We start from the raw sequence: 64,385 nt of genomic DNA, 5'->3' as shown, positions 1-64,385 counted from the left end.
ATCCACAAAAAAATTGACCAAAATACCCCCAAAACTTTACAGGGGTATTTTGGTCAATTATTTTCATATAAAATATTCTTTTGATATTTTTCAAAGATTCACCTATTTTTTATGAACACATGTCTCAAATTTCAAGTAATTTGAATTTCTAGAAAAAAAATTTAAAATTCAAACACTACCAGACATCCATGATTGTCAAATCGGCCCAGATTCAATATGAGTTGTTGGGCTCATTTTACTTGTGAGCCCACTGGCTCATAGGATAATTATTAAGATTATCTAAAAATCTATTTGTATATCTAATTATGAAATTTTAATCTCCAAAAATGGTTAAAATCAAGTAGATCTATAAACATATGAAAATCTTGAAAATTGACGGTCTAGATAATATATTGTAAGATGTATTATTTTCGGGACTCAAAATCTTTTTTTTTTGTAATATTCATACATCTCTATGTCGAGATGATCAACTAGAGGGTTTTTCAATGTTAAAACAACCTTCTTTGATGGATTTTTGAGGTGCATCCGTATTTCTACATTTTAAGAATATACTTTTTTCATATATATATATATATATATATATATATATATATATAAGCTAGCTTTCTATACTTCCCCTACAACATAAAACTTATATACTTCTCCTTATCCAACCATCCATTCTAATATAGGGCTAAGATTACCCCAATCACAATGTCACGTCTCTACACTATTTTATTTTTAATTTTTTTACATAAACTATTTGGACATACGTCCAATCCTCTATTAATCTCGCACTGGTGAAAAAAATTATTTTCAATAAAATAAAATGACCAAAATACCCCTAGAATATTGAAGGGGTATTTTCATCATTATATCTTATCAAAAATTAATTTTTAATAGTTTTTTATAGGTGTGACCCAATGAGAAGATGGCATGCACAAAATTTCAAATCCATACAAATTGTATAAAATAAATAAAATAAATAAAATAAAATACTTTGAGACCTCAGATCTAAGATCAAAGAGTGAGTGGCTCTCTTGATCAAAATTGCACGGCTAGATGGTAGGGGAAGCATATACCTTACATGTTGTATGGAAAGTATAGAAACCTTTATATATATATATATATATATATATATATATATATATATATATATATATATATATATATTGAAAAACTCTTCCAACGCCTATAGGTGAAATTGAATGGTGATTTTGCCTACCCTCATCACCATCCAAACTTCATCACACGGTCACAGATGTCTAGTAGAGTTTCAATTTTCATTTTTTTTCTACAAATCCAAATTAGTTGAAATTTAGAATGTATGTACATCTTAGTTAGGTGCACCTAAATAAAATATGAAAATTAATAATTCGTAAAGTATAAATTGACCAAAATACTTCTGTAAATTTATGGGGGTATTTTGATAAATTTATATTTTGTGAATTATTTTTTGTTTATATTTTATTAAGTGTACTTCACTAAGATGTACACACGTTCCAAATTTCAAGTAATTTGGATTTGTAGAAAAAAATGAAAAATGAAAACACTACCGAACAACTGTGACCATACGATGAACTTTGGATGGTGATGAGTATAGGCGAAATCACTTTATATTTTTATTAGATTCTCCTAATTTTGATGAACATACGCTCTAAATTTTTGATCATTCTGATTCATAGAAAAAAAAATGAAAAATGAAATATTATCCGACAATTGTGAACATAGGCGAAATCACTTTTCATTTTCGCCTATAGGCATTGGGAAGATTTTTCCTATATATATATATATAAATGCTCCATGTAACAATGGTAAAGAAGTGGCACTATGGAGTAATATATATATATATATATATATATATATATATATATATATATATATAATCAATTCGATCCCCCGATCCAATTGGGGGCAACGCTTACGAAAAGATCGCTTGGATCTACGAAAAGGTTGCTTGGATTTATCCATGGTTTATTCCTTATCTCTAAAATCACATTTTATTTCTTCATTCATCTTGATCCGCCGGAAATAGGATTTGATTTGTTCATATAGAATATTTCATTTCTTCCTATTTCTTGGAATGTTGGCACACGTTCTATCTATTTCTTTATCTCCGCGTGAATCATATGCTTCGAACAATAAGGACATAATTTCTTTAATTCCAATCGACTAGGTGTATTGTGTCGATTCTTTTCAGTAATATATCTGAAAATGCCCGGTGATTCCTTCTTAGCATTAGCACCATTTCGAGTACAACTGGTACATTCCAAAATAACTCTTATTATAGCATCTTTACCTTTGGCCATGAACCTCATTTGTATTTTGGATTCACTCAACTCTTCTATTTTCGATTTGAAGAAAAAGAAAGAATATATATATATATATATATATATATATATATATATATATATATATATATATATATATATATATATATATATATATATATATATATCAGGGTATTGACAGCGTCACTTTCTGTATATATAACTTCTTGATTTTGTTCATTTCTTCCTGTCCATTGTCTCGTATTATTCAAAATTCTTTGTTTGGTATCATCATCCACATAAAAATCCCACCATCCCCGTAACCATCCTGTAAACCCATTTACTATTGCTTTGGCAACTTCTTGATCATGGTTGCCTGCCATTTTGTTTGCAGAGGCATACATGGTCATATGTCTCATGACATCTAATATTTTTAATTCTGAGAGACCATCGATTTGTCAATTGACTATTGATCTTCCAGAATAGGATACTGCTTGTTGTATTGAATCTTCTTCCATTTGAATATCAACAGGAGTAGGTCTCTTATGATAGGGTAAGGCTGTTATGGGTTTCCAATATTTTCCATAAGCTATTTTATTGATGGTGTCCATTAGAGGTGTAGTATCCATAAATGCTTTTTCTTGATTTTGAATTGCATCCTCTATTATAGGTTCTTCTTCTGTGAGCATCATTGTTTCATGCTCAGGTATAACAGCTTTTCCTTTGTCAGAAGACTCAGGTATTTGGGAAGTGATGGTTGGTGGAGGAATATTGATTTGAGATGAAGGTACTCCTTTCAGATCTAGTTGGGATAGTTTTGAAATTAATATCCATAAGGGATTTATTATTTTCTCCAATGTGGAATTTATTTTTATTTAACTCAGGAGGTGGTTTGAATAATACTGATTTAGGAATGGGAGATATAGTAGGTGTTTCCTTGGATACTATTCTCTCTATTCGTTCAGTTTGCTTTCCAAGAGATTGTAGGTATAGGTTTGTATAATTATTTTGTTCTACAATATGAGGTATGTATTCTTGTTTTTTATTTATTTCTTTAGGTATGGCTTTGTATGGTGTAGCCACTATATCATAGAAAGATGAGGAGTGTACAGGCTCATTCTTTTTTGGAATGCCTGTTTTAAGTATAATACTTTTTTCAGGTGGATGTATACTAGCTGATGTAGTACCGTCAGTACTTATATATGTCTTCTCTTCTATTGTTTGAATTTTATCAAATGAGGGAATAGTAATATTTTTCTCTAAACACATATCTCTTAACCAGTGAAAAAATCCTATATTTAATCTTTCTTTGTGTAGAAATTTATTATATTTTTTATGTAGTAATTCCAGTAATCTAGGTGGCTGAAATCTTTTTAAATACCATTCTCGGATATTTTTATTTTCTTCTGATAAATAATCTTTTTTAATAAAAGCTTTATTTATTTTTCTTTGTTTCCTTTCTAGCTTGGCTGCTAGATAAGCTGCTATATATTCTTCTGAATATTGAGTATTTTCATTCATATCATCCTCAAGTTGTAATGTACAAACTTGGAAGTCTTGTAATTCTTCTATACTGGGTTCAATATTAGAAGTTGTGGGATGAGTTTTTGATGTATATGTTGGAATTACAATATTATCTCTGGTCCTATGTGTTCCTTGAAATTGTATGTTTGAAATAGATGGAGACATTTGATTAGGAGGAGGTAATATAATAACATTTGGGTTGTGAGAAATTGATTTTCTACTTGGTATGTTATGTTTATTATTTCTCTTCCTATTTATTTCAATATCATCTTGTACTTGTAAATTTGTATTTTGGAATTGTATTTCTACATTACCATCTGTATGTTCTATGATATGGTTGGGAATATGATGTTGAGGAATTTCTTGTGGTTGATTGGCATTTTGTAATGCCCATGATTGGGGTAGAATTATATCTGACCATTTTATGGTTTTTGGAACTATCATATTAGATTTTTCTATATTTGTTTGGAATAAAATTGTTTGATCCTTTTGATCAAGTTTTAAGGTATTGGGACTTAATGTATTCATGACTTTATAGTATATTTTATATACTATAGCAAGGTTTTGTGAACCATGGACCATATTGAATCCATGTGTTTTGAGATTTATTGTTAATATATCTAGAATATTTGGATCGGTTAAAGAAACGGAAAAATTAGGAAAACAGTTAAAATAAATTGGACCGCTACAGAGGCTGGATTCAACCATGCCTAGTAGAGAGTCGGTGAATATATTGTGTCTTGTATCTCTTAGGCATACAAGCACAGAAGTGTTCAACCCTAATCGGGTCAAAGGTTTTACGGCTATTTGGATGAGGCCAATGTGTAAATATTTGTAATTATTTTCCTTATGTTTTTCTATTACTTTTTTCGAGAGTAGGTGAAAGTCTTCTTGATGTTGTGTTACTGATAGACTTTCTTCTACAGTCTTGATGGCGTAACCCATCTTAAGTTTAAATGATCCTTTATTATAGACATCATGAATTGGTACCTTAGGAATATTCTAATTTTGAATATTTTCCTCAATATCATTTATAATAATTTGTTCTTTATTCTTAACTCTAAGTTTTGAAGATGAAGGTACAGTTTTACCAGTAAGATTCTTTATGAGATTTGCCATCCGTAGGTTGCGGATAATGACAATCTGGACATTCAGTGGCCTTAGCTTTTTTCCCTAAGCGGCTCTCCTGGCCTTAGCGGTACTTTTCGCATCGGCGTTCACTTGTCTCTTGTCTTAACTCTCGGACCAACTTTCTTGGTGGTCAATCTCACTTGGTTTCTTATAGTAAAATGTATCTTTATCTTAACCTATGGAGTGAAAAGAACAGTTTTACAAATTCTTCAGTCGTAACTGTTTGCACAGTTCCACTGTGGAATAGTTCTACTGTTGTAATTTGTTTGACAGTATTTTACTGTATGGCTCTGATACCACTTTGCGCCAGGATCTACAGCACTGTCATTTGTGTCGATTTGACGACTTTTTATTTATTGGATTTTTTGTTTCAGGTTTTCACGATTATTTGAAAGATTATGATCAGAGATTATAAGAGGTATGTAAACAGCAAGCTGTTGTACTGTATTAATAATTGTAAAATTCTATAATAATTTAGACAGAATAATATGATTCCTATGAACGGAACTATTGAGATATCAAGTACTATCCACTGGGCATAACTAGTGTTGCCTATCTTAATATTAAATAAAATTTTAAATTGCATAACAGGTAGACATAAATTCACACTAGCATAGACATAAATTCACACTAGCATACTTTATTAATATTCGCATCTGCTTACAAGATGAAAACATGGAGATAATACAGAGAAGAGAATGAAAGATGAAAACAGGGAAATAAAAGTAGAGAAATAAAACAGAGAGGAATTAAACAGAGAGGAATTTAGAACAGGAAACTTACTGAGCACATACACAGTAACTGGAAAATAATTTCCAGTGATGAGGGCAGTATGAAGGTAAATCTGGGATATTACAATCACACATAAGTAATATAGTGAGGTAAGAGAGAACCTGGTTTAGCTATGAGGGCGAGGATAGCTTCAGATGGAAACGGTATGAACTGTTGCAGAGGTTTGCACAGGTGTATTGGATTGCAGAGGTTTGGCTGTGATAACAGGGTTGTTGAGGTTCAAGGTTCAGAGGTCTGTAAAGGTTTAAGGTAACGGCTCAGGGTTATTGAAGTTTGATTGAGGTAACAGGGTTTCAGAGGTCTGAGATTTTAAAAGTTGAAGGTGCAGCGGTTCAGTAGAGGTAACATGGTTACAAAGGCTGAAGGTGCAGAGGTTCAGTAGAGGTAACAGGGTTTCAGAGGTCTAAGGCTTAAAGGTTGATGAAGAGGCTCAGAGGTTTTGGAGGCTCAGAGAGGCTGGAAGGTTGAGGAAGAGGCTGAGGCTCAGCGGTTGAGGTTGAAGATAGGAGAAGAGGGGAAGAGTTAGGCCCTGCCTTCAAGACGAGGAGGGGCTTCCCTTTTATAAGGCTTGAAGGGAATCTTTTGGGCTCAGATGGACCAGCTGGCAAAGCATAGTCGGCAGGAGAGGACAAAAGAGAGAGAGGGTGTCGGCAGAATGCGATAAAGGAGAGAGGACAGGGTGTCGGTAGGATGCGACAGAGGAGAGAGGTCAAAGTGTCGGCAGAATGCGACAAAGGAGAGAGAGAGGTGCTAGTGGACAAAAGTAAGAGCATAAGAGGATGCTCTTTGTACAAAAAGACAAAAACAAAAAAGTAAAAGCATCTATGCACAGTGGCTCTTTTGGCCTTATTACAATTGAAGTACAGTGTTTGTTGTCGGTAGTGGGACCCTTGTTTGTCCCATATGATGTCTTGCTATTGTCGCTTATTGCTTCTGGATGGTGATGTCATGCTTCTGGATGGTGATGTCATGGATGATGGAGTCATGGTCTCTGACTGAATTCTTCTGGATCATCCTCTTCCGGATCCGTTTCTTCTGGATCTGTTTCTTTTGGATCCTTGTGACTGAGTTGGAGGTACCTATTGGTGTGCAGTGGAGAAGACTGAACTGTTTCTTCGGAAGATGTGGGTTTTCTTCCTGCTTCAGCAAAGATTTCTTTCATTTGTTTCTCCAGTTCTTCCTTGGAGGCATGTGGGTTGGCTTGAAGCATATTTCGAAGGTAGGTTGGAAAATCAAAAGAAGTGTTTGGAGTATTTGGGTTTTCCTGGTATATGGGTGCTTTAGGTGGTATTCTTTTTGGAGTGGCTTTGGTGAGATCCATTTGAAAGATATCCCACCATTTCACAAAGATGGTTTTTCCCAAACGCGGGATGTATGTATAATCATTGGAAGTATTGGGTGATATGGTATAATCCCATTTCATAATCCAAGGGATTTGATACAAGGCCATGAAGTAAAGGTGAGTGTCAACTGAATTATTGATATTATTGTATTGTATAAACTGTTCCTGCAACTCCTTAAAAGCAGGAGGTAAAATCATAGCAGTTGATCCCCACACAAAATACCAGTTTTGAAACCAAGTGGGGAACCTTTCAAAAATTGGTAGCCGGAACTGTAAATACCAGCTATAAGTATTGTTAGGGTTTTGGTAATAGAAAAATTTGTGCCAAGCTTCTATGTACTCAGCATATTTGAAATACTTATAAGAAAATTCAGGATTTTGTAATTTCTTTCCTTGTGCGGGATTAGAACCTCACTCAGTATAAGAAAGAAGCTTTTTTATCTGTACTTTTGAATAGGCTATGATTCGGGTATTCTGTTGAAAGTAGTGGACAACAGAGATGGACCCTGTTTCCATTAGAATGGCTTCGTAATACTCTCGGGTCTTAACCCCATTGATAGGATTAAGATGATTCAGTAGGTATAATGGTGCAAGCTTGCTTGGATCCATGTGAACCTGATGTTCATCAATGGTAATGTCCATTAAAAAGGCTCTTTCAATGTATTCTGATCTTGGAGTGTTGCTAGGAAGAGTGGATTTTGACTGGGCTGGTGAAAATGTAGGAATTGAAGTTCGTGCTTCTGGGTATGTAATTTGATGAACTGGGGATTGAGATGGTGAGCGAATATTCAGGGGTGAAGGTTCCCCTTCATATGGAACTAAAGAATGCATGGGTTGTTTTCCCCAGCGAGTATTGCCTCGGGAGCCCATATTTAAGGATGAAAGATCCTTATCAGATAGGTTATCTTGGAATAATTGAAGTGCAAGTGAAAGTGGTGATTCGTTGTTGGCGTCAGTGTTGCCCCCCCTGCAAAAATTCACGGGTCAGAAAATCGGGTAAAGAATTAGAAGACCCGGGAAATATGTGCAGAAGGCTTAGCCCTATGCACCGACATGAAATTAAAAAGACAAATAGATAAACAAAAGCTCACCAAGAAAAAAGAACTTGGAGATTTCTGTGAGCAATTTGGCTATTACTTAGATAGAAAAAATATGCCGGATTATATCAAAAAGAAGAAGAAAAAATACAAAAAAGAAAAATATAAAGCCAAGAGAAAAAATAAGGAAAAGGATCAAGAGTATTATAAAAAGACCAAAAGAAAATTAATTAATAAATTTTCCCCAAATACAAAGAAAAGGAAAAAACTCCCAGTATGTTATAAGTGTGGTAAAATAGGACATTATAAACACCAATGTAAATTAAAAAAGAAAATAGATTCATTAAATTTAGATGATACAACCAAATCAAAATTAAAAAATATAATTTCTTATGATTCTTCCTCTTCCACTTCCAGTGGATCTTATACAGAAGACATAGATAGTAACGACCTTGATTTTATAGGAACAGATAGTTCTTCCACTGAAACCAATACAGAATCCTCAGAGGATTGTAAGTGTCCATTACCTCAGAACTGGGGATTGAGATGGTGAGCGAATATTCAGGGGTGAAGGTTCCCCTTCATATGGAACTAAAGAATGCATGGGTTGTTTTCCCCGGTGAGTATTGCCTCGGGAGCCCATATTTAAGGATGAAATATCCTTATCAGATAGGTTATCTAGGAATAATTGAAGTGCAAGTGAAAGTGGTGATTCGTCGTTGGCGTCATATATATATATATATATATATATATATATATATCAAAGGATGCTCACCCTTTGTATTCAACATATTTTAGACATTTATATACTTTTGTTTTGTAATACAATATTTTTTTAGTAAATATATTTTTTTTTATTAAGAGGGATAGAATATATATTTTTACAAAAAATTAGCGACATTTAATTCTTCATGTGCGTGATTTTAGACCCCACATGTGCGTGACATATATATATATATATATATATATATATATAAGTAAACCCTACAATAGTTGAGAAGCTATAATGAAAAGTAATTAGGTAGAATAAGAACCGTCAAATCTTCATCGTGTGGTTCAGAATGCATATCACTATATGAATTTTAATATTTTATTCTAGAAATCAGATCATAATGAAATTTAAGACATGTGTACTAAAAAATAGGGTGCACAATTAAAAAATATATAAGAAAATATTTTCCAAAATATAAAATAACCAAAATACCACTGAAAAATGATAGGGTTAATTTGGTCATTTTAAATTATTGAAAATAAATTATTTATTTTGTTATGTGGTGTGAAAATAGTGTTAGGTATATACACCCAAATTTTCATCTTAATCAGATTTATAGAAAAAAAAATTAAAATTCATATGGCGATAAGCATTTTGAACCACTCGATAAATATCCGACGGCTTGGATTCCATCTATATTACTATTCATTGTAGATACCTATAGCTGCCTAGCTATTGTTGGTTTTTTTCTATCGCTACATGCAACTATAATAAATAGTAATATATGTGGAATCCCAACTGTCAAATATTCATCGAGTGGTTCAGAATGTATATCACCATATGAATTTTCACTTTTTTCTATAAATCTAATTAAGATGAAATTTTGGGTGTATATACCTAACAGTATTTCGCACCTTATAAAAATATATAAAAAAAATTCAATAATTTAAAATGACCAAATTACCCCCATCATTTTTTAGGGGTATTTTGGTCATTTTATATTTTGAAAAATATTTTTTATATATTTTTTTATTGTGTGCCCTATTTTTTAGTACATAGATTTAAAATTTTATTATGATCTAATTTCTAAAAAAATATTAAAATTTACATTATGAAGATCTGACGGCTCTCGTCCCACCTATATTACTACCTATTATAGCTGCCCAGCTATGGTAAGGTTACTTATATATATATAGCAATGATCCAATGCAACAGTTATATTATAGTATAATGCAACGACACTTCTAGGAAACCATGTTAATGAATCTTCTCCAAAAACAAATCTAAACCATTCATTTTGTGAATTTCAAGATCTTAGCCTTTATAAACTCAAAATCTTTTTTTGCCTTTTTTAACATTGTTCATCTAATGATAATAAAGCTATCCAAAAAAATTGAAAATAAAAAAATCCTTTTAAGGCCTAGAACTAAGCATCTTACCAAAATGAACGGCCTATATTAATTGGGCTAAAAAAGTACTTTCTAGGTTGTGCTTTCCATTTTTTCTTTTTTTATGAATGTTCATTAGAATGAAAAGAGTGTATATTTCAAATTTTGGATCAAACAAATGGTCATAAGATGGTTTTTAAAAGTTGTTGCATCATATTACTATACAACGGTTAGATGATATCATTGCTCATATATATATATATATATATATATATATATATATATATATATATATATATATATATATATATCAATGATTTCATGCAACGATGTATCATAGTATAATGCAACGACACTTCTAGAAAACTATGTTTGTGGTATTTGTATGACCCCAAATTTTGCACACACACTCTCTTCACCTCAATAATCAATCCAAAAAACAAAAATAAAATTCAATTTGAACCCTAGATATGATCAAAATGAGTTCCCCCCAAAAACGAATCTAGATTATTCATTTTGTGAATTTCAAGATCTTAGCCTTTATAAACTCAAAATCATTTTTTTCTTTTTTAACATTGTTCATCTAATAATAATAAAGCCATCTAAAAAAATTAGAAATGAAAAAATCCTTCTAAGGCCTAAATCTAAGCATCTTACTAAAATGAACAGCCTATGTTAATTGGGCAAAAAAATACTTTCTAAGTTGTGGTTTCAATTTTTTCTTTTTTTTAGTAATTGTTCATTAGAATGAAAAGAGTGTATCTTTCAAAAGTTGGATCGAACAAATGGCCATAAGATGGTTTTTTAAGGTTGTTGCATCATATTAATGTACAACGGTTGCATGAAATCATACACATACGGTTTGTTTAGAGCCTAGGTTCTAAATAATTAAAATAGAGCCTACCTTCAAATAGTGTTAAGAAATGCCGTTTCAATATTGAAAATCTTTATGATAGCCTAAAAATATATTGGACCCCGTTTCTATGCAGCTATGCCTGCATATTTAGAAATGCGGGCATCATAATAAAAAAATATTTGGACCGCTAGTTTCCATTGTTTTTAGATGGATGCAAGTTAGTTTCCATTGTTTTTAGATGGAACACCTACTTGCATCCATCTTTTAAGATGGATGCCTTACACTTTCTGGACCGCATAGGTAGAAATACGGTCCAGCCCGCATGAAATAATTTTTCAAATATATTTTCATCTTTATTTATAAACTTTAAAGCTTCAAAAATAGTGTAGATCAACAGATCTATGGAAACTTGAAAATCTTGAAACTTGATGGTCCAAAAATACGTTTTAAAATCCATTATTTCCAAAACTTGAAATCCATTTTTTCTCATGTCCATACATCTTGATGTCGAGATGATCAATTTGAGGATATTTGGGAATCAAAACAACCTCTTATAGTGAAATTTTTCAGGTAGCTCTAATTTGATTGTTTAGAGCCTCAGCTCTGTATGAACTTTTCTATATATATATATACCCACTTTAAAAAATCTAAGCGTACTTCTATACCTAAGATAAGATGGCTTAAAAAATCTATTTTTGAAACATAATTATGGAATTTAAGGTTTAAAATATGGTGCAGATTAAGTAATCTATAGATACTTGAAAGTTGATGGTTCAGATAATTTGTCACAAGCACTATTTTTAAGACTTTAAATCTTTTGTATCATATCCAACATTTAGATGTCAAAATAATTAATTAGAACAGTTTTCTGCATTTGAACCACCTTTCTAGATAAGTTTTTGAGGTGCCCCGTACTTCTATAGTATAAGTTTGATACATGATATGTGTGTATGGAAAAAGCTTTTGGGAGTCCATGTTTATATACAGCTTACTTTCAAAATCCTCTTATGGGATGGTATCTCAACCACCATCGTAATGAGTTAGGAGAAAAAAAGAAAAGAAAAAGAAAAATATACCTTCAGATATACAAAAATTAAGATGAATTGTCTGGACATATATAAAACAATATTACAAATCATCACTTTTAATATTTGGTTTTTTTAAAAATATTCATGATTGTTGCAGTGGAGATTAATGACTTTCTCCAATTAGATATATTCTGGAAAGAGCCAACAATCGAATAGAGTGAGGAAGCTAACTGACAAAACAATTTGTTATATGTGTGTGCATGTGCGCACGTGTGTGCTAATAGCTAGCAACCATCAAAATCCAAAGGTTAGTATTAAAATGGGTTTGTGATGTGTGTATTTATCAAAAAGTCATTCACTTTTTCTTTCAATTATTTGTTATAAGTAACTTAAGTATATAAATAAGTAACTTAAGTCATTTTATATTTAAAATTTTCATAAGAGTACAATGATATTTTGGGAGTTAGTGTGTTAGCATTTTATTAGTATAACATCATTATCTTTTAATAAAAGTTTCAACTTTACCTTTAAAAAGATAACAAAAAGTCATTTAAAAGAAAAAAAACAAACCACATGTTAGTAAATCTACCATTCGCAGTATATTTTAATATTGGGTGTGGTTTGTATACACTTAAAAAGATAGCAAAAGTAATTTTTAAAAAAAAAACACACCCCATGTTAGTAAATCTACCATTCACAATATATTTTAATATTAGGTGTAGTTTGTATAAGGTGTCAACCTTCAACACAAATAAGGCGCACATCCAAACCTCATCGAAAATATGTAATTTTGGTGTCAAAAATTTTAATAATGCCATTAAAGTCTACTTCACATTGAATTACGAATTTTAAAATCCAAAACTGGTATAGATTGAGTAGATCTACAAACACACGAAAATCTATGAATAGTCTAAATAATGTATTACAAGATGTACATTTTTGGGACTTTAAAATCTTTTTTCTTCACATCCATTCATCTCATGGTCGAGATGATCAATTAGAGGGTTTTTCAATGTTAGAACAACCTATTTTCGTGGATTTTTAAGGTGTGCCTTCTTCTATAGAATAAGGTTGCAATTTTGTAAAGTGTTTTTAAAACACACTGTACAAAGTCTTCTTTTAGCCCAATTAGTATAGGTCATCTATCTTAGTGGGATGCTTAGACTAGGCCTTAAAATGACTTTTTATTTATATATTTTTTAGATAGCTTTATTATCATTAAATTAACAATGTCCAAAAAGAAATTTCGATTTTGATTTCATAAAGGCCTAGATCAAGATAATCACCAAATGGATGGTTAAATTCAATATTAGAGGGGACTTATTTTTACCCTATCTAGGGTGCAAATTGAACTTTATCTTTTTTTCTTTAAATTGGTTATTGAGATCAAGATAGTGTGTATACAAAATTTGGGGTCATATAAATGGCGCAAATATGATTTTCTAGAAACGTGTTTCATTATATTATAATGAGATGGTGATACAAGATCATTGCCAGCATAAAAATTGTTCTTTTCTCCCTTTTTCTTCTTTTCACTCACTCTAGCTTCTCTTTAGACCAATCTTTTATTACTATTTTTCGATCGCTAGTTGTGCTCCGCCACCTTCTTCTACATCGTCATGATCTGCTTGCTATTCAAATGGGTGCCGTTGCAATGTAGGTTGCGTGCCGCTTCAAACCCAACCCTTGAGGTGATTGCAGAAAGAAAGATGCATATGGTGTGTTCCCTTGAGAAGCTTGGCTTGGGTTGGGAGTTCATGAATTTGGGAGTGCTTTGTAGGGGAGTACTTGGGGTCTTCAGGGGGTGGAGTTAGATCCTTCCAAGTTAGAGTTGTATTTTGTATTTGGAATTTAGGTGTGGTACTAATAGGCGATAAGATGAGAGAGAGTAGACTTAGGTGGGCTGACCATATGTAGTGCTAATCAAGTACAACACATATTAGGAGGTATAAGTTAATTCATGTGGACCGACTTAAAAGAGCAAGGGGTAGACCCAAAAAGACGTGGTTAAAAATAATATGAAAAAATATATAGACTTATGGCTTCACTAAAGGTATAACTTTTAATATAGCAAAATGACAGACCGAGATTTGTAAAGCTGACCCCAATTAATTAGAAAAAGACTATGATGATGATTAAGTCATCACCGGTTCATCTATGGAAGTAGAGAGTACATCTTGTAGTCATCTATTCCTTCCTCTCTATTGTAACTATGGCGCTATGCTCCTTTATATTATGACATTCATCATTAATATTATTTTTTTAAAAAAGAGTCTTACAATGGTCTCCAACTATACGATCTTAGTTTGTGTTAGTATATGAATTTTATTTCTTTTTTAGATTGGATGGAGCTCAAATTTTGACGGTGCGTGCACCTCACCCTTATAGGAAAAAGTTTATGTAAGGTTGCAACCTTAAAATGTAGAATTACAGATGCGGCTCAAAAATCCATCATAAAAAGTTGTTTTATTATTGAAAAACCCTCAACTTGATCATCTCGATATCGAGATGTATGGATATGAATAAAAAAAATTTGAGTTCTATAAATAGTGCATCTTGTAATACATTATCTAAACCATCCATTTTTAAGATTTTCATATGCTTATAGATCTACTTGATTTTAACTATTTTTGGAGTTTAAACTTTTATAATTAAATATGAAAATAGATTTTCAGGTATCTTAAGAATTATTTACACCAAAAATACATGATATGAAAAAATTTGGAGACCTTAATTGGATTTTTTAAGTTCGAAACTTTATAGAAGCCACACCCTTAAAAATTTATTACAAACATTTTAGAAGTATTTTAGTTATTTTATTTTTGAGAATTATTTTTATATCTTTTTTAGGCACACAAAGGTGAGCACATGCACCCTCAAATTTTCAATTCAATCCGATGTCAAAGAAAATCAACATTGTGCAGTATCACATGATCCCAACCGTTCAAATTTAATGGTATGATTAAGAGCCCATGGCAAAGTACTACAGCACTTTGCTCATGAGCATTTGGTAGTACCTTCTATGCAGTGAATTTATACAGATTTGGCTTACACTCTCAACTGTCCAATCTTAATTAGATGATTGGAGTTCTATCATATATATATATATATATATATATATATATATATATATATATATATATATATATAGTAATGATCCTATGAGACCCTCCCACACATATATATATAGTAATGATCCTATGAGACCCTCCCACACATATATATAGTAATGATCCTATGAGACCCTCCCACACATATATATAGTAATGATCCTATGAGACCCTCGCACACCCATGTGTGTAGGATCCCAAAGGGATCACCATTAAATTTGGCACATATCTCTAGAAAAGTTATCACATCGGTGTAAGATTTGTCTTTTCTAGAGATCAGTGCCAAATTTAATGGTGATCCTTTGGGGTCATACACACAAGGGTGTGGGAGGATCTCATAAGATCATTATATATATATATATATTTGGGTTGAAGTTTGAGGTTGTGCCGAAAAAGATAAAAAGAACAACTCTCAAAATAAAATGACTAAAATACCTTCGAAAAACTCACTAAAAAGGGTTTGTTCTAACACTAAAAAGTCCTCCAATTGATCATTTCAACCTCGAAATATATAAATGTCAAAACAAATTGGACAAGATAAAAGTGAACAAGTCTCAAAATAAAATGACTAAAATACTTTTGAAAAGCTCACTAAAAAGGGTTGTTCTGACATTGAAAAATCTTTCAATTGATCATTTCAACCTCAAAATATATAAATGTCAAAAAAAATTTCAAGGCATAATACTTTTTTATAGTGCATCTTTGTGATGTATTATCTAGATAGTCATTTTTTAGGATTTTCAAGTATTCCTATAATCGTTCTATCAACATTGTTTTCAAAGATTTACAATTTGGAAAGGAAAATTGTCTCATGCCGGCTGGACCGCATGACTACATATGCGGTCCAAAAAATGTAAAGCATCCATCTTAAAGATGGATGTAAGTGGGTGTTCCATCTAAAAACAATGCAAACTAACAGTCCAAATGTTTTCCTACTAGAATTATTATTTTTAGTTTTAAAAATTTACTTATTTTTTCATATTCATGATCTCCATGTTACATGACCTTAAAAATTACGTCCAAAATTTCATATAAATAATAGATTTATTAATAGGCCTACATTTCTACATATGCGGGCTTGCCCGCATAGAAACCGGGTCCATTTAGAAAATTGTTTCATGTGGCCTGGACCGTATTTCTACAATATGCGGTCTAAAGGTATAAAGCATCCATCTTTAGGTGGTCCATCTAAAAACAAGTGTAACTAACAGTCTAAATATTTTTTTAATATAATTATTATTTTTAGTTTTCAAAATATTTTTTTGGTTACAGTTGGCATACGAATTCGTCCATAGCTCTAGAGGTAAGGTGCACCTTCAAATTTTATCATGGTATATAATTTTGATGTAAAATATTCTAAAGATTATCTCAAAATCTATTTTTATATTTAATTATAAAATTTTAAATTTAAAAAATGGTTAAAATCAAGTAGATTTATAAACATATGAGACCCTTGAAAATGGACAGCGTAGATAATATGTTGTAAAATGCATTATTTCTAAGATTTAAAATCTTTTTATTTTTCATGGCCATACATCTTGATATCGAGATGATCAATCAAAAGGTTTTTTAACATTAAGACTACATTTTTCGATGGATTTTTGAGGTGCATCCGTAGTTCTACATTATAAGGTTGCATTTTTATATAAACTTTTTTTTTTTTTTTCATATTTATGATGTCCATGTTAAAGATTATGCATTTTTTCAATATTAGAATAAAATTATATTTAAAAATTATATTTATGGCCAAGCCCGCATTTCTAAAATATGCAGGGTAGGCTGAATAGAAACCGTGTCCTAAAATTTATAGTTAGTTAGATTTGAAAAAAAAAATGCGGACCTCACCCTTTGAAAAAAGTGCGAAGTTTGATGACTTAAATCGCAATTGTGAGAACTGAGCAGAAACAATGGGCGTGTAGTTCTACGTTTGATGGCTGCACACTATACCTGTTAGGGTTACCTGCTCATCAATGGCGGATCTGCTTCTCTTTCCCCCTTCCTCCAAGCTCTCCTCATCCATGGCGGAATTTTTAGATCACAACTTCAAAACCCTAGATGATCTTCTCAAAATCACTACGGTTCAGGACAACCTGAATAAAGAATGCTTGGATTTGGATCGCCATTTGATGGATCTTAGTTACCGTTTCTCAGAGGTTGTGGCTTCATTTTCTTCACATTCTGATACGATCAAGGGTTTCCTTGGTGACCTAAAGCTCAAACTAAGCAATTTTAGGGTTTCTGGGCCTTGCGATGAATCAGGTATAATTAGGTTGAGAACTTGATTGTTTTAATTTTCTGCTATTTCATCTTTTTTTGTGATGAAAATTAGGGCCTCCTACTAAGTTGATCTGTTCGTTTGTGCTGTGTTTTTGTAATTCACTGATGCATCTAAATGGCCATTGTTAGAGAAGTAGGTAAGGGAATGAACACATGATACAGATAGCCAATGTAATTTGTGCTTTCTAAATGATTGAAATGTAACTTTGTGAAACCGGTGTCATCGGATAGTATCCGAGCAAATTAATTCATGGAAGCAACATTTTCCTCTATTGTGATACTGCAAAAGATATTATGAGCAATCTAATATATTCCATCAATGACATAATATGTTGAATTTATATCCCAATTAGCTTCAAGGTGTGAAATTTTTAAAAGGAAATGTTACTAATATGTGGGATGGTTTGGATTGCGTATTGTCATAGATAATAGATAATTTTAATTACTCAAAAGAAAATTCTGCTGGTGTCGTTCATCCCTCAAATTCACTTTGGGTTGATTTCATTTGTGCTGCTTTCTGTTTTTCTTTTTTGTTGGGTGAGTTAATTGGGAAATGTGGTAGTCTTCCATCGTTTTCCTTTTATTTTGTGTTATGATGCATTATTGTTTTTTATCTGGATGTTTTGGTTCGTCTCTATGTGGAATTTCTTTATTTATTTATGTGTCTTCAGGGTGTTCATTCAAAATTATTGTCTTCTTTACCCCATTGTGGCATTAGTTTCTTAGGTGAAGATTTGTGCTATATATTGGTATGGGTTTTTCCATGATATTGGTGCCCTCATCTCTTTGAGTTTTCTGTGGAGCGTTGTATGGGAAATGTGGTGCTCTGTTAAAACTATGTTACATTTGTTTCCTACTTTTTGGGGGTGGATTTGTTATTTCATCGAATGCAGATTCTCTCATGTTCTTCTATCTGCGTTGGTCTCCAATTGACAAATTGGTTTTTTCTTGTATGTGACACTTTGTGGTTCTTGCTTTTCAATTGGTGGAGAGTGCCATTAACTTATACTAGCCCCTAGTTAACCCTAAGTTTCTTATTTTCATTGGTTTATATATATATATATAGAAGCATCTCTAAAGTTCATCACATAGTCATAGTTGTCCAGTAGTATTTGAATTTTTATAATTATTGTACTAATCAGATTTATCTAAACTTTGGGGCGTGTGTACATATGATCAAGTCGCACCAAAATAAAATATTAAAAAATAATAGACATAAAATAAAATGACAAAATTACCCCTGAAACTTTATAGGGGTAATTTTTATCATTCAAATTATTTGTTTTACATTTTATTCATGTGCATCTCACTAAGGCGTACACACTTGCAAAATTTTAGATCATTATGATTTGTAAAACAAATATTAAAATTCAAACGCTATCAGACATTGGTGACCGTGTGATAAACTTTGAACGGTGATAAAGCTGTAGGTGAAGTACTGTAAAACTATGTTTGTGGTATTGTATGACCCAAAATTTTGCACACTCTCTCTTCATCTCAATAATCAAAACCAAAAAAAAAAAAAAAGTTCAATTTGAACCCTAGATATGGTCAAAATTAGTCCCCTCCAACAACGAATCTGGGCCATTCACTTGGTGAATTTCAAGATCTTAGCCGTTACAAACTCAAAATCATTTTTTTCTTTTTTAACATTGTTCATCTAATGATAATGAAGCCATCTAAAAAAAATGGAAAAGAAAAGGCCTAGATTTAAGCGTCTTATCAAAATGGACGGCTTATGTTAATTGAGTTAAAAAAATACTTTCTAGATTCCATTTTCAAATTTTTTTTTTTTGTGAATGTTCATTAGAATGAAAAGAGTGTATATTTCAAAATTTGGATCAAACAAATGACCCTAACCTGGTTTGCGAAGATTGTTGCATTATACTATGATACAACAGTTGCATGAAATCATTGCCCTATATATATATATATATATATATATATATATATATGTAAGGCTTATCTTTGTAGTTTGATTTATTTTTTGATCATTCTTATCTTATTATCTTGTTTTTGGTTCAGCAGTAAACAATAACATTGGAAGCATTTTGTCAAAGGAGTTGCCTTTACTTGCTAAGGAAGTAGGTAGAGTTGAGATGGTTCGAGTCTATGGAGGTGAGTTTCATTATATCTGAATTCTAATTGTTCTTGTGCTGCCACTTATCTATTATTTATTCATATTTGCTTTTAACCCAATATTGATTGGTTTCTCCTTGAGTTTTTTTTTTTTGTAGATGAGAATACATTCCCTTGCTCAACTATACATTCACAATTGAATTTCTTATTGGATTTATTAGTACATTTTAATGTTTTAAAAGTCTGATTCACCACAAGACTAGCTGGAGCCCTAAGTAGAATTGACTTGCTGAGTCCTATGGTGTGTCTATTATTAAGGGAAAAAAAACTAAGGAAATATGGAAACAAATCTAAAATGAAAGAAAAAATTAGAAAAATAAGGAAATAAAGAGCACTTATAGATTTTATTGGAAACCATAGATCTAGGGAGATCGGCCACCTTTATTTTCTTTGAAAATTTAGAAAATGCCTAATATTTCATTCATTTTTAAATTTTCAGAACTTATCCAAAGAATTTTTTCTCAAAGATGGCTATGTAGGTACAACAATGATAGCAATCTATAAATATATCGTGGATCTCACCAGGTGTTTTGGGGTATTTGGTCACAACAAAAAACGTTTACTAAGGAAAGCTTCTCAGGGAGTGGTATTAAATAACAAGGCACTAGTAACGGAGTGCTGGACATCAATAAAAGCAACCTTTGAGTGACTTCAGCATCAAAAAAAAATCCCCTTTATATGATGAAAGGAAGCTCCTTATTGAAAGAAAGGAGATATCTACGCCTGATCATGCCCAAATCAGCGATCGGACAATCCAGAAGGTGCAGTTGTTGGTGGGTATTTTCGATACTCTTGTATCCCCGATACGAATAAAGGGGAAGACGGTAGCGACCTAGGCCCATAGGTACCAAAAATGTTTGCGGACTACGGATGTCCGTAATAAAATAAGCTTAATTTTGGAAGAATTTGAAAATGTATTATTCTGGCCTCAAGAAACATAAGAGTGTGATATTTGATGTCTCAAACATGCCTATCAAGTTTCGTTTCGATCAAACTAAGATTCGGTAGATCAAAACGAAATTTCATTTTTAATGCTGCTCTCTAATATACCCAAAATATCTCATAACTAGAGTTATATTGCCAAGGTTTTTGGTGGGCACTAGACCACTATAGATAATTTAGAAAGCCTAAAAACCCCATAATACCAAGTTTCGGCTCATTTGAATCCCTCGGGAGCCAACTTTCTTAAAATGGGTAGGTTTTAAACCATTCATGAGGAGCCTCAATGAATAAGTTTCCATTTATGGAAGCTGTGTTTTATAAAAACGGGATTTCTTGTGAAGGTCATATATTCTTCATCTTAAAACCAATCAAGCTCAAAATTTTATTTCATTTTTAATTCATTTTAATTATATTTTTTTTCAATTAAGTTAGATGTTGAGTATCCACCCATGTTTTTGGATAGCTCTATATAAATACTTTTGTTTCATTTGTAACCTAAGGATTGAAATGATGGCTTATGTTGAATGAAATGAGTAGAAATTAAGAGATAAAAAGTATTCTTTTGAGCTTTGTTGAAAACCTTTTATCCTTGAGAGAGAGGAGAAGGACTTTATATACTCCTCTCCCATATCCTACATTTTCAAATTCTCCACTTCCATACCTCACTTCCAAACTCTTCACTTCCATACTCGTTACTTCCATACACCCTACAACATATTTACCTATACACCATACCTACTCATACACCATACCTATACATACATCATACCTATCCATACACCACATCTACCCATACACCACACCTACCCACATACAATATCTACCCATACACCACACCTACCTATACACCACCCCTACCGATATACCATATCTACTTATACACCATACTACCCATACACCACACCTACTCATACACTGTATCTATCCCTACACCACACCCATCTATACACCATATCCATCCATGCTCCTCTCAAGGTGTCGGTCTCCTTCCACCTAGGCATCGATTTTCTCACGAAGGCGTCGACCTTTCTTTAGCCATCAGTATTCTCCTCTTCCTCCCTCTCTCTTCTTTCTCTCTTCTCTCTCTTTTCTTCTCTCTCTCTTCTCTTCTCTTTTCTTCTCTTCTTTCTCTTCTCTCTCTCTCTTTTTCTCTCTTTACCTCTCCCTCTCTCTCTCAGGAAGTATTTTCCTCATTTTCCCTTTATTTTGATACTTTTGCCCATAGCGCCCTTGCGAGTTTTCACTATGGTCATCTTTTCTTTTCTTCTTTTTTTGACATGTTTTTCCCATGGTAGCCTTCGAGTGGACACCATGTCTCTCATTTGAGAGTGAGTGCCTCGAAAGGTTTTCACCACACTCCCTTTATTTTGACACGTGTGCCCATAACGCCCTTGCGCGTTTTCACAATGGCCGTCTTTTCCTTTCTTTTTCTTTTTCAAAATAGCTATGGGGTGCACACCATTCTGTCATTTCTTTTTCCTTATTTTTCTTTTCTTTTTCTGTTTTCATCATTTTTTTGTTGGGGTGTACAACTCAAAATCCCTCATACATTCTCACAATTTAGGGTCATGTGGTAAGGACCATAGGGCAGTGCAGTTTATGGTCATGCAACTAGGGACACAGAGTAGTGCAGTTTATGGTCTTGCAACTAGGACCAGTAAGTCGTGCACTTTAACGTCATGCCACAGGGACGAATGCCACGTAGTTTAAGGTCTTGTGGCTCGAACCAAGGCTCTGTAGTTTAAGGTCTTACAGTTCAAACCAAGGCTACGTAGTTTTAAGGTCTTGCAGCTCGGATCAATATGTGGGCTCATGATTCATTTTGCATAGATTTGGGCACCAAGTTCAATTACCCATTGTTTATCAAACTTTGGATGACGTCTTTGGTGGCACGACAATCTTTGGTCATGTGACCAAGCATTCTGCATTCTATGGTATGGCGTCCGCAAGGATGTGGGCAAAAGTTTCAAAATAAAACGCTATGGGCCTAGCCACTGCCCGAGAGAGAGAGAGAGAGAGAGAGAGAGAGAGAGAGAGAGAGAGAGAGAGAGAGGGAGAGAGAGAGAAGGGCAGAGGCCTAGCTGTTGCCCTAGATGAGAGAAAGAGAGAGGAAGAGAGAGAAGAGAAAAAGAAAGAGAGAAGAGAGGAGAAAGAAAGAAAAAGAGAGAAAGAAGAGAAGAAAAGAGAAGAGAAGAGAAGAGAGAAAGAAAAGAAGATAAGAGAAGAGGAGAGATAGAGAGGAAAAGGAGAATACTGATGGCTAAAGAGAGGTTGACACCTTGGTGTATGGGTACGTGTGATGTATGGGTAGGTATAAGTATGGTGTATAGGTAGATGTGGTATATGGGTAGGTGTGGTGTATGGATAGGTGTGGTGTATGTGTAGGTATGGTGTATAGGTAGATATGGTGTAGGATGTAGGGTGTAGGGGGTATGAAAGTGGGGAGTTTGAAAGAGTGAGGTATGGAAGTGGAGAGTTTGGAAGTGGAGGGTGTGGGAGAGGGGTATGTGTAAAGTATTCTCTCTCATCTCTCTCAATGGCAAAAGGTTTTCAACAAAGCTCAAAAGAACACTTTCTCTCGTAATTTTAACGCATTTCATTCAACATAGCTCATCCTTTCAACGCTTGGGTTACAGCTTACACATGAAGTAAAAGTGTTTATATAGAGCTATCTAAAAACATGGGTTTGATTCCCATAACTCATTCTTAGGGAATGTTATCCCTTCACTCTCATGATTGTTTCTCAAAGCCCCGATGTCAGTTAACCTCAAGAGCGAATTCGTTGTGACCGTGACTCGAATGGCTTTGATTTGAGGTAAAGTCCCATGTTTATGGTTTTTTGGCATACTTTTCTCTAAGATTTCTTCTGTTTCGAGTGTCATCTCAAGTTGTGCCATATGTCAAAACGTGTGTACGAACAACATTCTGAAATTTAAACTTGATTGGCTTTAAGTTGAAGAAGATATGACCTTCACAAGAAATCTCATTTTTTAGAGAACACAGTTTTCATTGCGGTTCCTCATGAATAGTGTAAGGCTTACCCATTTTTTGGAAATTCAGCTCCCGGGGGATTTGAATGAGCCGAAACTTGGTATTACGGGGTTATTGGACCCTCTGAGTTCATCTGTGGTGGTCTGGTGCTCACCAGAGACCTTGGCAATTTAGCCTTAGTTATGAGGTATTTTGGGCATGTTAAAGAGCAGCATTGAAAATGAAATTTCGTTCTAATCTGTAGAATCTTTGTTTGATCCAAATAAAATAATGGGCATGTTTGGGACATCAAATGCCACCCTCTTATGCTTATTAAGGTCAGGATAACACCTTCTCAAATTATTCTAAAATTAGGCTCATTTGAATATGGGCTTCCGTAATCCGCACGCATTTTTGGTACCTGTGGGCCTAGATTGTTACCATCTTCTACTTTATTCATACCGAGGATACAAGTGTGTCAAAAATACCCTACAACAACAATCAAACTAGCTTAAAATGGTCATTCTGATCTGTGGAATTTTTGTTTGATCCAAACGAAACTTGACGGGCATGTTTGGGATATCAAATGCCACCCTTTCATGCTTTTTGAGGTCAGGATAACACCTTTTCAAATTCTTCCAAAATTAGATTTATTTGAATATGGGCTTCCGTAATTTGCAGGCATTTTTGGTACCTGTGAGCCTAGATTGTGACCGTCTTCTACTTTATTCGTACTGATGATACAAGTGTGTCAAAAATACCCTACAACAACTGTCAATCTAGCCTAAAATGGTAATCTGATTGTTGAATCTTTAATCGAAGGTACCTCGAGGTTAACCTCCAAAACTAAGGCCAATCCGAGGCTAGATGACTAAGATGTTACCCGTCAAAGCCTAACCATCTGGTTTACAATATTGATCTAAGGCCAATTTTCAAAGCTTCCTTAAGGTATACAATAATAAAAAGCCCAAAAACCTTAGGGAAAAAAATTGTATAGAGATGAGGCTCTAAACAATCAAATTTGAGCCTGCCTCAAAAATTTCACTAGAAGAGGTTGTTTTGATGTGCAAATATCCTCAAATTGATCATCTCGACATCAAGATGCATAGACATGAAAAAAAAATGGATTTCAAGTTTTGAAAATAGGGTATTTTGTAATGCATTTTTGGACCGTCAATTTTCAAGATTTTCAAGTTTTCATAGATCTGTCGATCTACACTATTTTTGAAGCTTTAAACTTTATAAATAAATATGAAAATATATTTTAAAGCTATCACAAAGATTTCTAGTATTGAAACCACATTTCTCGACACTATTTGAAGGTAGGCTCTAATTTGATTGTTTAGAGCCTAGGCTCTATACAAACCGCACCCAAAACCTTATGGGTGGAAGGTATCAATATAACAAGGTTACTTCCAAATTTGTGCCATTGGATGGAAAGATATGGCTTCTTGGCCTAACTTACAAAAGGACCCCAAGAAATCAATGACCAATGAGCTCAAAATTTCTTTGAGAGGAAAGTGATGATGAAAAAACTATTTGGTAAAAATTTCCGCCAAGATCTGATATTGAGAAGCACCTATTTTGGTGGCACCTTTGGATCACCACAGGGGACTACAAAGAAACGAAAACATACCCTACTGGGAAAATAGTCCATCATTTTCTTGAGAATTATAACAACCAACAAAAATTTTTGCCAAATTTTGGGGGCCGTATCTCCCAATTCTCCAGGCCAAATGGGCCCAAAATTTAGTAGGTTACTCGTTGCTACATGTGCTTTTCATCCATATAAAGATCTTGGTTCTTTTGCTTGGATCGAGGTCTAATCAAGCCGAAAAGTTGGGGGTTTGTCTACTTTAGAGGGAGCTTTTCATTTTAGAGACAAACTTATCCATATATGGAAATCCACGATCGAAATCCAATTCAGGGGTGATTTTTATTGAAAGTTGTCTAAATTTATGAGATTGTAGTTGCCAAAACTAGCAAAAAGTCAAATGGCTAGATCTCTCCAATCCCACATTGTCTTAGGCCAAACTTTTCACCGAATGTTGGTTTTGGGGCCTTTCACAAGAATCAACAAGCTTATTGCCAAATTCGAGCGCAACGATGAGGTGTAGAAGTAGGTATATAGTTTTTATCGAAAATAGAAAATCAAAACTCAAAACAAGTGAAACTTATCAAATCATGGACGGTTTTCGCTCATATTTGTTGCAAAATGATCGTGGTAAATTGCTCCATGATTTACGGAAGAAATTTGGGTTGAAATGGTGGAAAAGTGATCCAATTTGATGGATTGTTGTGGTGGATGAAGAAGGAAGCCTCTTCAAGGACAAATCATCGAAAATTCCAGGTGTCCCTTTTTGTCATTTTCAATTTTGGCCTGAATTTATGTTTTGATAATCCACCATCCTTTGGGCCAGGTTTTTTATTTTCCACCCACTCTTTTATATTCTACCCATGTTATCCCATGTCTATAAAAGCCTTCTTAACCCTCATTTTTGGGGGTTGTAAAATTGAGATTAAGAGCCAACCTAAGAGAGAGAGTATACTCAATTCTCCAAATTGCCCTTATGCATCTCCCATACTACCCACATCTTTTCAAAATCCTGAAAATATTCTTCAAGTCTCTAAAGAACCCAAAACTCCCTAAGAACTTCTTACTCTTAGGCGTAACTCCTAGGAAATCCAAAATCCAAGAAAACCCATTTTCCAAAAGAACTTAGTGTGGGGGCATCCCCCCGATGCTCTATGAGTTTAGCAATAAAAGATTGTCATTTTAATTATTTGCCTTTGGTTACTGGTTTTTATCTGAGCTATTGGGTCATCGGACACATGCATAGACGAGCACCTTTTAAAGCGGCACATCTTTTTCTAGCGAAGTTAAAAGTTTTAAAGTTTTGGGTATTTGGAAGCTTGAGGTTTTTGTGAGAATTGGGCTTTCGTGGATTTTAAGCCTCCTTGTAGTTAGGCTTGGAAGTGAGAAGTTCTTGGGAAGCTATAGGTTCATTTTTTTGGGACTTGAGGGGTATTTTGGGGAGATGCAAGGGTAAATTAGGTAGTAAAAGAAAGGCTTAGGGGTAATTTAGGGAATTGGGTACATTTCTCTCGTTAAGGTTGGCTTTTAATCTCAATTGTCTAGCACTTAAAACTGAGGATTAAGAAGGCTTCTATAGACATGGAAAAATATAGATGGGATACTAAAATTAGGTGGGGGAAAATAAAAAACATGGCCCAAAGGAGGGTGGATTGTCAAAAGTAAATTCGAGCCAAAGTTGAAAGTGACCAAAAGGGATGCCTAAAGTTTGGAATTTTCAATGTTGCCCTTGAGGAGCATTCCTTCTTCATCTACCACCAAAACCGATCAATTTGGACCGTTCATTCACCATTTCGGCCCAAATTTATTCCATGAAATTATGAACTAATCAATCACAATCATTTTGCTACAAATTTGAGCAAAAACCGTTCATGATTCGTCAAGTTTCACTCATGTTGAGTTTCGAATTTTCATTTTCGGTAAAAATTGCATATCAATTTCTTCACCTCCTTCTTGTGCTCAAGTTGGCTGCTTTTTGACAATCAGCGAGTGAAATCTTGTGAAGGACCTCAAAACCAATGTTTGGCGAAAATCTTGGCTCAAGACAGTGCCCGTATTGGAGAGATATGGCCCTTTGACTTTTTACTATTTTTGGAAATTGTATTCTCATAAATTTAGACAATTTATCACTAAAATTTAACCCCCTTTCCAGTACATGATCGTAGATTGCCGCATATGAATGTGTTCATCTTTAAGTTGGGAAACTCCTTGTAAACTTTTGGCCTGAATTACTTAACGAATTGTGAAATATCGCTCCAAGATTTAGCAAAGGTTATGGGGACTTATACATATTTCACTTGTTGTGAACCCCCAATTTTTGGCTCAATTTGACCTCAATCCGAGCAGAATAACCCATCATCTATATATGTATGAAAAACTCATGTAGCAAGGAGTAACATATTGAAATTTTGGCTCATTTGGCTACATGAATTGGGATATATGGCCCCCAAATTTTTGCCAAAAAAATTTGTGGCGCTCGTTGTGATTCTCATGAAGATGATGAAGCATTTTCACAATATGGTTTCTTTTCTTTCCTTAGTGGTCCTCATGTGGTTTGCAAGGATGACGCCAGAAATGCACTTCCTTATTCAAAATTGGCTGAAATTTTTACCGAAGCCTTTTCTCATCATCACCTTTCTCTCTTAGATATTCGAAGTTTACTAGTCACTAATTTCTAGGGTTCTTTTGTAAAATTGGTCCAATTTGGTGGACCAAGCCTGCGGTTTAAGGTGTTCAAGGGGCCATATCTCTTTCATTTGATATCGAGTTGGGCTCAATTTAGATTGTAGCCTTGTTATATTGATACCTTTTATCAAGATTTTAAAAATCGGCAATCCGGATTGGAGTTGCCCTTTCCAAATATAAAATCCAGGGAACCATTGCAGTTCTCGTAATATATTGGGAACCGGCTAGTTCTTTCTACGAACCGGCCGATTCACTGACAAATAGGCCAATATGTTAGAGAACCGGCTACTGAATCGGCCAATATGTCAGAGAACCGGCTACTGAATCGGCCAATCAGCCATTGAATCGGCCAATATGATAGAGAATCGGCTATTGAATCGGCCAATCGGCCAATATGTCAGAGAACCTGCTACTTCTATTAGTAAAGAACCGACCGATTCAAAGTCAACCGGGCCATTTATTTATTTTTTACTTGGTTCCACTACGCTAGTGCATAGTATGCCTTTGGTCATGCGGACTCACCACTTTACAAGCTTTTCAGACCAAGAAGTTATTGCGGGACTCTCAATAAAGTGCTTTGGGTCCTTCTTCATCATTTTTTCCCAGATGTGGGATTTATGCAATACGACTCATTTTTAAAGCGCACTAGCCTCTCCTTTCCTTCCCACATTTTCGATTTGGGATTAAATGTTTGCCCCCTTTCCTCAACGTCTCTGTCTCTTCCCTCAATTCCATAAATAAACCATGGGATGTTTAAAAAAAACTGTGCCTTCTACCTATGCAGCATGAGAATAAGTAAATTATATAAAAATCAAAGTAGAATAAGTTGGGAAATATATTATCATTTCCCAAATTGGTTTTATTTAAATGAAGAAAAAAAATGAACCCTTAACGAAAATGGAAGCTATGAGATAGAAAGACTGGTCCAATATGTCTGTGAGAGAGAGATGCCCATTATCTTTGTGTTAGATAGGGAGATCCAATATGTTTGTATATTTGTATGTGTATGTATGTGAGAGAGAGAGAGAGAGAGAGATGTCCAATGTGCTTTTTGTGTGCATGTGAGAGGAAAAGTTCTGATGCGTGTGAGAGAAAAATTATACACAAAGATGACAAGTAGTATCACAAAATTAGTACAAAAAATTAGAAAAATCATTTTCTTCACTGTAAATTACAAAATGAGTATTAAATTTTTTGTAAAAGCATTGTATCAAAATTAGTATAAATAAAATAGTAGTAAAATTAGTAGACACTCAAAAATGACGTCTCAATTTCATGTTTTTTCCAAAATACTAAAAATATATAATGCACTACCCCCGTTTTTTTGAAAACTCAAAAAACAATATTTTTAGTGATTTTTTGAAAACCTTTTAGCTTGGATCCAGCCAATTCTCTAGTCCGGACCACATATCCACTGGTCCGAATCGGTTTTTTAGGTGGACGATCCGGGTCACCAATCCATTTTTAAAAACCTTGCCTTTCATCCATAAAGTTCTTGGGCTATTTAGATTTGGATATCTTAAGGAGTCTTTGTAAATTGGCCTTAGATCAATGTTGTGAAATAGATGGTTGAGCGTTGCCAGCTATATCTTGATCATCCAACCTCAGATTGACCTGATTTTTGGAGGTAACCTCAGGGTTCCTTGGATTAAAGATTGAACGGTCAGACAATCATTTTGGGCTGACCGTGCCTCCTTCTGCACCCTTTTCGATTGTTGATTTGGGCATGATCGGGTTGGACTCTTTCTCGTTTTTTCGCAGGGAGCTTTCTATCATCATATTAAGGGGTTTTTCATCTGAGGATTTATTATGAGGCTACCTTTTACCTACTGTAGCCATTTTTTATGGTCTCTGCAGTATTCCGGTAGTTATCGTGCCGGGAATTTATTTGGCTAGACATCGTGACTTTTTGAGTCCGGTGTTATTATATTTGCGACAAAATACACCCAAACACCATGTCCAATGGTGTTTTGTGGAAAAGTAAAAAGAATCCAAAAAATACGTACCCGACATTCCAGAATCACAAAAAGTGTGATCTCAAATCTGGTGGCTGGAGATGTTTCTTTCCTCACTCGCACATGAAGAAGCCTAAAATACTCCTCAGATCCTTCCCCCAGAACTTTGTAATGATTGTATTTTGGATGAAGGAGATCTTGGGATAGACATTCTTTTCCGGAATGAAACTTTAACCAAAAAATCCAAAGAAGGAGATCTAGGGATAGACATATTCTTTTCCAGAATGAAACTTTAACCAAAAAATTTAGAGGAGATCTAGGGCTAGACATATTCTTTTCCGGAATGAAACTTTAACCAAAAAATCTATAGATTCACTGATTCTGTGCTTGCTTTGGGCTTCCAGAGGTTTTATAATAGCAAAGAGCGTCTAATCCTTCCTAGCCCCACCCTCTAAATATGAAAGAAATTACCAGAAATAGAGACCTTATTTTTGGTTTACTAAAACAATTTATTATCGACAAAAGAGTGTGGCCTAGTCGAGTCTATATAGGCTCGCAAGATACTTGGGACTCATCCAACTCTGTGCACTAGTATCACTGAATATATTAAAAGACTCAGGTCTTTTAGAATAATGTCCTCTGAGTTTACAAAAATAAATATTAGGACTTGCCCTAGCTTGGTGGACTTGGGCGTTCAAAGTCTTAAATTGGAGTTTTAAAACACTGGCGCATTGACCGACAACATACGTAAATGTAGCACTAGTTAAGCTGCTTTAGGAAATTTTGGATGTAATATCGAGGCCTCGAGTGCTTGTAAACACAATGTAACCTATAAACCACACAATCTGGGTGATATGAGATTTTCTTGAACCAAATCTATTCGTGGTTCTTAAGCTTAATTGTGGTTTGGCTTGGGGACTTTAGAGTTTTTTTGTGAACTGCATCAAGATTTGTTTCTTAGGCTGAATTATGTGTCAATGTGGATTTCAAATGAAACTGAGGTCCCTCTATTAATAACAAATGAAGAAACTATAAGGAGAAGATAATATATGTGGATCATAGTTGTTGGGATCGGGATCGGGATTGGGATCAGGAATAGGAACGGTACCGGGATAGGGATCTGGATTGGGAGCGAGGGATCGTGAAATGTTGGAAGATCTCTATGGTTGGGAACGTCATCCGTACAATGCACATGTTAGGAATTGAGATTGCCAAATGTTAGGGATTGAGATTCCAACCTTTTGGGGATCTTGATCCCAACCTTTTGGGATCTTGATCCCAACTTTTTGGGGATCTTGTTACCAACCTTAAAGTATATGATAATCTACGATTATGTGTACTCTTTAAAGCAAGGATCTTATTGTTGATAGCGAGCAAGCAATAGTTGTGTTGCTAGTTGGTTATAAACAAAGAAAATCATCAATTTGGTTATTGTCTTGGTCTTTAAGGTTGGGATCGAGATCTCTAAAGCAGGAATCGGGATCCCTATGAGGGGTTCGAGATCCCAAAATTTAAAAATCAAGATCCTTGAGTGATCTGTTCCCGGAGCGACTGAATTGAGATCCTATAAAGGATCGCCTACCAAAGTAGGAGATCCTGGTAACTATGATGTGGATGACTCAAATATAATTTGTAAGCATGGAATCTGTCAATGATAAAATTACCATCAAAATAAATAAATATTTATGAGTAATACATTTGTATTTTGTAAGATTTATAGAATTCTGGCTTTAAGAATTTCTAGAGTGAAGCTCTTTCTATACATACTCTAAATTGTCTCTGAACTAAAAGTTCTTGTAATGCTTCCCTAACGAGAACTTGATTATTGTTATTTTATTTACTTTTCTCTTAAGTTTGTGTTATCTATACGATTTTTATATGTAATCGCGTCTTTCCAACATGAGTGTGTAAATGTTAAGGAGTAGCATGTTTATCTTTCTTATTTTTTCTTGTGTATGTCATATTCCTTTACAAGGGTCTAGGAAAGTAGAAATCACTGTATGTTCTCTTACATTGCTTTATATACTTTTCAAGGTAGGTGACTTATATGATCTTGATTGACGAGTTGACTAATTTTGGCACGGCTGGATCAGCCTGGGATTTTAGGAAGTAGTCTAGGTTGGTGGGAAATCTCTTCCAACCCAAGCTGTTCCTGTTTCATGATTTTCCTTATCCCTTGCATTATTGATTCTTTCAATTGAATTTTAAAGTAGGAGATGCTTGGCAAGCAGATGTGTGATTAGATCTTGTTCAACTGCAGAGACCACATTAAAGCTGGAAGCTCTTGTCGGTGATCTTGAAGATTCTGTGGTCTCCATTATGAATATTAACCCAAGGAAGGGTAACCCCATGATAATGGGAAGTGCCCCTAACCAATATGTGAGGACAAATAGAAATCCTTGTTGGTTGCATAGTGATATTAATGATAACAAATTAACAATATATACTTGGGTTTGAGTTGTTTGAGGTTAAGTCATTGAAATTAACTGACAATAACTAAGGAAGTGTTGTGTATTACCCTTTGCAGCTTAGACCATAAATTGTTGTAAAACTCCTTACATTCTCACATATTAGAATTATGTAAAGGATTTTTTTTTCCTAGTTTATACTTTATACTTAAGAAACTATTCTAGACTTTTTAGTACTGCTTCAAAGAAGAGGAGATGTTGTAAGCCTTACTGTGATGAAAAGCAAGAACTCTCATTTCATCCCACAAGAAGAAAGAGGAAACGAAGATCTAGAACTTCTACCAGGTGTACGCATCCAATAGTGCATGATTTGCTACATCATCCACCAGTTTTTTGTTCATTTCTTTTCGAGAACTTAATTTAATTGGTGAAGAAAAGCTGCTGGACAGAAGAAATAATTAGTGCGCAATATTTAAGAAAATATTTCATAATTGCTACTATAGTTTGTTTCATGGAACTATACTAGTAATTTTATACTTTCGGACTGTCCAAATGCAGGAAGTTGAAACCAAGCAGCAGAAACTTGTCATGGCTATTAACTCCATAAACCTTATAGAGGACATGTTAACCAATCTTGTAAAGTCTCAGCCACAATGGTCTCGCCTGCTAAAAGCTGTTGACTCCAGAGTAGAGCAATCCTTGGCCATTCTCAGGCCTCAGGCCATTGCTGATTATCGAGCTCTCTTGACATGCATTGGATGGCCACCTCCCCTTTCAGTGAAAAATCTTGATCAAGGAGAGAAAAACCCACTAATTGTTATGCATGGATCGATTAAAGAGAACTATTCTCAGAGTGTGCTTTCTCTCTGTACCCTACAGCACTCACACATTTTGAGGCGAGCCCGGATTTGTAGCCAACTAAGACATAATAAGGAGAACCGATTGCTAGATTTGGGTGCTGTGCAAAAACCCAATCCAAATGAGTTGTTATGGACAATTGAGGAGCTTGTTTCTCCTATATATTCTAGGATGGAACCTCATATTGCAAAATGGGCTGATAAACCAGAGTTTATTTTTGCTCTCGTGTATAAAGTAACATGGGATCTCGTGGATGGAGTTGACTATGTCTTACAACCCTTGATAGACAGGGCGAGACTTTCAGGTTACAGTGCAAGGGAGGAATGGGTCTCTGGTATGGTTGCTGGGCTTTCTCTCATTCTCTCTAAACAAATTTTTTCTATCCTGGCTAATAGATATAGAGATGGGGATCGAGAGGTGAAATCCTTGTGGCTTCACTTGGTGGATTTGGTTCTCTCTTTCGATAAGCGGATGCAAGAACTTGTAAGCTCAGACCTCTCACTTCCAATTGCCAAAATTGCACACACTGATGCAAGCTTGTTGAGCCCTAGGAGTGCAGTGATACACATATTTTGTGATCAGCCTGAGTGGTTTGTAATTTGGACCGAGATAGAGCTTGAGGATGCTGAAGAGAAGCTTAAGACTCAACTAGAAAAGGACACTGCATGGATAGTTGATAAAGGATCAAAATTTGAATCAGAATCACCCCAAAGCCAAATTCCTGAGTCTTTCCTTCTCTCTACCATTGAGGACTATAGAGCTCCTCCAATTGCAGACTCTACGATTAAACTAGTGTTCTCTCTCATTGAGAGATGTCGTTCTTTGCCCAATGTCTTATTTCAGATTCAGTTCATCAAACTAACTACATCTCCTATTTTACATTGGTTTCTTGATTTATTGATATGGCAGTGTCAAGAAATTGACCTCTCAGCCTCTTTAGGTGATGATGCTGTGATCTCTACGATCATGAATTGCATAAATGCAGCAGGGTATTGTGTATCTGTTCTTCGAGAGTGGAGTGAGAAGCTGACCTTCTTAGAAATGAGATCCACAGAGGAAGAAATCCAGAATCAGATAGACAAAGCACTACCAGAGACCCCAACCTACTTCTTTGATGAAGAAATTGAAAAATTGGGGAAATTTCAAACTGAATGGCTCTCGGAAATAATGGCAAATTTCTTGCGAGAATTTGATAATTATTCACATGACTATGTGAAAAACAAGAAGCAATGGCAAGAAACAGGAGGTGAAGCTTTTGATACAGTTGATGGGTCTTCTGGTTTTGCTGTCCTGTCCATTTCTACTGAATTCATTGCAGTTTTGGATAATTTACAAGGAAGGATTCGAAACCTGAACATAGGATTGAATGCTAAGGATTTCTCAGATCTCTGGCGAAGCATAGCAGGTGGATTAGACAGGTTTATATTTAAGAGTCTATGTTTGGGTGGCACAAAGTTTTTGGATCGAAGGACCAAGCAGTTTGCGATTGATATGAAAGCACTTTTTAGTGTGTTCAAGCCTTTTTGTGTCAGACCAGAAGCATTTTTTCCTTTCATAAGTGATTCATTGAAGCTGCTGGCCATGTCCCATGAAGAAGCAAAGCATTTAGGTATGATTTTGGGTGCCTTGAATAGTTCTGTTGACAAGAGAAAACTGGAATTGCTAAGGCATGGAATCCACCATATATCACCCCGCAAAGCTCTGAAAATACTCAGGAATCACATATATTGATTTTCAATTTTAGATGGTATGGTTTTTCTGTTGAAGTGTGTTTTTGAGGTGTATTGTTTGTTAGATTTGTGCTTATGATGAATGTTCAGTAAAACCAGACGGAAGTAAAAACTAGGTTGGGCTAGGTTGGGCTCTCTCTCTCTCTCTCTCTCCTCTCGCAAGTTTATATTTTGCCGAATTTTGACTGATGGACACCAGACATGGAGCTGTACTAGTTCTCGTACACAATTGTTTTGTAGGTGTTATTCTATTTCTGTTTGTAAAAGCATTTTGATTTTAATGTGGTTCATGATTTTAGGGTAATTGGATTTAGAGTATTTCATTTTGGTTCACATGAATTTAGATTATTTTGATGGGCCTCTTGATTTCAGCGTCATTGGGTTTATTACAGTATTTCCTCTTGTGACAAGATGCACTTCCTTCACTAAGAAATAAACAGATGAAATAAAGAAATAAACGAAGCTCCTGATATCAACTTTTAATCTGATGTAAGAGTATCAAATGAGTCGAGATGGAAAAATGTAGAGAGAGAACCCAAAATGCAAGTCTCAGGAAAGCGATCCCAGAGCTGTCTAACTTCACGGATACGTGTCTGTAATTTCTCGCACGTGTCACTACATTAAATTAAGATGCTAGTATTTGACAAAATTAAGATGCTAGTATTTGACACTTAAAACGAAGACACCATTTGAAATCTTTGTTGGGAAATTTATCGATTATCTATAAGAGATCAATTATTAATAGGGATTGTATGCAATAAGACTATTTACTTTGATATAGGGAGGTTACAATATATTTTATGTACTACTATTCAACATGAAATCATGTGTTTTTTATCGGTGTTTTGGAGTTACATATAAACAAATAGACGATGTGTTAAATTGGTCATATCTTACAGGTAATTTGATAAATTTCCAAAAAAAAGTCCTCATTCATCCAAAATCCCTCTCTCCCTTCTTTAAATAGCTTGAAGAAAATTAGCACTTTGGACACTTGGATTTATGTTGAATGCTAACACACCTCGTGGTGTCTATAGGTTGAGAGTTGAGAAAAAAAATTTCATCAATCTTTTAAGGACTTAAAATGTGTTAATGGCATGTTTTATTCACGGGAAATTTCTCTTCGAGAATGAAATTTCCATTGATCAAGCTGCTTTCATGTTTGTTTATGAGAAAACGGAGGAAATTCTTCCTGCTGTACATATTAATACACTTTTATAGGAAGGGGCTTCATACTCTCCTAGGTGTCAAGCCAATTTCTCGAAAACTTCAGAGAGATTTTCGTGAAAACAAACGTTCTCTTATGAGTCTTAAACGTAGAGAAGGTATCTTGACTATATTTTAATTCAGGGAAATAAATTTAGATTTCCTTTTTTAGAGATATTTAAAAGGATTCTGAAAATTTTCAAATTTTATGTCGATGTCTCTTTTTTGTCCATCTAGTTTACTTTTCCCAAAATTCTCATTAATTTTGTGGCCTTCAATTCTAAACTTTCTGCCAACCTGGAATGCAAATGCTCTTATGTCTACAGCTGGGCTTTTGCCATAGTTGTGAGTGCTTTGATGTGTAGCCAGTCTAAACGAGAAGATGCATAGCATCGTAGCTTTCGACAACAATTACTTTGACATTGCTACTATTGGCTTTGCTCGTTGCTTGCCTTGCCATTGATCATTTACATTTGTCCCCCACCAAAGCCAGTCTTGAATTGGAGCCTCAAAACTCCCATGCCTTTTTTAGTCAGACTAACTTGATTTCTGCTCCTTGGCTCGCTCAATGATTACGTTGTCACTGGCAAGAACAAGTACTAAACATATTCATGTCTTTGATAAATTTTGGTACTAAAAGGACACCAAATTTATTCTTGGGAAAATTATAAAAAAACCCCCAAAATCTATTTAACCCCTAACTAACTTTTGGTCTGAACTTTTTCCAAAGAACAAACTTTTATGCAAATACCCCTCAAGAAAAAAAGTTCATTTTTCTAGACGAAAATGCACTTCTCGTAGCATGTTGCCGGAGCGCTTTTAAACAGCGCCGGAGCCCTGTCACAAGGGCTCCAGCACTGTGTAAGAGCGGTCCAGCAGTGTAACGCTGCGTTTCGGCAGTGCATAAGTGCGTTCCGACAGTGTAACACAGTGCTCCGGCACTACATAAGTGCGCTCCGGCAGTGGAGCATTTTGAGTCACAGGGCTTCGGCACTGTTTAAGTGCGTTCCGGCACTGCGTAAGTACGCTCCGGCAATGTAACATAGGGCTCCGGCACTGCGTATGTACGCTCCGATAGTGGAGTATTCTGAGTCACGTAGCTCCAGCACTGTTTAAGTGCGCTCCGGCAGTGTGCTACGGGAAGGGCATTTTCGTCTAGAAACTTCCTTAGGTGGTATTTGCATAAAAAGTTTATTTTTATAAAAGTTGAGACCAAAAGTTTGCTTGGGGGGGGGGGGGGAAAGTTTGCTTGGGGGGGGGGGGGGGGGGGGGGGGGGGGGTGGGTGGGTGGTAAGTCGCATAAAAAGTACGTCTTAGGGTTTTTTTTATAATTTTTCCTTTATTCTTTTAAATGTTATTGTCCACAAGAAACCTACTTTACACAGTTCAGAACTAGAAGTCTAAAGAAAACTTTGGAAAAACTAAAATAGACAAAGAAGAATAGGGCCTCAAAGTAAAATTAAAAGAAATTGGGACATTTTTTGTTTATCCTTAAAAAAAAGATAATTATATTAAATTTCCCTTAAATTTGTGGTAAATAAGAAGGGTTTTACATGCCGAGAGAACATACTCATGTATATTATTCTCCTGGAGGAGCGCAGTGTAGATCGACTTCGTCAAGACCTATTTGGGAGGATTTTTTAAAAAAATTTGGGAACCACTTAAGATTGCTAGACGATTATTTTCAAATGAAAATTTTTAAAATTTTGAGTCTTCCGATACTTATATCTCACCCTCTAAAAACTAGAAGGTCTCTATTTAATTTTAAGACTTTTTTTTCCGAAGGGTATAGAAAGTGCAATTAGAAAAAATTTTATCCAAGAAGTCCATGGCAGGAAAGGTTACCTCCCAAAATTTGGGGTCTTAAAGTTCATCCGATGGACCGGGGTCCTGGTCCAGGTAAAAAATGGATCCAGCTGGTCGGGTCCAAATATTGAACCCGAACACTATTCAGGTCCTGGTCCGGGTCCATGTGGACCTGACCCGAATTTTGCTATTACAAAGGACATGGTTTCTATGCCCACTATTGTAAAATGCAGCTTGGCAATAAATATAATTTGATCTTAATTTTTAAAGAATATATAATCTTTAACATGAAGATCATGAATATAAAAATAAAAAATAGTTGAAAACTAGAAGTAATAATTATATTAAAAAAATATTTGGACCGTTAGTTATAATTGTATTTAGATATACCAACTATTTGCATCGATCTTTAAGATGGATGCTTTATACCTCTAGACCGCGGTCTAGTCCGCATGAAACAATTTTTCTTATTTAAATAAGGGTGTAGTTTCTATAAGGTTGCAACCTTAAAAAATCCAATTAAGATGCACCTCCAAATTTTATCATAATATGTAATTTTGGTGTAAAAAATTCTTAGGATTATCTAAAAATCAATTTTAATATCTAATTATAAAATTCTGAACTCCAAAAATAGTTAAAATCAAATAGATTTGTAATTATATGAAAATCTTGAAAATTGACGGTTTAGATAATGTGTTGTAAAATGCATTATTTCTAGGATGAAATTTCTTTTTTTTTTTCATATTCATACATCCTGATGTCGAGATGATTAATTAGAGGATTTTTAAATATTAAAACAACATTTTCCAATGGATTTTTGAGGTGACCTTATATAAACTTTTTCTTTTAAATTAGGGGAAAGTTTATATAGAGCCTAGGCTCTAATTCTAAACAATCAAATTAGAGCCTACCTCAAAACTTTCACTATAAGAGGTTGTTTTGATGCCCAAATATCATCAAATTGATTATCTTGACATCAACATACATGTACATGAAAAAAAAATAGATTTCAAGTTTTGGAAATAGTGCATCTTTGTAACGTATTTGTTTACTGTCAATTTTCAAGATTTCCAAGTTTTCATGGATTTGTTTGATCTATATTATTTTTGAAGCTTTAAATTTTATAACTAAAAATGAAAATATAATTTAAGACTATCACAAAATATTTCAATATTAAGACCATATTTCTCAACACTGATGGTTTAAAAAAAGGATCGGTGACCTGGATCGAGCATCTCAAAAACCGATCCGGATCGGCAAATCGACGATCCTGATCGGGAATCGGCTGAATCGGTCGGATTAAAGCTTCAAAAAAATCCGAAAAAATTATTAAAATTCATTATAAATGTTGTGTTTTAGGAATCCAATAAAAAATGAGGGTACTACATTATTAACTTTCATTTTTTTTATCAATTTGTGAATATTGAGATGTTCTTTCCCTGTATAAATTTTTTTTAACTATTAAATTTGCATCACATAAAAGAAAAATCATAGAATTATCATGGATAAAATATATAATTATATATGGACTATTATAAAGAGTAGACTAATCAATGAAAGAATGGCCATTAAAATCTCGTTTTGGCGAAAAACCCTAACCCGCTAAAAAAACCCAAACTATTACAGCCTAACTAACTATAATCCAAAATTATTACAACCTCACTAATTATAATATTATATACTGAAATTATAATTATTAGTTTACATTTTATAATTATTTTATTAGACAAATAATAACAAATTAAAAATATTTTATAATATTATCTAATTTAAAATGTATTATTGACAACTGTAAGAAAAATAGTACATTACATGATTTATAATGTAAAAATTCATAAATAAAATAAAAGATTTGGTTATCAATGTAAAAATTAATAAAATGCGTACAAATTTTGGAAATAACACTTCAATTTTTCAAAAATTTATTTTTTGTAGGTTTCTATAATAAATTTAGTAAAAGAGATTGTTAGTAGAAAGATGGAGATTTCAAATAGAATAATTTTTTTTTTTTTATACCTTTCATATTATTTACAAAAATAACTATACCACTATATACCACAAAAATTAACGGTTATATAAAAAATTATTTTTTTTATTTTTCATTTTTTTATGTCTTTTATATTATTTACAAAAATATTTATATTTATACCAACCACTATATACACAACAAAAATATTTATATTTATACCAACTACTATATATACAACAAAAATGCAACACACCCAAAGGGATTCGAAGACAACAAAAATATTTATACCAACCACTATATACACAACAAAAATACAACACATGCCCAAGGGGATTCGACCTTGGGACCTCAAGTAAAAAATTCAAAGTCACAACCATCAAGCCACCGAACTACATGTGATTATATATTACTGATTAATCGACTATATTTACATTTCGTTTTCATTTAATGATGTTTGGGAATTATCCCACATCGAAAGATGGGTATTCAAATTTGGTATATAAATACCTATGCAATATGAATTGTAAAATATGTATAAAAATATTAGAGCAACCTCGCATGTGCGCGTGGACACACGTGTGCATGTGTGAGTGTGCGTGGGGCATGCTCGCATGTGCGCTCGGACACACGTGTACACATGTGAGTGTGCGTGGGCCACGCTTGCACGTGCGTGTCATGTGTTATGTGTGTGAATCGGATGGGAACAAGTGATTCCACTGTAGAACCCCGACTGAATCGGATGGGAACCGGCGGTTCCACTCTAGAACCGGGCTGAACCGGATGCGAATCGGTGGTTCCACTCTAGAACCGTGCTGAACCGAATGGGGACCGGCGGTTCCAGTTTAGAATCGGGCTGGACCGAATGGAAACCCCCGGTTCCACTCGAGAACTAGGCGGTTCCCGATTTTCAGTTGGAACCGGCACGGGCACGCGTGTTTTCGAGTCAAATCAGGCGAGTCCGGCTCGCCGTTTTTTAAAACACTACTCAACACTATTTGAATTTGAAGGTGGTATCTAATTTGATTGTTTAGAGCCTCATCTCTATACAAACCACACCCTTTAAATAGTCAATATATAATATTTTAATAATATTTAATTATTATTTAAATAAATATAACTATATATTTTTAATTATAATATTTAATTAATATAAACTTAACGTAACAATTAAATATTTTTAAATATTTTTATTTTTTGCTTGGATCACGGTCCAACCAGACCCGGAACCGTCCCAACCTGACGCGTTGCAACCCGTAGTCATATCGAGGGAGTAAATAGATAGTATACTCTTACGCGAGTAGGAAATGTTTTCGCATATATAGTATGGAGGCTCGTTCATCGAAGAATTTGAAGCTACGCAATACAGCCTCTGCAGCTCTGCAATTCTTTATTCTTCGAGAATAAGGCGAAAATGGCTAAAATTTTCTCATCTTTCCTCTGTAAATCTCATTTCCCCTTCCTCTCTCCATCTATTCTCTCAAAACCCACTTCTTCTTCCCACCATTTCTGCAGAATTTCTCTAAATTCGAAGCCCATCAGTGGTTTTGGGTCTGGGTTTTTTGCGGTTCGGAAGATGGGCCAAAACCAGTTATCTTGTAAGCCGTTTCACAATGGGCATTTGATAAGGGCTCAGAGTAGGGGTAATGGTGGTATTGGGGGTTCTGGTTCTGGTGGGGGTAGTTCAGGCGGAAGAAATGAAGGAGAAGGTGGAGAGAACAGTCGGTCCTTGCTTTCATGGTGATTCCATTGATGTGTCTTTCCTTTTTTTCTCTCTTTTTACTTATATCCTGTATGCCTACTGAAAATATTTGGATTTTGGATGAGTTGATTTGTTCCTTATTAGAGAGGTATTTGCAGCTGTATACTTTCATAGAGCTTCTTTTTCGTATCCAAATTTATCGTTAAGTTACTTTTTGAAATGACTCTCGTCAAATAGCTAGTGACTGTTTCTTGCAGAGAGGTAAAATTGGGGTTCAAATGGATTATTAGTTTCTTAAAAGTTTTTCTTTTCTTTGTTTGTTTTTTTTTGTTGGAGGTGGGGGAGAGGTGGTGGGGGGGGCGAGGATATCATATCATATAAATGGTTCCATTTATTGTGCATTTCTGAGAAATTCACTTTTTTTTTTTTTGCTTTTGTGGGAACAAGATATTATATCTGCTAATAAAGCATCTTAATATTGTCCCTATAATATATTATTATTATTATTATTATTATTATTATCATTATTATATTATTATTATTGCAACAGATTAAAGAAAATTATGGCCTTAAGGTTTGGTTGCAACATTTCAATTTGATTTTCTCCAATGGCTGTGACTAGGAGTATGATTGGGTACAAATGTTGTAATTTGGTTTGCAGGTACTTGATGTTACTTGAGAAATATCCAGTGTATACAAAGGCCCTAACATCTGCACTACTAACACTCATAGGAGATTTGGTTTGCCAGGTCTTTCTTTTTTCCATTTAGTTATCTATAATAGATGTATTAATTTGGTTTCTTTTCCCAGATGGTGAAAATGCATAGTTTTGCCCTTTGGATGTTTCTGTTAAGCTAGTATTGTTTATTGAAATATGTATCACTTAGACTTACTGCGGGTTGATTTATTCGTATTTATTTGTGTGTTTAATATGTTTTCCCTGGTAATTTGTTTTCTTTTCCCAAATGGTGAGAATTTATAGTTTTGCCCTTTGGATGTTTCTGTTAAGCTAGTATTGTAAATATCTATCACTTAGACTTACTGCGGGTTAATTTATTCGTATTTATTTGTGTGTTTATTATGTTTTCCCTTGTTGTTAACTTATGGTTTTCGTTATCTTTTTTTTTCTTTCTATCGGTTCTATATAGTTTTTCTTTATGTGGCAGAATGTTGGCGATCCAAAAACAATATACCCATAGGATGAGTGCAGCTGTGATGTGGATTGTTGAGATGGATGAGCTGCAAGACAAGAAGGAATAGAATTCAAAGTGCGTACAATGGGAGAACTTAAGTGTGGCTCCAATAGGCGATAATATGAGAGAAAGTAGACTTAGGTGGTGGGCTAGCCATGTGCAGCGCAGACCTAGTACAACACCAGTTAAGAAGTGTGAGTTGGCTCAAGTGGAAGGCTCGAAAAGGGCAAGGGATAGGCCCAAAAGACTTGGTTGGAAGTAGTGAAAAAAGATAGGGGATATGATCTCACTGAGGGTATGGCCCTTTATAGAGTAGTATGGTGGATTAGGATTTGTGTAACCGATCCCAAATGGTTGCGAGTTGGTTCAAGTGGAAGGCTCGAAATGGACAAGGGATAGGTCCAAAAGGATTTGGTTGGAAGTAGTGAAAAAAGATATGAGGATTTATGATCTCACTGAGCGTATGACCCTTTATAGAGTAGTATGGTGGATTAGGATTCATGTAACCGATCCCAACTAGTTGGGGAAAGGCTCTAATGATCATGATGATAGCAGTTCTTTATATTTAATGAAGGAAAATTGTTTCATGCGGGCTGGACCGCATTTCTACATATGCTGTCTAGAAAGTGTAAAGCATCCATCTTAATGATGGATTATAGTAGTGTTCCATCTAAAAACAATGGAAACTAACGGTCCAAATATTTTTTTACTAGAATCATTATTTCTAGTTTTTTAAATTTATTTATTTTTTCATATTCATGATCTCCATGTTAGAGATTACATGTCCTTAAAAATTAAGTCTTAAAATCCATCTCAAAAATAGATTTATTGAGATGCCCATATTTCTACATATGCGGGCTTGGCCGCATAGAAACCGCGTCCTTTAATGAATGTTATAAACTTTTCCTTATATTTCTTCGTCAAAAATATTTATGTACTTGCTCCTGATTGCTTGGATGAAGAAGGAAATTTATTGGCTTTGGTTGCAAATGGCATCTGTAACTGTCATGCCATGAAATAAAATGTGTCCTAACTTGTCTTATTGTCTATTTGTTGTTATTCCAAGTGGCATTTGAAACGCCATCTACATGGTTATCAAGAATGAATAACCTCCTAAAAACGTAATAAAAAAATTTAACTTGATTACTTTCATTACCTTTATGAATTAGCCAGTTGCCCAGTTGTGAGGGATTGTTGACCGTCTGATCTTTTTTACTTTTAATATATATATATATATGTGTGTGTGTGTGTGTGTGTGTGTGTGTGTGTACCCTAAACACAAGAAGCTTTGGTAGTATTGGGTCTGCAATCACTTGTGAAATCCATTTTTCTTTCTCATTCACCCAAGTCAATTGTTGGATTCACACAACAATATCCTAAAAACCCATCTTAGGGAAGTTCCATTCGTCCCCCTCTACTACGACAGTGAGCTTGATATATGAGAGAGGTGGGGGAGAGAGAGCACAATGGCTCAAACTATTGGGTGGTTGAATGTAGTCTTGATTGTGTGGCTTGCTTTCAATCTTGGTTGACAAAGTAGCTTAAGCTCATTTGAGAATTTAATGCACTCTATTACCATGACATAAGGAGGAAGTTTTTTTCCAGTTTATGAGTTGATCTTTACACATGCTTGAACAGGGAAAGCCCTCGACGATAATTACTCCATGGAAAGGAGTGAAAATAGCTAAGATTGCATAAAGTGCAACAATGAAAAGCTCTAAAATAACACACTTATCTCTTATGTCTACTGAGGCTAATAGTTTTGCAAATTAGTTGGCTTGTGTATGCATGTACAGATCCAAATGTGGTATTTGGGGTTTGCTCCTGAAGTTGTCCAATCGCTTCCTGAAGAGACTTCCATATCCATTTGTTGGTCATTACTACAGACATGATGTATAACTACTAACATCTTTGGTGTTACACCATGTAAGCTTATCGCTCTTTATGTCTGCTCATTGAAAGTTCATGACTATTCCTTTTGTTCATTTATATCAAATATTTTTTATTCTATAATTTTGTATTGCATTCCGAAATCCTCCATTACCAATTTGCAGCTTCAACTATGTGATGAAGTTGTCACTTGAGGTGTTTGAACTATGTGGGCCTCATCTGCCCTCCATCCCTCAACTTCTTTCTTATCATTCTTTCGGATTGTAAATGGGTTATGAATCTATCTTGTTGAAAATAATTTCCAAAATTGTTAGTCTTTTGGTATTCCGCATCCATGATCCATGTAGCATTAGGGAATAGCTATATACAGCAAAAATCTTCCTTCTAATCTTATTTCCCATGACTCTTGTGAGTATTTCCATTCGAGGAACTCCAAACTCATATAACTGGTTTGTGTTGCTAGTTACTGATAGAAAAGGTGTCGGTGTTGGATTCAAAGCGAACTTTTTTGTTCACTCTATTGGGGCTAGTCTTGGTGGGACCTACTCTGCATTTCTGGTAAGTCTCTGAGATCTGTATGTATAGAAAATTATACTGTGAATATTGCTTGGATGTAGTGAGCTGAGATCTTAATATCAATGTTGTTAAGACTGGACTGGAGGTCGAACAGGTGCGGGCACCTGTTCTGTCTGACCCAACCAGTTCACCCATCAATCCAGTCATAACTTAAAAAAAATAGAAAAATAAAATATTGAAAAATAGAGAAAATATGGAAAATCCAGAAGAATATGGAAAAATAAGAAAATTTTCAGAGAAATATCGGGAACTAGGATAATAACACACAGTCCGTATGTTATGATCAGGCCAATAACCAAGCAATGAAACTGAAGGCAAAAGATCATGAAGTCTCAAGATAAAATAAACTATGTGAACACTCCATATGGAAGGCAAGGTCATAAAGTCACATGAGAAAAAATTATAAATGCACAAAATAATAACTTAAGGAACAATCTCCATGTATGAAGTATTAAACAACCCCCAAAAAAGAAAAAGACAAATACTTGAAATAGAAAACCAAAAAAACAAAAAATTATATCAAAAGAAATGCACAAAATGTACTAAATAAGCAAATGCCTACAACATTTAACTATTGTAACAAAGAAAACCCTTTAGAATGGATGCAAGAAACAAACCATCACAATTAATTTGCCAAAAATTAGTTTTTGTAAGAGCCCTAAAAATAACTGATTTTTTCGGTTTTTTCTTACTTTTTTGAAATCTAAACGAAAAAAACAATCAAATGGGCTTGTTTGGGAGCAGTAAACTTCAGGATGAGTGGCCAGAATATGCTTGGAAATGCTAGGATTTTTTTCAAAAGAGAGCGAGAGAAGAGAATTGCCAAAGTTTTCTCTCTCTAGAAAAGTGCTTTTTAAACCGAAAAACCCACCCTAATATTTTTTTTTACCAAAATATCCCTTGTTAATTTTGAAAGGATGAAATAATCCAATAAAAAGTTAAAAATTGCAGAAAAAAATGAGGGCATTTTCACCACTTTTCCTGTGCAAAATAAAGACCGGCTGGTTCAGTGCTGAACCGATGGATTGGCTAGTCCAAATATGGACCAGGCAATCCACCAGTTCAAGGCCGGTTCGATGGCCACTCTGGTCCAAGGGGTTCGGACCAACTGGAATGGCCACCGGCCCGGACCTGCCATCTAGGGTCTGGTCCAGTCTTAGCATCACTGCTTAATACTTGATCATTTAACTATTTCAGAGACCCGTCTTTTATTATCATCACGTTCATTTTCTCTTGCAACTTGCTTGTTGGAACATACAGTTCCTAGATGAGGATTCTATGTAACTTGTTCCCTTTTTATACAATTTTGGGGCCTTAGAACTCTCTTTACTGAGGGCTTAGCATGGGGGAAGAGGCAAATGAGATCAGATGTTTTTTACAGAAAGAAAGAACGTTGATGATCTATAGATATTTTTGAAGGGATATTAAGAAGCATTATTACTGTGCTTCAGTTGCGTCAGGGGTATTAATGAAATTACCATGTGATCCGCTTGCAAAAACAAGCTTCGTTGTTAATGTGATCCAAACATGGTGGACACATCTTGGTTTTGTGTCTTTTATTTTCCTTTTTTTAATTGAAATGTTTTTCTGTGTACATCCAAGAATATCCAAGAAAGATGGTGATGCACACTTTAAAGCATGACTGATAGTTCATTGCACATGATGGATAACTAATGAAATTTTAAAAATGCTGAAGATGTGGGACAAACTGGCTGACAATGTTCAGGCACTATCTGGAGGTGTCATGGTGAGATAAACAAGACTCCAAGGCTCTAATGATTTGTCTATAGATCGTCGAATTTCTATTTGGACCACGTCCATTCTTGAGTGCATAACATTCAGCTCCATTGCAGGATGTACCATCTTGTCGGTTTAGTGGCCAAAGGGAAAGAGATCCTATTGTAAACAAAGAGGACAAAGGATCCTAAACATAGTTTACTGACTAATCCAATACCTAGGGGGAGACTTGCACCTATCAGGTCCCACAATAGGCCTCACCTAAGACATACTCTCCAAGGCATGAAACCGATATGTCAAAATGATCCATATCTTTCTCATGCGCTATTGGTAATTCTGTACAAGTTTGTTTCTTTTCCGATGTTTTGAGGCACGAGAGGTGTGCCTGAAACTCATACGTCTCACCACTTTTGACTACTACTAAGGGAAACGTCAGGAAGGTCATGTGCTACCAATCATATTGTTGCATGGATCATATTGATTGAATCAATTTAGTTAAAGAAATATGGGGCGAGGTTATCCTTTACCTTGAGGTCGGGGCAAAAATAATGTCAGAGAAGTATCTTCTTATTATCGTTAACCGATTAGATAGACAAAATAACGATTACCAAATAATGGAATAGATTTAAGGGGAAATTTGTCTTGTACTTCTCCACCTAAGATGTAACAATAAATTTTTCTCCAAAAAAGGTATTAACAATCAGTTGACAATAAATAAATAAATAAATAAATAAAAATGAAAGTTGGTTCTGAGTAATTGACATTAATTTTCTAGGTAGTTTGCTGTCAGGACTCGAAACTCATTCATTAACTTCATATTGATGGGGTACTCTTCATTGCACAACTACAATATCACCACTCATTTGATTTCTTTTCCTACTGAATGTGACTATTCTTTTTTCATGTCCTTGAATTGCTATGAAAATATTATGCTAAACAACTGGGAGTTGCAGCTCAAGCTCTAACATTGCATATCAAAAACAAAAAAGAAAAAAGCTCTAATAGAGTTTATTTAACTTAGAATCTGAAGTTCTTGAACTCTTAAAAATTTTCTGGTGAGGTCATAGGTACCTGAAATTGAGTAATTTGGTTACTCAACCTGGTGGATCCGGTGCATTATTGCGTCTTCTGCTCGATCAAGTGAGTATTTTCTAAAAAAATTATTCAATCAAATCTTTTGTGTATGTGCGTGTGCGTGTGCGTGTGCGTGTGCATGTGCGTGTGCGTGTGCGTGTGCGTGTGCGTGTGCGTGTGCGTGTGCGTGTGCGTGTGCGTGTGCGTGTTTGTGTTTGTGTTTGTGTTTGTGTTTGTGTTTGTGTTTGTGTGAGAGAGAGAGAGAGAGGGAGATTTGTTTGTTATACATGATAACCTTTTTCTGTGGATCAGTTCCTTTTCTCTCCCCTCTTCATTGGGTTTTTCATGTCGACAATTGTGACCCTTGAGGGAAGGCCATCAGAGGTTGTACCAAGGCTTCGTCAGGTAATACTGCTTCATAGTCTTCAGCAATGAGTAGGCAACATTGGTGCCTCAAATTTTCTCTAATTATCATTATGGAATTAATTGGGTTTTCTCTTCTGCTCTTCTTCTTTTTCCTTGACTGCAGGAGTGGTTTTCCACAATATTGGCAAATTGGCAACTATGGATTCCTTTTCAATTCCTGAACTTTTTGTATGTTCCTCAGCAATTCCAGGTAATCTCTCTCTCCCCTCCCCCAACTGTGTGTGTGTGTGTGTTTGAACCCATGACCCTGAAGTTCTTCATTCCGCAACATAACTGTGCTTGGGGTTATCATTTCTATATGTGAAAAAACACATCTCTACTTTAGTTACTAACTCTGATTTTAATATTTCAAAAAGTATATATATATTTTTTGGATTTGGCGACGGATAAGTAAAAAGGAACTAAAATTCAGTGAAGACGCATGATGAAAATTGCATCAATGTTTGATACTTTATATCAGGTTCTCGCCGCTAATTTCATCGCTTTGGCGTGGAATGTGATCCTCTCTTACAAAGCTCATCGAGTTCTTGTTCACAGTTAGGTAATGCGTTGCATTTCCTCATATGTTAAAGTTTTCTTAATTTTTCAGCCATCTTTATAAGTATATTTACTTCTTCCTTCTTTGTCTCAAACTCTGGATTTATTTATTTATTTATTTATTTTTAGATTTAAAATAAGATCCATTCCTGAAAATTTTGATGACCGATCCAGAGCCGCCGGGGCGCCCCAAATTTTGCTGACATGATCCTCTCTCTCTCTCTCTCTCACTCTCTCTCTCTCTCTATTTTGGTTGTTGGAAAATTCGTTTGTGTTTTTGATATTCATGAAATTGCATGTATGAATTAGTAAAAAAAAAACGAGCACAAAACTGGCATCTTTTCTGGTTATTTAGAAATTATTTGTCAAGAGCTATTCTTAGTTTTTTTTATATATATATAAACGTGTTTGTGAATAGCCGGCTTCATTTAGTTGGGAAAAGGTTTTTATAATGAAAAGGCTTTTACAATGATTATATATGATGATAAATATGTTTGTGATTGTTAACTTGTTGTTCATTTATGTATAAGTATCTTTAATTGCAGGGAGAAGACAATAAGGTATCAAAATCTCATGACAAGTTCTTATTAGGCTCTAAGCAATATTCCATTGATTTGAGGGACTTTCCAATTTCAAAGAAATTTAATGAGAAAAGCATGGCCCATCAAATTTGCAGCCACCACAATTAGAGAGTCTTTGGCAACTCAATGAACAAATTGAACTTGGAAAGATAAGATCAAGAAACTCCTAAATTCTAGTACTGTCATTTTGAAATAAGACCAGTCCAATGCTTGAATTTGTTTGAATAGATTTAAAAGAAAATTGAAAAAAAGAATTAAAAATATGAGATATATTATATAAAAAAAAAGTTATCTGATTGGCCGGTTTATCTAGCTAAAATTGACCCATCAGACAAGTTAAAATTGGTCAAATATTTATTTTTTGTTTGAATGGAGTTATTGCTTTGGACCATAGCGGCCTAAATCAATGGTCCGATCATATCAGTCCAGTCTTGATAACTTTGTTGCGAAAGCCCTTGGATGAATCTCTCTGTTTTTCAACTTTTTTGTATTGGATTCTATGTCACATCGAAGTCTAGTACGAAGAAATTAATTAAACGATCTTATAAAAGTCCAACCTAAGTTTTAGATATGATAACTTTTACCTGTTTAGATGAACCCCTTTGAGAATAATGGTTATATGTATGCTATTTTTAAAAGAAAAAAGTTTATATAAAGCTTGGGTTTTAAACAATTAAATTAGAGCCTATCTCAAAATTTTCATTAAAAGGCGTTGTTTTAATGCACAAATATCCTCAAATTGATCATCTCGATATCAAGATGCATGGGCATGAGGAAAACACAAGGGATTTTATGTATGGGAAATAGTATGTCTAGTAACACATTTTTGAACCGTCAATTATCAATATTTTTGAATTTTCATAAATCTTCTCGATCGACACTTTTTTGGAAGCTTTAAATTTTATAATTAAATATAAAAATGTATTTTAAGGCTATCACAAAGATTTTCAGTATTGAAACCATATTTCTTGGTACTTTTTGAAGGTGGATTCTAGTTTGATTGTTAAGAGCCTTGGCTCTATACAAACTGCACCCTTTTTAAAAAATATGAAATGGGATAAAATAGTCATTTCCATGATTTCAAGTTTTTGTGAATAAAACTAAACATTTGAAGATCTTCACGAGGTCCATGTGGTGCTTCATGTGACTCATTACTATTAGTCATAAACTCTAGACTTATTTTGTATAGAATGGATGAATAAGATTCATGTGGTCAATCCAAAATAATTAGAAAAAATTTGGATGATAATGATGATGATTAATAATAAATTCGGATGCTGTTATGTAATATTTAATTTTATGAAAGTATCACTTCTAGAGAAATGCTTCAGTCTTGAATCATTTCTATCTCTCTCTCTCTGCCTCACTGCCCTTCCTTTCTTTGGTCGGATTGCTCTGTTATTCTATATATGTGTCTATGTATTGATTTATATAAAGTGTTATTATTAACAATCAAAGTGAGGTGCACCTACAAATCCTTTGGAAGATGCAGATCTTGCCAAAAATTACAAAGTAAATATCTGAAGTTAAGTGTAAATTGAGATCTATAAATACTCAGGAAATCTTGAAAATGGTTGGTCCATTTAATGTGTTATAGGATGTATTATTTTTAGGGCTTGAATGTTTTTTTTTTTTTTTTGTATCTAGATTGAGATGATCAATTGGAGGGTCTTCTAACGATTATCTATTTTAATAAGAAGTTCTTATCTTTAATAAAACCTCCGTAAGTGAGTTTTTGAGGTGCGTCCTGTAAGTTTTCTATATATATATATAGGAAAATTTTAAAAATGCCTATAGGAGCTATGGCGGTTGTACAATTTTTGCATAAAAAAAAGTCCATTACGGACTTATGTTCGTGATGGACCGCAACGGACATATTATGTCCGTAATGGTCTTTAATCCACCGCGTCCGAAAAAATCGGACAGCGCCGAGCCTATGGGCGAAAATATTGTTCATTTTTTTTCATAGGTGTTTTGTAGTCTTTTCCATATATATATATATATATATATAATGCTTCAAAATACAGATGTTAATGTTAGAAGCGGTTGTGATGAGTATATTTATCAACAAGATCATTATTTTTTGTTTAAAAAAATATTTTATAGGTAACTTAACCATTTAATAATGACAATTTTGAAATTTTTATAAAAGTACAATGGTATTTTGGAAGTTAGTGCTTTGAAACTTTATTTGTAGAGTGATATTGTCTTTTAGTAAATATTTCAACTTTATCATTTATGGAGATGATAAAATATTCATTGTCTTGTAGTGATATTTACAGAATTACTCCTATTTAATGATGAAGACATCACAAAAATTAACTTTTTTGAAAAAACAAATCACAAAATTAATAAATTCACCCTTGACAACTTATTATGTCATTAACTTTTGTAATTTGAAGGGTGGTGGATTTTAGATTATCTATATATATATATATATATATATATATATATATATATATGAGGGTAATGATACTATGAGATCCTCATACACTCATGTGAGTAGGATCTCAAAGGATCACCATTAAAGTTTGACACAAATCTCTAAGAAAGTTATCAATAAACTTATTCACTTAAATCCCACGTTTATGTGATAATTTTTTTAGAGATGTGTCAAAATTTAATGGTAATCTTTTGAGGTCCTATTCACATGGGTGTGAAAGGGTCTCTTAGTGTCATTATATATATATATATATATATATATATATATATATATATATATATATTGTTCAAGAAGGCGGCGCAGCCGCCTAGGTGGGCGCCTAAATACCTAGGCATCCCTAAGGGAAGGGGATTTAGGGTAAGGGCCATATATTGTTTTGTGATATATTGTTTTGTGATCTATGTGCATGCGCATGTATGTGTGTGCGTGAGACCTCGTATGAACTTTTAAAAGATCATCCTCTTTTTCTTTTTTTCTATTGAATCTGTATTTGTGAGAGAGAGGTCTCGAATGTGCGGGGGATATGTCGAGAGAGAGGAACCTCTTATCGAACTTTGTTCTTTATTTTCTTTACATGTAAAAAGGGAGTATATGGGTCCATGTGTACTTTTGTGTGTGTGTGTGAGCGAAAGAGAGGCTACACATCAAACCCTTGGAGTTCATTTTTTTCTTTTCATGTATAAACATAGCACATGGATCCGAGAGAGAGATAGAGAGGCAATATCTAATCTTATTTTTATTTGGGGGATTTTTTTTAAAAAAAAAATTTAGAGTGCGCTAGGTGGGCGTCTACTTGACCACTTAGACTCCCACCTTGGGCATGCCCGCCATGACCCATCGCGTATGCAAGGCGGCCTAATTTTTGTTCATTGATCATTTAAAGTCGTACAAGCCAAAACCAATGCTTCAGTTTGTGGTTGCCACAAATGGATGCCCTGTTGAATGAGTTTTCAATTTTTTTGTAATAGGTAGAAAGACAAAACAAATCCAACTTCTAGATTATCAAATTTATCGGATGAAATTTCATACATTAAAGTTTGGAATTGTATACTAGAAGATCATTTACTTTAGATTATCAAATTCATAGGATGAAATTTCATGCATTTAAGTTTGGAAATGTATAAAAATGAGGTTTGAAAATCCTTTTTTAAAAAATTTATGAACGAAACTGTCAATCCGTAAAATTTCAAATCCAAAATCCATCTCTAAGATGACTTTTTGAAAGGGGAGTGCATTTGAACTGTTTGCTGCCCGCCAAAGATAACCAAAGTATAGATGTTCTTCAAGATGGACAGTCCAAAAGGGAGTTCAACTAAAAGAGATAGCATATTGGGAAACCATTTATCTTTATTACAAAGAGTCACAATTGCTACAATCCATTAGATATCAAATTGGATAGTTTTGGATGCGGCATAAAGTTAGAAAATTTTATTGAGCTTTGAGTTTAGTTAACAATACACTCACAACTACCCAATTTGAAATCTGACGGATAATAGCATTATGACCTCATTGTATTAAAAGAAAATAGTCTCTTTGTAGAGTTTTCCAACTAAAATCTACAATTAATGTCAAAAAATATTCAACTCATTCGAGAATATACTATCTATTTACTCCCTCGGGTAGAACTTCACTAGGACTTGTTTTTGGACCTTGAATTTTGGGGACACAATCTCTTCAACACATACATTGATCTCAACAAAAAAAATTTCCTAATTACGCCTTCTAAGCACTTAATAATAATAATAATAATGTCTCAAGATTGGATATAAACCATTCATTTTTTAGAAGATGTGACTTAAGTATTAGAAAACTCAATTTTTTATTATTATTATTTTGAATAATCATCTTATAATTTTTAAGCCGTTGCCAAAATTTCAAATCGAAAAAAATCTCCCAAGGTCTTTTGACTAAGGGAGTAGAAGCAAACAATGCTCCTCAAGGACCACATTATACATGCTCATAAGAAATTTCTATTTTTTAAAGGGTGCAGTTTCTATAAGGTCGCAACCTTAAACAATCCAATTAAGGTGCACCTCCAAATTTTATCATAACGTGTAATTTTGATATAAAATTTTTTTAGGATTATATAAAAATTTATTTTTATATTTAATTATAAAATTTTAAATTCTAAAAATTATTAAAATTAAATAGATCCATAAATATATAAAAATTTTAGATAACGTGTTTCAAGTTGTACTATTTTCAGAATTCAAAATCTTTTGTCTTTTTATATCCATCTATATTAAGATGTTCAATTAAAAAGGTTTTTTAATATTAAAATAATTTTTTTAGATGGATTTTTTAAGTGCATCAGTCAACTTTACATAAAAAAAATTTTAAAAAAATAATAAATTTTAAATTTTCATTAAAAATCTGAAATTTTTTACAATTTAAGTCTCAAATTTATCTCATTTCCCTAAAATTTGAATCCAAGATCCATAAAATTTGAAAACGGAGGAATGAGGTGACTCATGCTTCGGTGGAAGAAGAAAGATAAGGATGTACCACGTAACTTACTAACAGCTTCCCTATCCTACCGTACCACGGCATGCCACGTACTCCCAAAAATATTGACTCTTCTCACCAGTCTCTATCTCTTGGACATGTATTTATATTTGCTGACGCCACGTGTTTTCGCTCTCTAAAAGCATGACAGCTGCTTCAATCTGAAGACGACATTTGGATCTGACACGCCCAAAGCTCTCTTTCTCTCACTAACCCCGAGTCAAAGTCTCCGACCTTCGATTCAAGGGTCCGGCCGGTTAAACCTGGCACGCGTCTGATCAATATCCAATGAACCGGCACTATTTAGGTCTGAGTACGGTTAGAACTAACCCCTACTTATAAATGGTTAGAAATAAAATACTTCATGCCGTATTCATTTTGATGTATTAAATATTATATATAATAAAAATTTATAGTCATCTTTAACCATTAAACAATAAAAGTACAATTGGTATACTAATGCATTTGTAGGTATAAAAGTAAGATGCACTTTTTAATTTTATCATGGTTCATAATTTTGATGGAAAATATTTTTAAGATTATTTCAAAATCTATTTTTATATCTAATTATAAAATTTTAAATTTTAAAAATGGTGAAAATCAAATAGATCTATAAACATATGAAAATATTGAAAATTGACCGTGTAGATAATATGTTGTAAAATACACTATTTTTTAGATTTAAATATCTTTTTATTTTTCATAGTCATGTATCTCGACGTCGAGATAATCAATCAAAGTGTTTTTCAACATTAAAACTACGTTTTTCGATGGATTTTTGAGTGACGTTACATTATAAAGTATCATCTTTATATAAATTTTTTTTAAGCAACAAATCAAAGAGCTTGAAATTTAACGATGGGTAACTACCTTGTCGCCAAATAATACGAGTAGTTAAAAAAAAAGAAAAACTCATAACGAAAGTGATACTTGACCCGACCAGGCCAGCAACCCAATGGGATAGACCCACCGACGGGCATGGGCATGGGCATGGGTCTAATTTTAGACCCGCCAGGTCGAGTGCACATAAAAAATCTAAATGTGAATACTATTCCAGTTTAAGTCGGGCCCAGGTTCGACGTTGATGTAGACTGATCCCCACTTCTCTCTCTAAACCATTTTTTCTCTCCAAAACATAAAATCACAAATGCTCTTGTCCGCCACGATCGGTGCTTACTCTCTTCTCACTAAACCATAGGTGGTCCCTCGTGCTTTCTCTCTCTAAGACACGCGCCGGCATCACAAATGCTCTCGGTCCGCCACGGTCGGTGCTCACTCTCTTCTCTCTCTAGAACACGACCCGTGCTCTCTCTCTCTCTAAAATTTAAGGCGGAACTGTTTCTCTCTCTAGATTTCCTCTCACAAACAAGGTAATATTATTGCATCATGCTTAAGTCAGGAGAGCATCAGCATCCACCGAGACCATTCAGAACCACAAACCACCTAAGCTCCGACCAGGTCTTTAGAGAGAGAAGAGAGACTGACAGTTTAGAGAGAGAAGAGAGACTTGGCCACCAAGTCAAAACCACGTCACCACTCAACCCAGCGCCCACGTATTTTGACCCTGCACCAGTCAGTCAATCAACAAACACATGAGCTACCCAATATATATATATATATATATATATATATATATATAAGTCCAAAGAGTAAAGGAAATTGATTTGATAAGGTTGGCCACCTCATGATCATCTCCCATTAAACATTGTGGTTGTTAAAAAAATAAAAATAAAAATAAAATAATAATAATTTGAAACTTTAAGAATAATATAAATTACAATAAATTATCTATACCTTTCATTTCAATCTTAAAAATAAGTGGTCAAAGATTCACAGCAAATATTTTTTTTTTTATTTAAATTTTATTTTCGATGTAAAAAATTGATTTCAACGTTATCATGAAGATTTCTATTACTGAAAGTTAAAAATTGATTTTAAAATCAGCATGGAGATTTCTATTACCAAAAGTGTCGTCTAAGCGAAGATTTAACATGAGGCTTTATTTTGTTTTCCATAAAACCTAAACATCACTACAAATATAAAATAAGGAAAAGTTTGCCGATCTTGTGTTATAGAAACACATAAGGCATGTCTTAAAAATTCACTTAAAATGGTCATTTTGATTTTAAAAAAAATCTTTCAATTAATCATCTTGATCTCGAGATGTTTGGATATGAAAAAAAAAAGATTTTTATTACAAAAAATAATGCGTCTCAAATCATATTTTCTATGTCATCTACTTTTAAAATTTTCAGATGTTTATAGATATGTCAATTTACACCATTATTGAAACTTTAAATTTTATAATATGACTTAAAAATAGTTTTGGTCTAAAAAGGGTGAAAATGTAAACAACCAATGTAAAATTATTTTAAAAAAATAGTTTTCCTTTCAGGGTGCAGATTCTATAAGGTTGCAACCTTAAACAATCCAATTAAAGGGACACCTTAAAATTTTTATTATAACATGTAATTTTGTCATAAAAAATACTTAGCATTATCTTAAAATCTATTTTTATTCTTAATTAGAAAATTGTAAATTCCAAAATGGGTTAAAATCAAATAGATCTATAAATATATAAAAATCTTGAAAATGGACGGTTTAGATAATGTATTGCAATATGCACTATTTTCGAGACTCAAAAACTGTTTTTTTCATATTCATGCATCTCAATGTCGAGATGATCGATTAGAGGATTTTTTCAACATTAAAACAACAATTCCGATAGATTTTTGATGTGCACATGTGATTCTACATTTTAATGTTGCAATATATAAACTTTTCCCTTTCATAAATCCTAAATCTACATCATCTTGATGAAGTTATCAACTTTTGGCAACCGAACTGCATCTCTAAGCATATCATAGGAGTGCTCCGTATTTTGATACCTTGTACAGTGCCCACCAAAGAAATAGAGGAAATTTTGACATATATTGCTAAGAAAGAAGTTTATATAAGTGAGGGGCCTAAACAACCAAATTAAGGCATACCTCGAAAAGTTGTTTCCATACCCAAAAATCCTCCCATTAATACATGAGAAAAAATGGATCTTAAAGTGTTGATGACAGACCTAGTCAAATTGTTTGGTCAAGTTTGTTATTGGTGATAAGCGTTATATTATTTTCCTCTATCTCCAAGATTCATTGTGATTGTCCTCTATATATAGAGGCATATAATTTTTTATCCAAATAGTGAAGATGTAGCTATTGGGCTTTGGATCGTGGAGGCTAGGCTTCGGCCTGAACATGGACATCTTGTGTTATATCTCTTCTTCTCTCTCCATAATCTTCTTTTGTTATCTCTTTTCTTCTCTCTCCATAATCTTGTGTTATCTCTTTTCTACTCTCTCCATAATCTTGTGTTATCTCTCTTCTTCTGTCTCCATAATCTTGTGTTATCTATCTTCTTCCCTTTACATTCAAGGTTTGTGTGATCATACTCTCTGGAACTTCTCCATAATCTTGTGTTATCTCTCTTTTTCTCTTTCTACATTCAATGTCTGCGTGATCATACTCTCTCGAACTTCTCCATAATCTTGTGTTAATCTCTCTTTTTCTCTTTCTTCTCTTTACATTCAATGTTTTGTGCTCATGCTCTCTCGAACTCTTGAACTTTAACATGGTATCAAAGCGAAAGAAAACCTCCGCCCCAAATGTCATGCTGCGCCGTCGGCCCTAAGTGTCGCGCCGTCCAAAAGAAAACCAAGTCCCTAAGTGTCGCGCCATCAGCCCTAAGTGTCATGACCCACCCTAAGTGTCATGACCAGCAAAAGAAAACCAAGTGTCATGCCGTGCAAAAGAACCGTCGGCCCCAAGGCCCCAAGTGTCATGCCGCGTGCGTAGCCCCAAATGTCATGCTGCGCAAAAGAAAACCGTCTGTACTTATCTCTTCTTCTCTCTCCATAATATTATGTTATCTCTCATCTTCAAACCGTCGGCACTCGTCTCTTCTTCTCTGTCCATAATCTTATGCTATCTCTCTTATTCTCTTTATCTTCAATGTCTGCGCTCATATGCTCTCTGGAACTTTTACATTCAATGTTTGTACTCATGCTCTCTCGAACTTTAACATGATACTCTCGAACTTTAACATGGAATCAGATTTAACATGGTATCAGAGCGCTTATGTCTCCAGAATCTTGTGTTATCTCTCTTCTTCTCTTTACATTCAATGTCGTGCTCATGCTCTCTCGAACTTTAACATGGTATCAGAGCGAAAGAAAACCTCCGGCCCCAAGTGTCATGCTGCGCCGTCGGCCCTAAGTGTCATGACCTGCAAAAGAAAACCAAGTGTCATGCCGCGTAAAAGAACCATCGGCCCAACCAAGTGTCATGCCGCGTAAAAGAACCGTCGGCCCCAAGTGTCATGCCGCGTGCACGGCCACGCGGCCCCAAGTGTCATGCCCTGCAAAAAAAAACCATCGACCCCACAAAAAAAACCATCGGCCCCCAAGTGTCATGCCACGCAAAAGAAAATCGTCTCACTAGCCCACCTTTACCCGTGTTATTTCCCACCTTTACCCGTGTTATTTTGGGGTCATATGTTATTTTGGGTCATATCTAATATTCAGAGTTTGCCATCGACCCCGCAAAAGAAAACCATCGGCCCCAAGTGTCAAAATCGTCTCACTAGCCGACCTTTACCCCTATTATTTTGGGGTCATATCTGAATAGTTTGCCTCGATTTGGTACCGCTCTCACGGCCCGCGCCAAAACAGTGCTTTACCCCTAGATGTTCAGTCAACTGCCGCGCCTCAATGCATTTCGGGGAGAATCAGCCGCTCTGGGTTCGAGTGGCATTTCACCCCTAACCACAACTCATCCACTGATTCTCGGTTCCGACCTCCACTTAGTTTCACCTAAGCTTCATCCTGGTCATGGATAAATAAATCACCCAGGTTCGGGTCCATAAGCAGTGACAATTGCCCTATGAAGACTCGCTTTTGCTAGGGCTCCAGTGGGTTCCTTTAACCAAGCCACTGCCTATGAGTCGCCGGCTCGAGATCAAATTCTCCTCCCACTGCAAATTCTCCTCTCACTAAAAAACCTTCCAATTACAATTTCAGTTTGACATTTCAGTTTAACAAGTTGAGCGCACTCCTCGCACGGCAGGAGAATTGTCTTGAAGATAGACAAGTGAAATTGCTTGGTAAAGTGGCTTATTGGTTATAAGCCTCCTATTATTTTCCTCTTCTCTATCTCCAAGATTAATTGTGATTGAAAAGTATTGAAGATAGACCAAATCAAATTGCTTGTGATAAGCCTCCTATTATTTTCTCTATCTCCAACCTTCATTGTGACACTCTGAACGATTTCACCGTGACTCTGAACGGTTTCATGACTCTGAACGTTTCACCGTGACTCTGAACGGTTTCATGACTCTAAACGGTTTCATTGTGACATTCTGAACGAGAGTGTTGACGTTATTTTCAAATAAACCAAGTCATATTATCAGGTGATAAGCCTTGTATTATTTTCCTACATTTTCAAGATTTATTGTTGTGATGATCCTCCATATATAATAAGCCTATTTTCAAGATTCATTGTTGAAATGAACCTCTATATATAGTTATAAAAACACGTATTTTTATAATTTTTTATCTGTATATATATAGATATAAAGGCACATATTTGTATAATTTTTTTTCTAAATAGTAAAAATATAGCTATTAAGCTTTAGATCAAGTATTTGTACAATTTTTTATCCAAATAATAAAAATATAGCCATTAAGCTTTGAATTTTTTATCCAAATAATGAAGATGTAACTATTAGACTTTGGATCCGTAAACTTACTTCGACCTAAACTACGTTGTGTTCTCTTTTCTTCTCTCTTCTATTATTTTTATTATTTCTCTTAAATTATCTCTACATTTGTATTCTCTCTTCTCCTCATGTGTTATCTCTCTTCTTCTCTCGCACATAATTTTGTTCTCTATCTTTCTCCATAATCTTGTGTTTTTTCTTTTTCTCTTTACTTCTAACATAATTTTGTGTTCTTTCTTTCTCCATAATCTTATGTTATCTCTCTTCTTCTGTTTACATTTAATGTTTATGCTCATACTCTCTCGAACTACTTGAAATTTATTTTCGAGCCATCAATTTTCAAGACTTTCTAATATTAAACATGCTTGATCTACAGTATTTTTAAAGCTTTAAATTTTATAATTTGAGATGAAAATGAAATTTTAGACCATCACAAATATTTCCAATATTGAATCAAAATCTTTCGAGACTATTTGAATGTGCACCTTGCTTTGATGGTTTAGATACAAACCTCGTCTCGCCTTTATTACTGAACTTTCATAAAAAAAATTTACCAAAAAAAAAAACATAGTCCAAAGCCCATATACATAAAGGCCCCAAAGTCATGACAATTTATCTTCTCTCCTACTCCACAAATCCAAAAAATTTTTAAAAAAATAAAAATAAAAAACCAAAAATCAGGTTCACATTTAAAAATAAAATAATGATCTTACGAGACCAACACACCCAAATGTGTAAAACCCCAAATGACCCGAACGATCACTATTAGATTTAGCTCAAATCTTTAAAAAAAAATCAAATCCCCCACCCCCCTGATAACTTGTAATTATTTGAAATCCTACTCGCATAGATGGAAAAAGATCTCATAATATATAAAAAAAAAGAGAAATCCCATAGTTCTATGCGACTTCACAATCAATAAACAAAATAGAGCCCCTCAAGACAATGGGAGAGAAAACTTAAACTATGTAAATCAATGGTTTAAAACCCGTCGTGGAAAGGAATTTAGAATCTTATTGTGTTGCATAAAGAGATTATTTGAATGTCTTCAAGTGGAATAATAAAGAGCAAAAATCACATTCTACTACAAATTTGAGATTTCTTTTTCTCCTTTGTACACGTCTTCCGTTGACAGATTTCCTTGCCAAAGGTGGCACTTCTTTATACGAGACTTTGGTCTCGGACTTCTAATTTCTTTTTAATAGCTCTGAACTTCTTAAAAAAAAAAAAACAAACAAACAGAGCCCCTCGAGATAAATAAGACTCAAAAATAATAATAATAAAGCAATTATGAGGCCAGAAAAATACAAGAAATATCAGATATATTATTACTCATGAACATAAAAACTACAAAAAAAAAAAAAAAAAAGCAAAAAACAAAAAAACCCCGAAAGCCCATATACATAACGCCCCCAAGTCCTGACTATCCATACTCTCTCCTACTCCATAAAGCCCCCCAAGTCCTGACTATCCATACTCTCTCCTACTCCATAAAGCCCCCCAAGTCCTGACTATCTATACTCTGTCCAACTCCATAAAGCCCCCCAAGTCTTGACTATCTATCCTCCCTCCTACTCCATAAATTTAAATAAAAACAAAATAAAATTAACCAAAAACCACTTGAAATGGGCTGACTATCCATACTCTCTCCTACTCCATAAAGCCCCCCAAGTCGTGACTATCCATACTCTGTCCAACTCCATAAAGCCCCCCAAGTCTTGACTATCTATCCTCCTTCCTACTCCATAAATTTAAATAAAAACAAAATAAAATTAACCAAAAACCACTTGAAAGAAGAAATGGCGGTTCAGCTCACATTTGGGAAATGAAAAAAATCATAGAGTTCGCCATGATTCTAAGGTTGGGAAGCTCTGAAAGGCCTGGAAATCAAACATTGGACTCTCCATAATGGGTAAATGGGCCTGGTGGACGTTACCGTGGGCCTGGCCCAACATGAGGGCATGGTCAGAATCGAGAGTCGAGGGCAAGGTTTGGAATTTCGGTGGCCTTTGGGGCTCGGGTTTCAATATCCCTGGAATCTGATTTCCTGGAGAATAAGGTAACCGGATTCCGGTGATTTCTTGCACCAACTGCCGGAAATTCGAGGGGTCAGCGTTGATGAAAGTAGTCGGAGATTTGATCTGAGCCCTTGATTTCCTCTTTGCGATCTTCCCGCTCACCGTAGAAGTCAGATTCCGGCGAAGTGTGGCCGAGAAAGGAGCCTCGTTCTCGGAGCTCGTGCTTGATGACGTAGCTGCGGATTGCTCCTTCTGTACCACGCGTGTGAGAGACATCACCTCCGCACGCGGGAAAAAGCGATCATCGGCACGCGTGAGATTGGCGTCAGCGTTATGGGTCTGGCTGAGCTGACATTGTAGCGCACGTGTGAGCGCGGCATCGGCGTCACGTGCGAATGGGTTGGAGAGCCACGAGTCGGAGTTCAAGGGGCGCACGGTCCATCCGTTATCAGAGGTCATGGAAGACATATCGGACGGTGGTGGAGAAGCGGAAAGGAGGCGAGATTGGATCTGGACCGTTCCTATTTTGAAGCTGGATTTTGGGTTTCAGGAATTTAATCCATTTTTGCTAGTTTCTTTTTCAGACTCAGAAGCTCCGATTCTGATCAAATGGATTTGAAAGTTAGGGTTTTCTATGACTCTTCTGAGACCATTGAAATTTTACTCAAAATGGATAGCAAAAAAAGATAAATAAATCTCAAGCTCTAAAATGAGGGAAAAATAGGAGCAATGCTTAAGCTTTTCGACTCTGTAACTTTATTCGTTCAAGAATCGAGCAAAAAAAGAATGATTAAAATCGGCACAATAATGGATATAAGGCAGGAAAAGCACCACTACATACGAATCATGTCGTAAAGTTCATTGATCGAGCTCTAATGGCACCACAATTCCAGAACAAAGAAACAAAGCAAAAAATGACAGATAATTGAACGTGAAATGAAGCCGAATGCAAGGTTTTACTCCATTGCCACACGTCCAGGCATTGATGAGAGAGAAGCAATTTAGTGAGTGCAAAAGGCACTGCAATTAGAAGAGGAGACTTTAGAGAGAGAAAGACAGGAAAAACTAGAGATAGAGACAGAGGGTTGGAGAGCTATTGAGAGCCTGCAACTTAGAGAGAGAGAGGCTTTTTAAGGTAGTGAGAGAGATCCTGGAAGATCAAGAGGGACGAAAGTTCAGAGAGAGAGAGAGAGAGGGGAAAGGAAAGATTGCAATTCAAAGAGAGGGGGATTGGAAATGCGAATCTAGAGAGAGAGACGGCAACTCACAAACGTTCTGCAACTTCGAAGGGAGAAGAGGCAGAAGACCTGGAATTTTAGAGAGAGAAAGTGGGGACTGAAGAAGAAAGGGAGAGTGAAACAGAGGAGTTAGAAAGAGGAAGGAGAGGAGCGCAGGGGCAGTGGCGGCCTTAAATAGGCATTTGACAAACCGCGTTGCAGCATCCACGTGTCCAGATTCCGTACGGATGATAACAATTATAGTTGGAAATTGACTACGGTTAAGGCTCCACATCCCTGACCTAGGGTTAGGGTTAGGGTTAGGGAGGTCTGAGGGCATTTTCGTCATTTATGGTCAAGCCGCGTCATTCGGGAAATCAACGCGTTAAGCGGGGGCAAAACGACGATAGTCTCGAGGACAGGTCTCTGTCCCGTCTCTCAAAATTGACTGAACTACCCCAACATTTCTCATTAATAGCTGGAATAGACCCTATCCTTTTTTTTCCAATTTTTCTTTTTTTTTTGGCCATTGATGAAAAGAAAATTACTACAAATCACTGTCAGGAAAAAAGTTTTCTTAACGTTACAATGTCATCAACATAAAGTTAAAACAATCCTCACCATCGGTTTTATTTGAGAACAATCTTATACTTTTATACTAGCAGCACCCAACTATTTTTCAAAGAATATGAATAAAACAATGGTGGTACAACTCTAAGCAATTATAGATCATTTAGGATATTTTTTAATGTCTTTTTTTTCTCATTATCATTATCGTCAAAAAAAAATTTTAAATAATTGGAGTCGATTAAATCTTAAAACATCATTATGTTTTATCAAGGATTATACCCTCCAAAAATTATAAGATACTTTACACGTTATATATCTACATTTTATAGGAAACAATATACACAAAGTTGCAACTTTATACTATAAAAATAAAGTGCACCCCAAAAAACTAGTAAACAAAAGTATTTTGAGATTTGAAAACCATCGGATTAATTACTTTGATCTCGAG

General features: G+C 34.6%; 3 protein-coding genes across 14 annotated transcripts; 2 read left to right on the top strand and 1 right to left on the bottom strand.

The window, feature by feature from the left end:
* Positions 1-17,075: 17,075 nt before the first annotated feature.
* LOC18426259 (RINT1-like protein MAG2) lies at positions 17,076-35,031 on the top strand. 8 transcript variants are annotated; one of them, XM_088860146.1, is made up of 5 exons: positions 17,076-17,428; positions 19,475-19,564; positions 31,770-31,849; positions 31,992-32,110; positions 32,698-35,031. In XM_088860146.1, exons 4-5 carry the CDS (start codon positions 32,051-32,053, stop codon positions 34,726-34,728), a joined length of 2,091 nt encoding a protein of 696 aa, XP_088716272.1. In that variant the 5' UTR covers positions 17,076-17,428; positions 19,475-19,564; positions 31,770-31,849; positions 31,992-32,050; the 3' UTR covers positions 34,729-35,031. The 8 variants fall into 8 exon arrangements, with proteins under 8 accessions (XP_088716272.1, XP_088716266.1, XP_088716275.1 ...); XM_088860140.1 differs by having other exon boundaries at positions 31,766-31,849; XM_088860149.1 differs by having other exon boundaries at positions 19,472-19,564.
* Positions 35,032-41,057: 6,026 nt separating this feature from the next.
* On the top strand, positions 41,058-49,682 carry LOC18426258 (Peroxisomal membrane 22 kDa (Mpv17/PMP22) family protein). 5 transcript variants are annotated; one of them, XR_016050630.1, is made up of 9 exons: positions 41,058-41,445; positions 42,069-42,156; positions 42,574-44,526; positions 44,954-45,048; positions 47,871-47,943; positions 48,190-48,282; positions 48,407-48,493; positions 48,764-48,844; positions 49,386-49,682. XR_016050630.1 is itself a non-coding variant. In XM_011622136.3 (8 exons), the coding sequence occupies exons 1-7, from the start codon at positions 41,120-41,122 to the stop codon at positions 48,842-48,844; spliced, it is 843 nt and encodes a 280-aa protein (XP_011620438.1). In that variant the 5' UTR covers positions 41,058-41,119; the 3' UTR covers positions 49,386-49,682. The 5 variants fall into 5 exon arrangements, 3 of the variants coding, with proteins under 3 accessions (XP_011620438.1, XP_088716247.1, XP_006832979.1); XR_016050629.1 differs by lacking the exon at positions 49,386-49,682 and adding an exon at positions 48,970-49,255; XM_011622136.3 differs by lacking the exon at positions 42,574-44,526.
* An 11,446-nt stretch (positions 49,683-61,128) lies between these two features.
* Positions 61,129-62,631, bottom strand: CAMBP25 (calmodulin (CAM)-binding protein of 25 kDa). Its single transcript, XM_011622134.3, has one exon. It carries the CDS (start codon positions 62,616-62,618, stop codon positions 61,968-61,970), a length of 651 nt encoding a protein of 216 aa, XP_011620436.1. The 5' UTR covers positions 62,619-62,631; the 3' UTR covers positions 61,129-61,967.
* Positions 62,632-64,385: the final 1,754 nt, after the last annotated feature.

The sequence above is a fragment of the Amborella trichopoda genome, chromosome 1, assembly GCF_054954075.1.
Source record: "Amborella trichopoda isolate Santa Cruz 75 chromosome 1, AtrichopodaSantaCruz75HAP2 v2.0, whole genome shotgun sequence".
Lineage (NCBI taxonomy): Eukaryota > Viridiplantae > Streptophyta > Magnoliopsida > Amborellales > Amborellaceae > Amborella > Amborella trichopoda.
This window is presented reverse-complemented; position numbering and strand designations above follow the sequence as displayed.

What these genes read in the sequence shown, in the direction of transcription:
- LOC18426258 (XM_011622136.3), top strand. Translation starts at nt 41,120, where the DNA reads ATGGCTAAAATTTTCTCATCTTTCCTCTGTAAATCTCATTTCCCCTTC. An exon ending in TAGGAGATTTGGTTTGCCAG is followed by an intron (nt 42,157 to 44,953) that starts GTCTTTCTTTTT and finishes TTGTGTTGCTAG; the next exon opens with TTACTGATAGAAAAGGTGTC. An exon ending in TGCGTCTTCTGCTCGATCAA is followed by an intron (nt 47,944 to 48,189) that starts GTGAGTATTTTC and finishes TCTGTGGATCAG; the next exon opens with TTCCTTTTCTCTCCCCTCTT.
- CAMBP25 (XM_011622134.3), bottom strand. Translation starts at nt 62,618, where the DNA reads ATGTCTTCCATGACCTCTGATAACGGATGGACCGTGCGCCCCTTGAAC.
- LOC18426259 (XM_011622137.3), top strand. Translation starts at nt 17,140, where the DNA reads ATGGCGGATCTGCTTCTCTTTCCCCCTTCCTCCAAGCTCTCCTCATCC. An exon ending in TGGGCCTTGCGATGAATCAG is followed by an intron (nt 17,429 to 19,471) that starts GTATAATTAGGT and finishes TTTTTGGTTCAG; the next exon opens with CAGTAAACAATAACATTGGA. An exon ending in GAAGTGCCCCTAACCAATAT is followed by an intron (nt 32,111 to 32,697) that starts GTGAGGACAAAT and finishes GTCCAAATGCAG; the next exon opens with GAAGTTGAAACCAAGCAGCA.